The sequence below is a fragment of the Heterodontus francisci genome, chromosome 28 (genome assembly GCF_036365525.1).
Source record: "Heterodontus francisci isolate sHetFra1 chromosome 28, sHetFra1.hap1, whole genome shotgun sequence".
In the NCBI taxonomy this organism is placed as follows: domain Eukaryota; kingdom Metazoa; phylum Chordata; class Chondrichthyes; order Heterodontiformes; family Heterodontidae; genus Heterodontus; species Heterodontus francisci.
Genome location: NC_090398.1, coordinates 30001285 through 30073373, shown reverse-complemented (window position 1 = coordinate 30073373; position 72089 = coordinate 30001285). Strand labels below are relative to the sequence as shown.

The 72089-nt window shown below is 42.4% G+C and overlaps 1 protein-coding gene across 1 annotated transcript; it reads left to right on the top strand.

Moving 5' to 3' along the window:
* Window positions 1–24992: 24992 nt before the first annotated feature.
* On the top strand, window positions 24993–64286 carry LOC137345185 (NACHT, LRR and PYD domains-containing protein 3-like). Its single transcript, XM_068008650.1, has 10 exons — window positions 24993–25056; window positions 42322–42410; window positions 49947–50104; window positions 57660–57831; window positions 57933–57998; window positions 60107–61898; window positions 63274–63360; window positions 63526–63696; window positions 63883–64053; window positions 64213–64286. Coding segments are annotated over exons 2-10 (2673 nt in total). The 5' UTR covers window positions 24993–25056; window positions 42322–42355; the 3' UTR covers window positions 64214–64286.
* The last annotated feature ends 7803 nt before the right edge of the window (window positions 64287–72089 follow it).

The window sequence follows — 72089 nt, the reverse complement described above, 5'->3', positions numbered from 1 at the left end:
CAGCCTCAGGTATAATCCAATGCGGGAACAAAATGAAGTGGTGAAGTTTGTGGTTGGAGTAGAAGATAATGGCTTTAGGCCTCTGAATGCTTTACTGGACACAAATGCATCTAAATAAATGCAGGATTTAAACAAAAAAGATACAAAATCGTGAATGAACAATGTGCCAGACTTTAGTAAGGCAACAGCCAAAACCGTGTGTTCTTTCTCTGGGCGTCTACGGGATTTTGCACTGGAAATTCTATTAGCCGACTGCTGAAAGAGTGCTGTTTCCTCTGCAGAGCTTCTGCGAATTGTGTGAACAGGGTAAACAACTCTGTGTCTTTTCAACCAATCAGACTGAAGAATCGTTGACAAGGAGCAGTAATTCTGAACCACGATGTAGCAACAAGAATATTGAATTCAATATCAAATCGGGTACAGAAAGAGAAGGAAATAAAGATTGTATGAAGATATAGGTAAAATGGAGAGAAAGAAAAAGTAGGAGAAAAAAAACATGTTTCCCTTCATCCTGGATTAGTTAGAACAATAGAAAAATTAGCAACATAGAAAAATTACAGGGCAGAATGAGGGCATTCGGGCCACTGTATCTGTGCCAGCTGAAAAGGATGATGCAGCCTAATCGCACTTTCCAGTTCTTGGTCCGCGGACGTGTAGGTTACATGATATTTAAGGATTTTGTTTCAATATCATGAGGGGTTCTCCCTCCACCAGCATTTAAAACAGTGATTTCCAGACCCCACCGTCCTCTATGTGAAAATAAATGCGAGTCAAACTTCCCTCTATACAACTGGATTAAATCTCACCTTAGCTTCTCTGTTCCAACAAAGGCAGTCTCAGTCAATGCAAGCTTTCCTCCTAACTAATATTGTCAGTTCCTTGCAAGACCCGCTTACGTTTCTGCTGTACCCTCATTAGTGCAATCACATCCTTCGTGCAATACAGTGACAGGTAAATATACACAGTACACCACTGCAGCTAGTGTTCTATGCAGTTCCGGCATAACCTCGTGGGTCTTATACTCTGTGTCTCAGCTAATAAAGGAATGTATACCGAGTGCTTCCTTAACTGTGTTACTTACCTGTCCTGCTAACTTCCAGGATCTGTGAACATGCACTACAAGGTCCCTCTGTTCCTCTACAATTCTCAGGATTCTCAACTTTTATTCTCTTGTCACGTTGGCTTTCCCCAAATGCACGACCGCACACTTATTGGGATTAAATTCCGTTTGCCACTTTTCTTCTCACTTGACCAATACATTGATATCTTCCTCCAGTCTGCATCACTCTTCCTCACTATCAATATTATAATCAGTTTTTTGTATCATCTGCAATCTTCTTAATCATACCACGGCACCCACCCACCCCCCCACCCCCGCCCCCACCACACAAACACACACACACACATTTTCATCTAAAACATTGATACGTACCACAAACAGCCCGGGGCCCAGCAGTGAGCCTATGTAACCCCACGAGAAAGAACCTTCCAGTCACAAATCTACCCATCAAACTTACCTTTTGCTTCCTACCACTATGTAGATTGTTGAACCAACTTTCCACATTACTTGAATCCCCTGAGGTTTAAATTCCTGACCGATCTGCCATGTGGGACATTGTCAAATGTCTTGATGAAACCGATGTAGAGATAATTGGCAACTACTGTAATTGGCAGGATGTGTGGTGCCGCAAGGTTCTTTGTTCGGGTCTCAACTATTCTGCACATTTATTAACGACCTATCTGATGAAATATAAAGCCATATATCCAAAGTTGTCGATGACAGAAAGATAGGCTGCATTGGAAGCAGTGCAGCTGGACATATATAATAGCAAAGAGTTATTGATAGTTTATGTGAATGGTCAAAACGGTGGCACCTGAAGTTGCCAGCTTGGACCAACAAAGGATATAGCAGGGCACGGGTGAAAAGCTAAGAAGTCCAAAGGGACAGATACATCGATCATTACAATTTTATGAACATGCTCAGGAAATAATCAAAAAGGGCTCATGGAATATTGACCTTCTATCTAGAAGAATGGGTTGGGAGTTGAAGACATGCTTCAAGGTTTAGTTAGTCCACACCCAGAATACTGTGATCAGTTCTGGGCTACACCATAGAAAGGTTATGTTGGCCTTCGAGGGCGTGTAGGTTTGCCAGAGGGTTAGTTGGACTCCAAGGCTTATATTATGCAGCGACATTATATAACTCATGTTTGTATTCCCTGAAATTTAGAAGGAATAAGGAAGATTCGATCAAGGTTTCCAAGATATTAGAGTGAATAGATAAAATAGATAGAGAGAAATTACTTCTGCTGGTTGAGGCTGGATTAAGGAGCATGGTCTAACAAAATACAGCAAGACCTCTCAGGAATGATACTAGGAAAACTAATATACAAAAAAGGTTGGCAGAATTTTGAACTCTCTTTTGTAAACGGCAGTTGATGCTAGTTTGATGCTCAGCCTGGGATTGATAGATTCTCGTTCTCTGCAGATATTAAGGGACATGTTGCAAAGCCAGATATATATGGAGGTCGGTCGCAAACCAACCATCATCTCATTATATGGTGGAACAGGCTCGAGGGGATAAATAGATTAATCCTGTCCCTTTGTTCCATACTCCATATTTGTCAAAATTATGTTCAGTGCCAGTTTGGTTGCTAAGCAGCCAAAAAGACTTATCATGCGGTTAAAAAAAACATATTCTGGGGTGGGAAGCTGAGTTTGGTGCGTCTACATAAGAACATAAGAAATAGGAATAGCAGTAGGCCATTCAGCCTCCGAGACTGCTTCACTTTTTCATATGTTCATAACTGATCTGATTGTGATGTTAATTCCACTTCTCTGCTGGTCCCCATAATTCTTGACTCCCTTGCAGATCAAAAATCTGTCTAACTCAGCCTTGAATACATTCAATGACCACTGCTCATTGGAAAAGAGGGGTGGGAGGGGGACGGGTGATCCTCTCAGCATCTGCCCCGTCAAGCTCCTTCAGAATCTAATATGTTTCAATAAGATCACTTCTCATTCATCTAAAGTACAATCAACAGAGGCACAACCTGCTCTACCTTACTTCATATGGCAACCCCTTCATGACTGGGATCAGACTAGTGAACCTTATCTAAATGGCTTACAATGCAAGTATATCCCTCCTTAAATAAGGAGACCAAAACTGTATACTGTACTCTCGATGTGGTCTCATCAATTTCCTATGCAGGTCTAGCAAGACTTCCCTACCTTTACACTCAATCCTCCTTGCAATAATGGCCAACATTCAGTTTGCCTTCTTTATTACCAGCTGTACTGTATACTAACATTTTTGTGATTCATGTACAAGGGCACCCAGATTCCTTAGTACCATATTCTGCAGTCTCTCTCCATTTCAATAACATTCTGATTTACTATTCTTCCTCTGAGTGGACAAACTCATATTTTCCCACATTATACTCCATCTGCTAATTTTTTTGTCCACTCACTTAACCGATCCATATATCTTTGCATATAATATGTTTCCAAGTTCCTCCCCAGCCCTGAGATGATGTCCATGGCACCGGGCAGGCAACACAGCCTTCAGGAATCACGCTCTCGGCTGCAGTGATCAGTATATATCCCCAAACTGTACACTCCCCTACCACTGCTAAATTCTTATTTACTGCCCCACTTGAATGGTCCCCTGTACCACGGTGCTGTGGTCAGTTTGGTCATCCTGTCTGTCATCCCTGCTCTCGTCCACACAAGCTGCAAGAATCTCGAATCTGTTGGATAATTGCAAGGGCTGAGGCTCCTCCATTACTACCTGCAGGATCCCCTTACATGTCTCAATCATACTCACACCATTTTGTTGCTGAACTGGAACTAAATCTGAATTATCTAGCTGAAGGGGTGTCACTACCTCCTGGAACAATGTTTCTAGGTAGGTTTCTCCCTCCTTGATGCATCGCTGTGTCTGAAATCTCGGACTCCAACTCATCAACTCTGAGCCTAAGACCCTCGAGCTGCAGACACTTACTGTAGATATGGTTACTATGGAACACACTGGTGTACATTAGCTGCCACATGCTACAGTTGAAACCATCACCTGCCCTGCCATCTCTATTGTGTTTTATTTAACAAATTATGTTTCCAATTTAAAAATACCACTAAGTGATATGGTTGTATTAAGTAGTTTAACTGGTTAAGCTATAAATTTAATGCAATACTTTTATTTCCCCAGTATCCGTTTTTAAACTACTGCCCCAAGTTAGAGAGATAAAAAACCCTTCAAACTCACCAACCAGTCACCTACCTAAGCATCTGATTAACCGGGGGCTTCAGCTCTCAAGCCTCGCTGTGTGTCCCCCCTCTCTCTCTCTCTCTCTCGTATCACTCCTTCTTCTGTACAGCAACTCCTCCCTCACTGCACCGAATTCCCTCACTTTCCGATTTCCCATGTGAAGCACTCTGTCTCGCACCTTTCAGTTGACCTACTTAAGTACATCACCTTCACACCATTACATGTATTTCAAAGCAGAATATATCGTCAACATACCATTCTCATAGAACGTGTGGAGCAGCAGGGCATCCTGCATAGCGATTTCCCTATTTCCTCATTTAACTGGGCATGTGCAGTGTCTGGATGTTGTTGTCTGATTCCCACTTTTGTCGGATCAACTAAACCTGCTGCATTGCAAAAAGAATGAAAATGCAAACCTTTCATCCCACAATCAATCACTCTGTAATGCAAATACTGCAGAGATTCAATCACTAAGTTAAATTAGCAGAAACTTAACGACTGCATGAGCTCAGTTCGCTGATGTCAACTCCTGGGGTGTAATGTTACAGACATTTCTCCAATTGCATATGCATCTGGGCAGTCCATTATTGAAAGAAATTCAAAGCATTGGAAAAACCTGCCATTCGGATTCACTAGGCTTCAATCAGGGATGTACATTTAGTGTTACGGAGAGGTATTTGAGAACAGTGGGCTCATTCTTCTAGAGGTGAGCAGAATGAATAAGGAGTTGTTGCAAGTGTTCAATTTCTGAAGAGGCGTGACCAAAGAAACAGCTTCCACTGATTTCCCAGAGGAGACATATTTATGCAAATTCGAAGCATTCCAAGTAAAGTTGGATGCGTTCAGTATTTGCGTCTCTTTGCATCATTGTTGCAGATACACAATAACTTCACTTTTCTGCATATCTTTCCAATTTAGTCTATTTCGCTCCTCAAATTTGTTATAATTCTAAGATCTGATAACCTGCCCGTTCTGCGATCCCAAACACATTCTGTGTCCCTCCCATTCAACTGTCCACTGAAATGGTTCTCATATGTTAAAAACAAGCTTATTCCACCGACCAGTACGTCCACCACCTGTTCCAGTCACTTCCACTAGCATTTCGTCAACTGGAACAGCTTCATCTTCTTCATACTTTGTCAAGAACTCAGTGATTGTAGATTTTGGATCTGCAGACAAAATGGAGAACACTAAATGCATTATCAATCTTCTATCCTGGCTACTACATTTTTCTTCCACCAAACAAAGCTTCCTGTGAGCCATATAATCAATGGCCTTATGAAAACACATATCGACCACGTGTGAAGGGTCTATTCACCTGAGCAGAGAGGTCAGTGAAGAGGGAGCAAAGATTTAAAGTGATTGGTAGAAAAATTAGAGGGCTACGTTCCATCACCTTGTATAGTCATGCTTCAATAAAGCTATATCAAATTTGACAAAGACGAGTCGTCTGGGCTTATTTCAATCATGAAATGCTCACTAATTCGACATTAAATTACAGATTCGTCATGATTGCCCTCAACTGAAGGAAACAATTGATCCCTCGTTACCCTGTTGAGCCACGCTCCCTATTTCAGCAGAGCCACTGGCCGGGACTTTAATCGTCTAATATGGACTCATACACCAAACAGAACGTCAGGGGCCACCCCACTTCAGCCGGTTCTGGAGCCTTGACCAGATGATACGTGCATCAGGGAATTAACTGCCTGGTGTCGGGACTCCCACACCTTTAAGTGATGATATCCCACCTCAAGAGCTGTCAGACTATTGGATGGCTGGCAGCTCTTCATAGAATCATAGATTTATAGAAACTTTAAGGTACAGAAAGAGGCCACTTGGCCCATCGTGCCTTTGCTGGCCAAAAAACGATCTGCCTTCCAGCATTTGGTCCGTAGCCCTGCAGATTACGGCACTTCAGGTGCATATCCAGAATCATTTTGGGGCTTTGATTGAGGGGCTTTGCCTCAACTACCCTTTCAGGCAGTGAGTTCCAGATCCCCATCAGCCTCTGGCTGTAAAGGTTTTTCCTCGTCTCCCCTCTAATTTTTCTACCAATCACTTTAAATCTTTTCCCCCTCTTAGCCGACCTCTCTACTAAGGTGAATAGACCCGACACCCCCACTCTATCCAGGTCCTTCAAAATGTTGTACTTTTCAATTGGATCTTCCCTCAGCATTCTCTGTTCCAAGGAGAATGTCCCCAGCCTATCCAATCTTTCCTCAGACCTGAATTATTTCCAGTCCCTGGCAACATCCTCGTAAATTTTTTTTGTACCCTCTCTCATGCAATTACATCCTTTCTGTAATGAGATGATCAGAACTGTACACAGTACTCAAGTTGTGGCCTAACCAATGAGTTATACAATTCCATCATAACCTCCTTGCTCTTGTATTCTACACGTCGGCTAATAAAGGAAACGATTCTATATGCCTTCTTAACCATCTTATCGATATGTCCTGCTACATTAGGGGATCTGTGGACATTCACTCCAAGGTCGCTCACATTCTCTACACTTTGCAGTATTTTTCCATTGACCGTGTATCCTTTTGCCTTGTTTGATCCCCCCAAATGCATCACCTCACACTTCTCCAAGTTGAATTCCATTGGACACGTTATAGAGAGATACAGCACCGGAACAGGCCCTTTGGTCCAACATGTCTGCGCCACTCATCAACCACCCATTTATACTCATCCTGCATTAATCCCATTTCCCTCTCACATCCCCACCTTCCCTCAATTGTCATACCACCTACCTACACGAGGGGCAATTTACAATGGCCAATTTACCTATCAACCCACACAAGTCTTTGGCATATGGGAGGAAACCAGAGAACCCAGAGGAAAGCAATGCAGTCACAGGGAGAACTTGCAAACTCCACACAGGCAGTACCCAGAACCAAACACGGATCGCTGGAGCTGTGAGGCTGCAGTGCTAACCATTGCACCACTATGCCACCCGTTTCTGCCCATCTGACAAGACCATCAATCACTTTCCTCAGCTTACAGCTATCCTCCTTGCTATCTACCACACAGCCAACCTTTGTGGTGTCTGCAAACTTCTTGATCATGCCCCCTACATTTATGTTCAATTCATGAATATGTACCACAAAAAGCAGGGGACCCAGTACTGAGCCCTGTGGAACACCACTGGAAACAGTCCTCCAGTCGCTAAAACAGCCATCATCAATTGCCCTTTGTTTCCTGCCACTGAGCCAATTTTGTATCCACCTTGCTGCATTTCCCTGGATCCCATGAGATTATATTTTTTTAACCAGTCTGCCGTGTGGGACCTTGTCAAAAGCCTTGCTAAAGTCCATGTAGACCACATCAATTGTACTACCCTAATCTATCTCCCTTGTTACCTGTTCAAAAATTCTATGAAGTTGATCATTCCCTTAACAAATGCATGTTGGCTGTCCTTGATTAACCTCTTCCTTTCTCAGTGACAGTTTGTCCTGTCTCTCAGAACAGATTCCAATAATTTGCCCACCACTGACGTTAGAATGACTGACCTGTAATTATTTGGTCTGGCCTTCGCTCCATTTTTAAACAGATGTACAATGTTAGCAGTTCTCCAATCCTCGACACCACACCTGTATCCAGTGAGGACTGGAAAGTGATGGTCAGACCCACTGCTATTTCTTCACTTGGTTCTTTTAACAGCCTAGGATACATTTAATCTGGCCCTGGTGATTTATCAACTTTCAAGGATGCTAATCTCATTAACACTTCCTCTCTCCCTATGTTTGCCACATCCAATACTTCACACTCTTTCTCCTTAACTACAATATCTGCCCCCTCTTTTGTGAAGACAGACGCAAAGTATTCATTAAGAGCCATACCAACATCTTCTGCCTCTTCAGTCCCAGCAATGCCACCAGGATTGCCAGGCAGGAGCAGCATAATGGGTACTGCCCCAGAACTCAGTTAAGTGTAGTTGGGGGTCACTGAGGCCAGTCAGACAGGCGTCAGTAAAGGTGTTTCCTCGTTAAGGGCAGGGGGTGTTTTCCCGGGAGAAGCTGTTGCCCTTAGCTTTCCACTTAATGGCCTCAAATAACTTCTGGGTGAAAGGACCGTTTATCACCTTCTCTGCCGCTGGTAAAACGCCAGTGGCATTGGATGGCGATGGGCACACCCCCAGCCTCTTCAACCATTCCCTTATTCCCCGTAAAATTCCAGACATTTTTTTGGGCTCCTTTCATCCACAAATACACTTTTGGGATTAAATCAGGATTGAAAAACCGTGGTCAGATTCCCTCCCAACTCCTCTCTGAATTCCTTTAACAGCTTGGGGTGCATTAACTCTGGGCACAATGAATTATCCACCTTGCTATTCTATTCAGACCTATTATATATTTGGTTCTTTATGCTGCCACCGTATAGCGTCTATCCAGAGTTTCTTAGATTCTAGTGTTTAAACGTTTAACTGTATTATAATATAACTATATACACTCCACACTGTGTCTCCTTCCAAAACCACGTTGTAACTGTTCTCAAGTCTCTCCCACACGATCTCTTACCTCATCCTGGTGGGCGGTAATCTTTACCTTCTCTCAAGAGTAACCCTTTGATACCCTTATACTACAGATCCCCCCAACTCTTTGTCCCAATATATATTTATATACATTCATTTTTTTTATTTACCTGCTACCCCATCACCCCTCAAGTCTCTGACTTCATAGATACAACCTATCATGAGGCTTCAGAACACTCCCCAGTCTTGTTGTCATCAGATGTGGAAGATCAGTAGCTTTCTCTGATCCCTTGTTTCTTGACTTGGACGGCCTTCATTGAGGTTTATAGCATTCGGTACTTTTCTTAATTTTCAGTTCATCATCTGAGTCGTCTAAAATGTATGACTGATTGCCGTCTTCCATGTAAAGGAATAAGATTCCTTCTATTTCTTCATATAGAAACTTCTTGATTTTGTGCTAGATAGATCGCTGTTGATTCTCGTCTTTCTGGAATATTACCCCTTCTCTATTTTGGTGCCGTACCCGGACCTTTTGCCCTTCTGGCAATGTTGGCATATTTCTTGCACTGGATCTGCTTTTAAAATTTGGGGTCTGTTTGTTTGGATATGACTTTTTTTGTCTTGGACTTTCAGATAACCTTTGCTGTGCAATTCTGGAAGCAATTGCTTGGGTAGAATTGGAAGTTGTGTTCGAAGTGTTCTTCCCTTTAAGAGTTCTGATGGTGCTAATCTGCACAATAATGGAGTAGTTCTGTATGTCAGCGGTGCTAATTAGAAATCTTGCTCTTCATCAAGATAGTTTTAATGGTTCTGACTGCTCTCTCAGCATGTCCATTTGATTGTGGATACTTAGGAGAGCTCGTTAGATGAACAAATCCACATTCTTCTGCACACTGTGTGAAGTAATAATTTGCAAGTTCTGGTGCATGATCAGATACTATCTGATCAGGTATACCATGTGTTGTGAAAACTTTTTGTAAAACTCTGATGAGTGCTTTAGTTGTTGGTGTGTACATTCGCTTAACTTCGGTCCATTTTGAGAAGTAATCAACTATAATTAGATAGGATCTTCCCTCAGAGAAGAATAAATCTATCATGAACCATTCCCACGGTCCAATCGGGAATTGGGTCGAAAATAGTGGTTCTCTTTAATCTTGTAAGTGTCCCTGACAATTTTGTTGGATTGCTTCTTCCCAAGTTCTCTGTTCATATAGCACTCCTGTATGAACATGCTGCATTTCTCTTCCTCATTCTTGTAGTCTTGAACGGCATGGTGCCCGTGCTGTGTAGTGTGGATTCTCTCTGCATTGGGCAGGTTCTCTGGTGGAATCCGGACTCTGCAGTGCTTAGGTCAGTTTGGGGGACTATCCCTTTATTCTGGCTCCTGAATTGTTCTTGCTTATGTTCTTCAACCTTCTTTACAATATGAAGATCAATACAAGCTCTCCTCCACAGAGTCAGATTATATTGAAGTGTTGCTTGTAACTTCCCTTTTACCTCAAGTCCAACATCTCCTGGACTATGTAACTGAGTTTCTGTTGGTTGCAGAACGCATGAGGAATACCAGGACTCTTTATCTGACAGGATCGACACACTTGCTAATGTGTCGAGTTTGAAATTAGTGATAAGTCCGTTAACATATATGTCTGCTGACCAAAATGCTTGTTTTGAATCATTTATTTCATCCAGAAAATATTTCAATTGGTCTGCTACAGGAGGTTGCTTAACTTCATTTCCCCTTTTACTCTTACCTTGAGAGTTTAAGTTCGTCGAGATTTTATATCCCAGAATCACAGAATCATTACAGTGCAGAAGGAGGCCATTCAACCCATCATGTCTGCACTGGTTCTCTGAAAGAGCAACTCCCTCATTTCCATTCCGCTGCCTTCTCCCCATAATCCTGTATATTCTTACTTTTCATATAACTGTCTAATTCCCTTTTGAATGCTTCAAATGAACCTGCCTCCACACATTTACAGGCAGTGCATTCCAGACCTTAACCACTCATTGATTGAAAAAGGTTTTCCTCATGTCACTTTTGCTTCTCTTACCAATTACTTTAAATCTCTGCCTTCTCGTTCTCGATCCTTTCATGAATGGGCACAGTTTCTCTCTATCTACTCTGTCCAGATCCCTCATGATTTTGAATAACTCTATCAAATCACCTCTCAGCCTTCTCTTCTCCAAGGCAAACAGTGCTAACTTCTCCAATCGATCTTCATAATTGAAATTTCTCATCCCCGAAACCATTCTCGTGAATCTTTTCTGTACTCTCTCCAATGCCCTCAAGTCTTTCCTCAAGTGCAGCGCCAAGATTTGGATGCAATACTCCAGATGAGGCCAAGCCTTTGTCTTATACAAGTTCAGCATAACTTCCTTGCTCTTGTACTCTATGCACCTATTAACAAAGCCCAGGATATTGTATAATAAAAACAAGAAATGCTGGAACCACTGAGCAGGTCTGGCAGCATCTGTGGAAAGAGAAGCAGAGTTAACGTTAACATTAACTCTGCTTCTCTTTCCACAGATGCTGCCAGACCTGCTCAGTGGTTCCAGCATTTCTTGTTTTTATTTCAGATTTCCAGCATCTGCAGTATTTTGCTTTTATTTCAGGATATTGTATGCTTTATTAACCACTCTCTCAACCTGTCCTGCCACTTTCAATGACTTATACACATATAAACCGAGGTCCCTCTTCTCCTGCATCCCCTTTAAAATAGTACCCTTCATTCTACATTGTCTTGTCATGTTCTTCCTACCAGAATGAATCACTTCACATTTCTCTGCATTGAAATTCATCTGCCACATGTCTGCCCAATTCATCAATTTGTCTATGTCCTTTTGTAGTTCCACACTATTCTCCTCACAGGTCACAATGCTTCCAAGTTTCGAATCATCTGCAAACTTTGCAATTGTGCCCTTTACACCAAGGTCTAGGTCACTAATATATATCAGAAAAAGCAAGGGTCCCAACACTGATCCCTGGGAAACTCCACTACAAACCTTCCACCAGCCCGAAAAATATCCATTAACCTATACTTTTTGTTTCCTGTCTCTGAGACAATTTCTTATCCATGTTGCTGCCATCCCTTTTATTCTAGGAGCGACAAGTTTGCTCACAAGTCTGTATGTGGCACTTTATCAAATGCCTTTTGAAAGTCCATGTACACCACATCAATAGCATTGCCCTCAATCCTCTCTGTTGCCTCCTCAAAACACTCCAGCAAGTTAGTTAAACATGATTTTCCCTTAAGAATTCCATGCCGACTTTCCTTAATTAACTCACGTTTGTCCATGTGACTATAGATTTTGTCCCTAATTATTTTGTCCTAGAAGTTTTCCCGCCATCAGAGTTAAACAGACTGGCCCGTAGTTGCTGTGCTTATCTTTATACCCCTTTTGAACAAGGGTGTAACGTTTGCAATTCTCCAGTCCTCTGGCACCAACCCCGAGTCTAAGGAGAACTGAAAAAGTATGGCCAGTTCCTCTGCAAATTCCAGACTCACTTCCTGCAGTATCCTTGGATGCATCTTATCTGGTCCTGGTGTTTCATCCACTTTCAGTCAGACAGCCTATCTAATACTTCTTCTTTATCAATTTTAATCCCCTCTAATGCCTGGCTTGCCTCCTCTTTCAACATTGCCTGGGTTATATCTTCTTCCTTGGTGAAAACAGATGCAAAGAATTCATTTAATACCTCAGCTATGCCCTCTGCCTCCATGTGCAAATCACCTTTCTGATCTCTAATCGGCCCAACTCCTCCTTTTACCACTCTTTTAATATTTGTGTGCCTATAAAAAACTTTGGGATTTCCTTTAATGCTAGCTGCCAGTCTCTTCTCATGCTCTCTCTTTGCTTCTCTTATTTGCTTTTTCACTTCCTCTCTGGACCGTCGCTATTCAGCCTGGTTCTCAATAGTATTGTTTACCTGGCATCTTTCATTAGCACACTTTATCTTCTTTATATTAATCTCTATCTCTTTCATCATCCAGGGAGCTCTGGATTTGTTTGCCTTATTTTTCCCCTTCGAGGGAACATACCTCGGCTGTGCCCAAGCTATCTCGTCTTTGAAAGTGGCCCAGTGTTCATCTACCAGTTTTTCTGCCAGCTTTTGACTCCAATTTATTCGGGCTATCTCCATTCTTACCCCACTGAAGTTATCCGTCCCCTAGTTAATTATTCTTACTCTGGATTGCTCTTTGTCCTTTTCCATAGTCAGCCTAAACCAATGATCACTATCGCCTAACTGCTCTCCTACTGATACTTGATCCACTTGGTTCACCTCATTCCCAAGATCCAAGTCTCACAGCACCTCCTTACTCGTTGACTAGCAACATACTGTTGTAGAAAACTTTCCTGAACACACTCGAGGAACTCTTACCCCTCAGTGCCCTTTACACAACTATTATCCCACTTTATGTTTGGATAATTAATATTGGCACATCTATTTGAAATTTACTATTGTTCTGCTTTATTTCCAGGACATTGTTCATGTCTGAGGGACGTTTTTGGACCACAGCACTGGCAGGGTTTAAGGGTGTCTTTCACTCTCACCCCTCACTGTGCTTTTTGATCCCACTGCCTCTTGTTCAGCCCTGTACCAAGATCTTTTCTCACCTCGTGTGATTGGTCTGTTATTGCTGTGCCAATTGAAGTAGGAATCACAAGCTTTTAAGACTTCATGAAATGTGGCTGATTTTACATCAATATGTTGTCTTGCTGTTATTTTGTCAGCTACAGCACCAATTAAATATAAGAATGCATGCACTTACTATGTTTCAGACCTGCTCTCCAACTTCAATGTATTGCTATATCTGAGGAACCTTTTCCTCCATAGCTCCTAGTTTTGAGTTGATTGGGTCCCTCGTGGCTTTTGAAACTCTCCTGCAGTCCAAAATTTGGATCAATTTTTTGAACTTTTTATAGAGTTTCCAAAGTGTTCTCCTTTAAGAAACATTTGTTCGAGGCCAGCTTGCTATGGTGGAGGGTAACAGGTGCTTGACTGTGTTCCCTGTTTGGGTTTTTTTCTCTGAGGGTTTAGCCTTTGCTTAAGCAGTGCACTGAAATGTTTACACAGCAGTCCGTTGGAATTCACAGAGCTGTTCCATAAGCTCCAGCTGCCTTTTTTTAAGCCAGAGTTAATGTATCTTCTTCATGCTTGACTGGTTTAATGTTTTTTCTCTCTCTCAGCCTAGTTGCGTTAATTGAGACTTTGGGGGTTTCCCACATTTTTTTCCTTCACAATTGGACGTTTTTCAGTTTGTGCACTTTTCACGGCTTTCCCTTTTTTTCACTCACAGGGAGCCTTTACAACATTACTTTTTTAACCTTTCAAAGGATTGTTTTACCGGGATGCTTTGATTTTCGGTGCAAAGACTACACCATCACTTGCTTTTCAGCGATGTTTCACTTATATAAGCTTTTCTCAGCCTTCTCACATCTGCTGTTTATTTCACTCTTTGCAGCTTTTCTCAGCCTTCTCACATCTGCTGTTTATTTCACTCTTTGCAGGTAGTTGTTTTAAAGTTTCTTCTCTTCTGGATATAGAACATCGATTCCAGCTCTGTTCATTATGTTACAAATTAAGATTAACCCTTTGGTGCTCTTATACTAGATGGCCCAAATCCTTCTCTACAGTAATCTCTTAACTATGTTCCTAAATCCTTGTCCAGAGTACCAACATTGTATTACAATTTATTATGCTTCTTTAAAGAAAAAACTTGTTTGCATCTTTCAAAAGTTCATCCTCCACAGCTATTTTATAGAATCAGAGAACAACACAGCTCAGAAGGAAGGCATTCAGCCCATCAAGTCTGTGGTAGCTCTTTAATAGGGCCATCAAATGTGTCCAAATCCTCTGCTCTTTCTCTATACCACTGCATTTCTCCTCTTTGAGGTGTTTATTCAGTTCCTGTTTAAATGCTACTGTCCAGTATCGTCTAATCACACTGACTGGCATTCCAAATCCTAACCACTCACTGTGTATACATTTTTTTTTGCATATCACCTCTGGTTCTTTTAGCCAATCATTGTCTGTCTGTGACCTTTGGTTAGCCATTCAAAACAGTTCTTTTTCTTTCTTTATTTTATCAAAATGCTTCATGATTTTAACACCATATCAAGTCTCCTGAATTGTGGTTCCTGGAATTGGAGACTATACTCTAGCTAGGGCCAAACCCGTGCTGCACTTAAGTTTCACAGAATTTACTGTCTTTTTGTCTGACATGACTCTGTTTAAAAACCTCAGGATCCCATATGTTTTACTCACTGCTTTGTTAACCTTTCTGCCACCTTCAAAAATCTGTGCACAAGCATTCCCCGATCTCAGTTGCAGCTTCGGTCATGTGTTGTCACTTTGTATTTTTCCAACCAAAGATAATCACTTCACACTGTATTTATCATGCCAAATGTCACCCATTCCACCAACCTGTCTATGTATACTTGAAGCCTATTACTGTCTTCCTCCATGTTTACTACACTTTAAATCTCGTGTCATCTTCACATTTCTAAATCGTGTTGCGTGCCCCATGTGAAATTCATTGATGTGTGTGTGTCTGTGTGTGTGTGTGTATTGTACATCCATACCACCACTGCCCCTTTTGTTTTCAGTTTTCTAAGAAGCTTACTTTTAGAAATGCTTTTTGAAAATCCAAATATGCATCAACTTCACTGTCCGTTTATATATGATCACCCTACATCTCACTACAACAGCTGTCTGACTTACAAAAAACCCACCGAGTATTGTGATGCTTCAGTTCCGATTGCGGAATTGTGCCCATATGGATTGTATCTTAACATTGCTACCAAGAACATGTCCATGTTCCAAAACCCTCACTGCTCCTTTAATACGCTCCTGTAAAATGTATCTTTGGCTACGCTTTCCGTCACCAATCATAACATCACGGTGTTACATCTGCTCAATCTAGATTAAGCATTGGAAAGAGACCATTAAGTTTCAGAGATAAACATGGTCGACTGGGTAAGAGCAAACCTTAGTGATTTAAGAAGGGACCTGCACAGCTGTATTGGAAAGGGATTGTGTGTACAGCAGCAACGAGACAATGAAAGACATTCAGGGAAGTGATTGTTCATGTAAACGCCAGGTATAATCCTTTGAAAGAAAAAGGTAGAATGTTCAAAGTTAATGCAGTTCGGATGATAGTGGAAATGAAAGTTAAAAAAGAAGTGAAAAGGAAGATTTATGACAAATGCGAGGAACAAGACACATTTAATAACCAGAAAGATTATGGAAAGCACACGAAGGAATTGTAAAAGTAAATGGGGGAGGGAAAGGGATGTCCCAAGAAATGAATCGAAGGCAACATTAAAGCCAATCCTAAAATATGTTGTACATAAATAAAATTAAGCGGTTACCTGGGAGGGTGTGGGTGGGGGTGGGATAGTGCCGGTGATGAAGGAAATCATTTTTCCTGTTCAGTACCCAAAAATCATTCACTGTCATCTCACAACTCGAATTCAGATTTATCCATGTTTCTGCCAAGGCTGTAATGATGTCTGGATCTGGGTTGTACTGCCTGAATGCAAAATGAGCATCAGTGATCAGGTTACCAGTAAGATCCGTTTGAAAGCACACCATTGATGGCATCGTCGATCATTTTAGTGATGATAGAAAGCAGACTGATAAGGCGTTTTCTATTTTGAATGAAGGTGTCATGATTTTTGTGGGCAGGCCAAACCTGGACACTTATTCATTTTGCTGCTAGATGCCAATGTTTGTACTGTAGTGGAACAGCTTGGCTGGAGGCACAGCTAGTTCTGATGCATGAATGTTCAGCACTATAGCCAGGATGATTTTGAGGACTTTAGCCTTTGCTGCATCCAGTGAGCACGGGTGCATCTTGATATCATGTGGCGCAATTCAAATTGTCTGACAACTGGGTCTTAGATGGTGGAGACCTCAGAAGGAGGCCGATGTGACACTTATGACTGAACAGTGCTGCTAATTCTTCAGCCATATCTTTTGATCTTACCTGCTTGTTTCACCATCATTGAAGAAAGGGATGTTAACATAGAACATAGAACAGTACAGCACAGTACAGGCCCTTCGGCCCATGATGTTGTGCCAAAACTTTAACCTACTCTCAGATCAAACTACCTACATACCCTTCATTCTGCTATCATCCATGTACCTATCCAAGAGTCGCTTAAATGTCCCTAATGTATCTGCTTCTACTACCACTGCTGGCAGTGCATTCCACGCACCCACCACTCTCTGTGTAAAGAACCTACCTCTGACATCTCCCCTAAACCTTCCTCCAATCACCTTAAAATTATGCCCCCTGTTGATAGCCCTTTCCGCTCTGGGAAAAAGTCTCTGACTATCCACTCTATCTATGCCTCTCATCATCTTGTACCCCTCTATCAAGTCACCTCTCATCCTTCTTCGTTCCAATGAGAAAAGCCCTAGCTCCCTCAATCTTTCTTCATAAGACATGCCCTCCAGTCCAGGCAGCATCCTGATAAATCTCCTCTGCACCCTCTCTAAAGCTTCCACATCCTTCCTATAATGAGGCAACCAGAACTGAACACAATATTCCAAGTGTGGTCTAACCATGGCTTTATAGAGCTGCAGCATAGCCTCGCGGCTCTTAAACTCAATCCCCCTGTAAATGAAAGCCAACACACCATACGCCTTCTTAACAACCCTATCAACTTGGGTGGCAACTTTGAGGGATCGATGGACATGGACCCCAAGATCCCTCTGTTCCTTCACACTGCCAAGAATCCTGTCTTTAAGCCTGTATTCTGCATTCAAATTCGACCTTCCAAAATGAATCACTTCACAGTTTTCCAGGTTGAACTTCATCTGCCACTTCTCAGTCCAGCTCTGCATCCTGTCTATGTCCTGTTGCAACCCACAAGACCCCTGCACACTATCCACAACTCCAGCAACCTTTGTGTCATCGGCAAAATTACTAACCCAGCCTTCCACTTCCTCATCCAAGTCATTTATAAAAATCACAAAGAGCAGAGGTCTCAGAACAGATCCCTGCAGAACACCACTGGTCACCAAACTCCAGGCTGAATACTTTCCATCTACTACCACCCTCTGTCTTCTATGGGCCAGCCAATTCTGTATCCAGACAGCCAAATTTCCCTGTATCCCATGCCTCCTTACTTTCTGAATGAGCCTACCATGGGGAACCTTATCAAACGCCTTGCTAAAATCCATATACACCACATCCACTGCTCCTCCTTCATCAATGTGTTTTGTCACATCCTCAAAGAATTCAATAAGGCTTGTGAGGCATGACCTGCCCCTCACAAAGCCATGCTGACTGTCTCTAATCAAACTATGCTTTTCCAAATAATCATAAATACTGTCTCTCAGAATCCTCTCCAATAATTTGCCCACCACTGACATAAGACTGACTGGTCTGTAATTCCCAGGGTTATCCCTATTCCCTTTCTTGAACAAGGGAATAACATTTGCCACCCTCCAATCATCTGGTACTACTCCAGTGGACAGTGAGGACGCAAAGATCATCGCCAAAGGCGCGGCAATCTCTTCCCTTGCTTCCCTTAATATCCTTGGGTATATACCATCTGGCCCCGGGGACTTATCTATCCTCATGTCTTTCAGAATTTCCAGCACATCCTCCTTCTTAACATCAACCTGTTCGAGCATATCAGCCTGTTCCACACTGTCCTCACAAACGACCAGGTCCCTCTCACTAGTGAATACTGAAGCAAAGTATTCATTAAGGACCTCCCCTACCTCCTCCGACTCCAGGCACAAGTTCCCTCCACTATCCCTGATCGGCCCTACCCTCACTCTGGCCATCCTCTTGTTCCTCACATAAGTGTAGAACGCCTTTGGATTTTCCTTAATCCTACCCGCCAAGCCTTTTTCATGTCCCTTTCTAGCTCTCCTAAGTCCATTCTTCAGTTCCTTCCTGGCTACCTTGTAACCCTCTAGAGCCCTGTCTGATCCTTGCTTCCTCAACCTTAAGTAAGCTTCCTTCTTCCTCTTGACTAGCTGTTCCACATCTCTTGTCATCCAAGGTTCCTTCACCCTACCATCCCTTCTTTGCCTCATCGGGACAAACCTATCCAGCAGTCGCAGCAAGTGCTCCCTAAACAACCTCCACATTTCTGTCGTGCATTTCCCTGAGAACATCTGTTCCCAATTTAAGCACCGCAGTTCCTGCCTAATAGCATTGTAATTCCCCCTCCCCCAATTAAATATTTTCCCATCCCGTCTGCTCCTATCCCTCTCCATGACTATAGTAAAGGTCAGGGAGTTGTGATCACTATCACCGAAATGCTCTCCCACCGAGAGATCTGCCACCTGGCCTGGCTCGTTGCCAAGCACCAAATCCAACATAGCCTCCCCTCTAGTCGGCCTATCTACATATTGAGTCAGGAAACCTTCCTGGACACACCTGACAAAATCTGCTCCATCCAAACTATTTGCACTAAGGAGGTTCCAATCAATATTAGGGAAGTTGAAGTCACCCATGCCAACAACCCTGTTACTTCTGCACCTTTCCAAAATCTGCCTCCTAATCTGTTCCTCCGTGTCTCTGTTGCTATTGGGGGGGTCTATAGAAAACTCCCAATAAAGTGACTGCTCCTTTCCTGTTTCTGACTTCCACCCATACTGACTCAGTAGACAAACCCTCCCTTTCTGCAGCTGTGATACTATCCCTGATTAGCAATGCCACTCCCCCACCTCTTTTACCTCCCTCGCTATTCCTTTTGAAACGTAAACATATGTTCATAGAGCTTCCTCCTTATGTTGGTTATTTAATTATTCATGATCATTCTACTGCTGCTCATGCAGGCTCGTCTACACTCCTCATTAAACCCTATTGTCCCCTGGCATGTTGTTTATGGTTAAGTCCGTACTTTGCCTGGCCATGATTTTGCAGACTGGTGAGATACAATTTTGTTGCTGCTGATGGTCCAACACGCCTTATGGATGTCAAGTTGAGCTGCTAGATCTGTTCTGAATCTCTGCTATTTATTCCAGTATTGAACCACACAATATGTTCGCGTGTCTTTGGTGTAAAGATGGGACTTCGTCATCATCAGTACTTTGTCAACATTGGGGCTCCTACCTTTCCTATCATGGGCAGATACAACTGCAATATGTAGCTTTCTGAGGCCGAGACCAAATAAGTTTTTTTCCCTTGTGCTGCTTCTCTCACAACCTGGATAAGGCCCTGTCTGGCAGATATATCCTTCAGCAGTCCTCCAGCTTGGTCAGCAGTTGTGTTAACAAAATGAAAATAGTAAGTGCAGGTCAAGCAGCATCTGTGGAGAGGGAAGAAAAGTTAACATTTCTGGACAGTGACGTTTAATCAGTTGTGTTAACGAGGCTTTTTAAGTAATGGGCGTTGAAGTCTTATATACAAAATACATTTTGTGAACTTGCTACCTCGAAGTGTTTCTTCTGAAGTTGTGTTCATCAAATAGGGGTACTGATTCATTAGTTGAGGTAGGGAAGTAGTTTGTAATCAGCAGGAGGCTACCTTGCTCGTATTTAACCTGATGCTCTGAGACTTTATGGAGTCCGGTTTTGGTGTTGAGAACTCGAAAGGGAACGCCCTGCCGACTGTACACCACTCTGCTGCCACCTCTGGCAGGTCTGTCCTGTTTGTGAAAAATGGCATACTGAACGATCACAATGGAGGAGTCTGTGAATGTGGCTGAATAGTATGATCTTGTAAGTAGGATAATGCTGGGCTGCTCAGATGAGCAGAGGGACTTTGGTGTCCATATACACGGGTCATTCAAGATAGTGGGACAATTTGGCATGGTGATTAAAAATGTTTATGGGTTTGAACATTGAGAGTAATGAAGTATCATAATGATTGTTACAGGTGAACTTGCCTCCCTTTTATTTGTACAGATGAGTTATGGAAACATCTTTGTAATCTTGGAGCACAATGACCTGGTTGCAGATTAAGCAGAAGAAGGAAGTTTCCTAAGCATGTGAGCTCCTCTGTACTTAAATACTTCAGCTGGAATGTCATTGGTTCCCAGAGAGTTACTCATAGACAGCTGCTTTATGGAATTGGTAACTTCAGCTTTAAATTGATCAAGTGTAAGCTTATTCAGAATGTGATGCTGTGAAAGCGATTCCATAATGTCATAGCCCACCGGGAATCCATGGTTCAGGAGATTGCTGAAGTGCTGTGGCCAGCAAGAGAGCAATGATTGCACAATGTTCAGCACCACTCGTGACTCCTCAGATAATGAAACAGTCCATGTAGAAATGCAGCAAGACCTGGACAATATCCAGGCTTGGGCTGATAAGTGGCAAGTAACATTTGTGCCACACAAGTGCAACGCAAAGACCATCTCCAACAGGAGGGAATCTAACAGGGGTGGCACAGTGGTCAGCACCGCAGCCTCACAGCTCCAGGGACCCGGGTTCGATTCTGGATACTGCCTGTGCGGAGTTTGCAATTTCTCCCTATGTCTGCGTGGGTTTTCGCTGGGTGCTCCGGTTTCCTCCCACATCCAAAAGACTTGCAGGTGATAGGTAAATTGGCTGTTGTAAATTGCCCCTAGTGTAGGGAGGTGATAGGCAATATGGGATTACTGTCGGGTTAGGTTAAATGGGTGGTTGTTGGTCGGCACAGACTTGGTGGGCCGAAGGGCCTGTTTCAGTGCTGTATCTCTAAATAAATAAATAAATAACAATCTCCCTTTGACATTCAACGGCGTTACAATCGCCGAATCACCCACTATCACCATCTTGAAGGTTACCGTTGACCAGAAACTGAACTGGAGTAGCCATATAAATATCGTGGCTGCAAGAGCCGGTCAGGGGCTAGGAATCCTGTGGCGAGTAACACACGTCCTTAATCTCCAAAGCCTGTCCACCATCGACAAGGCACAAGTCAGGAGTGTGATGGAATACTCTCCACTTGCCTGGATGGGTGCAATTCCAGCACTCAAGAAGCTCAATATCATTCAGGACAAAGCAGCCCACTTGATTGGCATCCCATCCACAAACATTCACTCCCTCCACCATGGACACATAGTGGCAGCAGTGTGCACCATCTACAAGATGCACTGCAGCAACACAGCAAGGCTCGTTATCCAGCATCTTCTGAACCCACGACCTCTACCACCTAGAAGGACCAGGGCAGCAAATGCATAGGAACACCACCACCTGCAATTTTCCCTTCAAGTCACACAGCATACTGACTTGGAACTCTATCGCCATTCCTTCACTGTCACTGGATCAAAATCCTGGAACTCCCTTCCTAACAGCACTGTGGGTGTACTGACCCCACGAGTGCAGCAGTTCAAGAAGGCAGCTCACCACCACCTTCTCAAGGGCAATTAGGGATGGGCAAGAAATACTAGCCTGACCAGCGACGCCCACATCCCCATTAATGAATAAAAATGTCCCTTTGTTAGGAGCTGATTGTTGCCTGCTAAGTGGATGGTTGTTGGACCATTGGTCTGGGGATCAGAGACAGATTGGAGGTCTTCATAGAGAACCTTCAGGTTATGCTTATTGGAACTGACCAGAGGCTCTGCTCCTGATGTCTACAAATACAGAAATAGTGCAGACCCAAGAGTCAGGATGCAGCTTCTGGTCAGCAGTACCCCACCAATGAGTTACCTGCTGCTGGGCCTGCCGTTGTCACACGAGGGGTCAGGATTACATGCAAGGGGAAGACACTGGAGACATTAGAATGTAAGCTCTTGTAGAGTGGACCTCTTTTTTCTCATCCACGTTTGTACTTGAGACCCACAGGCACAGATGACAGACCTAATTTTTTGCTTTGAGGAAATGTTTGTTTTGTCTTATTTATTGAGTGTTACACTTATAATTTTGTGTGTGCCTTCTATTTGAGTTTGTTGTTGTATTTATGCAGAAAGCTGTAGTCATTCTAAAGTGTTCAAAATATTTTATTAACATGAAACATGTCAACGTTACAACAGTTTAAAAGGTAGATAAATAGCTAATTAACATGAATAGCAGTAAAAGTCTTAACGTAAACAGCTAAAGCTAACCTTGTTCAGCACTAACTCCCTCAAATATCTTGCAATTCGTCTTTTCTGTTAAAAGGGAAAAGTCACTTGTTTCACTTTCCATCGCACTGTTATTTTGTCTGGCTTCCATGGGGAGGGACAGGTATTTTGTCATTCTCCATGTCCAAATGCATCAGCCACCAGCTGCTCTCCAGCTGCACTGGTGACTGCAGCCTGAAATTCCTCAGGTGTTCCATGAGGCATAACTCCAGCAACATCCATGTAGGATTCTCTGTTTCATCTATTTCTAGCAGATTCTAGTCTGCAGGGATGAAGGTTCAGTCCTTCCTGTTACGCAAAGTTGTGCAATGCACAACAGACCACCACAATTTTCACCACTTTAACTGAAGAGTACTGTGAAGTTCAGCCTGACCTGCTGAGGCATTGGAAACGTGAATCCAGGACCTCGATTAACATCAGCACTTCACGTTGTGTGCATGGTTGTGTAAATCCTGTGCTGCTTTATTGGTCCTGCAGTAAGGAGTCAGAAGCCACGTTTTTAGAAGGTAACTCTGGTCACCTAATATCCATCCAGATCTTTGAGGCAATGTACTCATGAACTGATAATGAATTGAGTTGCTGAGGACAAAGACATCATGAGCACTTTTCTGATGATCTGCATTCACATTCACAATCTGCAATTGAGCATTGCAAATGACCATGGCATACAAAGATTGGAACCCCTTCTCTTAATGTACACAACAGTTTTGTCATTAGATACCTTCAATGGGATATGTGTTCTATCAATAGCCCCACGCAATTTGAGGAAGCCAGCGCTCCTGTCAAATGTGACAGAACTCTCCTTACCTGTGCTGGGGACATGTCAAAGCCAGTGAAATCAAAGGCCTGCAGAAAATAGCTTTGATTTGCTGTTGTACTGTGACCAGTACCTGCAGTACCTAATGACCTGCAGGCATAACAATTCATTGCTGTGGTTACCTCCATTGTCACAGAGAATGCAGTGCGAAGTCTAGAAAGTGGCATCAGGTCGCCCTGTACAATATCACAGAGGAAGGCGGTTGCTGGCCATTTCAACACTTTCCCCCTACTCTCATGCTCAGATCGCTGTCCTGGGATTGCTGCAGTGTTCCAGTGAACATTAACGCAAGCTCGAGGAACAGCATCTCATTTACTGATTAGGCACACTACAGCCTGATCTTTGCTCCATGACATTCTGGTCAGCTATTCTGTGACCTTGTCCTATCTACACCTTCTCCTTTGTTATCTCTTACCCCAACCCACTTTACTTGTTCATAACCTTTCTACATTTCTAATATTTGCCAGTTCTGAAGAAGGGTCACTGACCTGAAGCGTTAACTCTGCTTCTCTCTCGACGGATGCTGCCAGACCTGCTGAGTATTTCCAGCATTTCTTGTTCACCAGGATATTGCCTGGGCTGGAGCATTTCAGTTATGAAGAGAGATTGGATAGGCTAGGGATGTTTTCCTTAGAGCAGAGAAGGCTAAGGGGCGACCTGATTGAAGTATACAAAATTATGAGGGGACAGATAGGAAGACACTTTTTCCCTTAGTGGAGGGATCAATAACCAGGGGGCATAGATTTAAGGTAAGGGGCACGAGGTTTAGAGGGGAATTGAGGAAAAGAGAATTCACCCAGAGAGTGGCTGGAATCTGGAACGCACTACCTGAAAGGGTGGTAGAGGCAGGAACTCTCACAACATTTAAGTATTCAGATGAGCACTGGAAACACCACAGTATACAAGGCTGCGGGTCAAGCGATGGAAAATAGGATTCGAATAGACAGGTGCTTGGTGGCCGTCACAGACATGATGGGCCGAAGGGCCTGCTTCTGTGCTGTATAGCTCTATGACTATGACTGACCAAACATAGCTCTTGGGGTCAAAAATCAATGCGTCTTTTAGCAAAACAAAGTGTTTCAAACGAAATTTGGCAATTTATTTCCAACTTTTTTTCTGTTTGAGTAAACTTCTCTGGTACAAGGATACTGAAGATGAAATTTATACACAGCTTTGTTCACAGTTGAAGTGAGAGCGAGTTGTCAAACCGGTTCGATTACATTTCACCAGAAGGACCGCTCCCTGTCTGAAGTAAATGAGGAATGTTTAAGTTGAAATCAAGCCTGAGGCCTGGCAGCATCATTAACATGGAGGGCGGAGCTGTGAATCTCAAATAACAAAGATGGGATCACATTTCCAAGTTGCAACTTGCTAAAATAAAGCAAACTGTCTGATTGGTTAGAGACAAATAACAAGGATATAACTTGCACAATCTACACGGAAATACAGAAACAAAAAAACGTCTTCGAGATTAAGGTAAGTTCAATGTAGCTTTAAAACATCATGTCTGTATTCTATTTCATTTCTCTCTTTGATCCTTTTAACTACAGCTTGTTTCCTGCAGTCTGATATGTTCTCCAGAGCCTGGGTGCAGCTATTCCACCACTGCAGGCCCAGACGGTGACTGGGAGCAGTCGCTTTCACAAAAGGGATTCCAACCCCCTCCCTTCTGTCCAGGTGAATTATTTAAACATTCGCTGTTGAGGACAGAAAGCAGGAACTCTGTGACTTACCATTTTCTGGTCCTACTCCACTTCCATCCATTAGAATTTACAGTTTAGTAAAGAGAGTTAACGTTTCGGGTCAGTGACCCTTCTTCGGAACCGAAGAAGTTCCGAAACGTTAACTCTGCTTCTCTTTCCACAGATGCTGCCAGACCTGCTGAGTGATTCCAGCATTTCTTGTTTTTGTTTCAGATTTCCAGCATCCGCAGTATTTTGCTTTTATAAACAGATGTGGGAACCTGGCTCCTTCTAACTCAGGACGGATTTTTACTTCCTGAACTGCCTGGTGCCCTGAAAATGTTTATTCAATTAATTAAAGGTGGAACCATCACTTCATACCGAACACATAGTCCGGCTCAGTAAAGGGTAAATCACAAACAGGTATGAGTCCTCATCACCAATCTTTGCATTAAAAGTAAATACCCAAATTACCAAGATTTAGGCAAGTCCCATCACTATTTTTTGCCGAAACGTAATTACGTAAACCAGTAACAGGAACCATCACTAATCTTATATGTAAACTGAGTACTCAAATTATCAATAGCAAGTTGCTACCTGTAAATACTATCCTAATTAGGATTATTAAACTAACCTAACTGGTTAGAATTTTCAACAAACCAGTTCCATCGCTCCATCATTGAAAATGCCAATACATTATCGCCCCACAATCTGTGCTCTTCAAACAAAAGAAAACAACAACAGTGAAAGTTTTCTGTACATTTTTCAGCATTCCAGTGAATCTGTACTTAACCCTTTCTGGTCTCAATATCCTTCCTATAATGAAGAGATCAATGTTTTACACAAAACTCTAACTGAGTTCTGATTAAAGTTTTATCCATGTACATCATTAAGTCATGGATTAAATGTTCTGGTCCCCATGACTAATGGTAGAATTCCATCAGTTTCTATCTCACGTTTGCTTCCTGAGGTGCAGCTTTTAATGCCCTTTTAGTATGTCTCCCCAAATCTCCCCTTTGTTCCACAGCACCTTTTATTATTAATAAGCAAACACCAAATGGGTGTAACCTCCAGCGTTAATACACGGACACAAACGGGTACAAACTGCAGCATCCCTATATTTATAAAGCCATTGTACTGTACAGCATGGAAGGAGGTCATTTGGTCCCCGCACATGTGCCAGTTCTTTGAAAGATCTATCTAATTTAGTTCCACACCCAAGCATTTTCCCCATAACCATACAAATTATTGATTTCCAGATACATGTCCAAGTACCTTTCAAATGTCTTATGGGATCTGATTTCAACCTTCTCTCAGGTCCTGTGTTCAGATACCTCTGGTATGAAAAAAGAACTACACATTCCTCCTCTAGTTATTTTACCAGTCATTTAAAATCTATGACCTATAGTTATTGACCTACTTGCCTGAAGCAATATTTTCTCCTAACTAGCTTTGTCAAACCCCTCATCAGTTTCAATAACTCCGAAGTCTCAGTTGAAACTTTTCTGCTCAAATCATAACAAACACAGGTTCTCCTATCTCTCCATATAACTGAATTCCTTAATCCCTTGTACTGTTTGATAACTTTCTTTTGTACCCTCTCCTTCACATCCTTCCAATAGGAGAGTCCCCAGAATTATATACAACACTGCAGCTGAGACCTAACCAGAGGTGTGTAAAAGTTTGGCATGGCATAATTTTGGTATTTGATCCTCCTATTTAAAAAGCCAAGCATTGTACTTGCTTTGCTAACTGCTTTATTAAATTGCTCTGCCACCATCAGAGATGTGTAGATAGACCCTCCCCGGTCCCTCTGTTCTTGCACGAGCCTCACAAAAGCACAATTTAGATGACACAACATAACAATTCTGGGAATCTGAAATAAAAACAGAAAATATTGAGCATAGCCAACAGGACAGGCAGATAGGAGATAGGAACAAAGTTAATGTTTCAAATCGGTAAGCTTTCATCAGAACTGGAAAACATGTAGTGATGTACACTTTGTCACTAATTCCAGAGACAGGTAAAGACATGAGTGAAAAGGAAAGAACAAAATGGAAAATCTGTAATAGGGTGGAAGGCAGGAGAGATTAAATAAAAAAAAGGGGACGATCACGCAAGGCAAAAGGGGGCGACAATTGGACGAATAAAGAAACAGCAGCAATAGAAATTAAAGGGTATAATTCTAAAGGAGGTGCAGGAGCAGAGGGACCTGGGGGTATATGTGCACAAACCATTGAAGGTGGTAGGGTAGGTTTGGAAAGTGGTTAATAAAGCATATAGGTTTTATAAATAGAGGCATTGAGTGCAAGAACGAGGAAGTTATGCTAAACCTATTTAAAACACGGATTCAGCCTCAACTGCAGTATTGTGTCCATTTCTGGACACCACACTTTAGAAAGGATCTCAAAGCATTAGGAACGGTGCAGAAAATATTCACAAGAATAGTTCCAGGCCTGAGGAACTTCAGTTATGTAGAGAGGATGGAGAAGTTGGCCTTGAAGAAGAGAAGATTAAGAAAAGATTTCATAGAGTTATTCAAGATCTTGAGGGATCTAAAATTAGGGAGAAACCTTCCCTCTGGCAGAAGGATTCATAACCAAAGGAGAAACTTTTATTTTATGCAGTGATTGGTTAGGATCTGTAACGCACTGACTGAAAGTGTGTTGGAGAAAATTTCATTTGAGGCATTCGTAGGAGAATTGGATTATTATCTGAAGAGAAACAAATGTTGGGCTAAAGGAAAAAGACTAGGTGAATTGCTCTGGTAGAGAGCCAGCACAGACATGATGGGCTGACTGTCCTCCTTCTGTGCTGTAACCATTTCATGGTTGATTCTATGAAAAGTTAAATCTAGTAAAGATGCAAGTGTCAATAGCAGAATTATTACCAACAGTTGCTGTACAAAAACTGGGAGTGCTGGTCATGATCTGAAATCGTGGATTCAGTGTTGAGTCCGAAGGCTGTAAAGTGCCTAATCAAAAGACGACGTGCTGTCCTTTGCTAAGTTTCATTAGAATAGTATAGGAGGCCAAGAACCGAGAGGTCAGTGCAAGAGACTGGAGGAGAATTGAAATGACAGGCAACCGGAATATTCGACTCCCATTGTGGATTGCATGCAGGTGATCTGCAAAGCAATCACACAATCTGTGCTTGGTCTTCCCAGTGTCAATGAGACCACATTGTTATAGCAAATACAGAAAAGTAATTTGAAATAACTACAAGTAAATTGCAGTTTTATCTGAAAGTGTTTGGGGCCTTGGATGGTGGGAAGGGAGGTGGTGAAAAGGCAGATGCTGCATCTCCTGAGCTTGCATGGGTACGTCCTAAAGGGAGGGGTTGTTAAATTTTACTATCTCCCAATGTTATTCCTCCCAAAATACATCACTCTTATCGGCATTAAATTTCATGTGCCATGTGTTTAACCAACTGGGGCAGTCGTTGTATGAAGTCAACTACAATTTGGCTTATTATTTATTACATTACCAAGTTTAGTACCAACCTTCAAACTTCGAAATTGTACTCTCTATACTGAAGATCATGTCATTTATCTATAATAATATAATAATATTGATATCTGGGGAACCCAATTGTGTACTTTACTCCAGTTAGAAAGGAAAATCTGTTCAATGCATTTCTTCCCCCTATACCTCTGCCAATTTAGTCCTCAAGCCATTCATTTAATACCTTGTGTTTCCAGTTTCTGAATAAATCTGCTCTGAAGTATTTTATCACATGACTTTTGAAAGTTTATACAGACAGTATCTACAGCAAACTTTCATCAACGCTCCCTGTTATTTCTGCAAAGAGTTCAATCAAGTTAGTCAGGCAGGATTTGCCCCAAGAAATCTGAGCTAGTTGTCCATTATTAACTTGTTCTTCTCCAATTGAGAATTAATTTTGCCCTTGACAATGGAGTTAATTAATTTTCCCATCACTGCCATTGGACTGATTGACCTGTAGTTACCACTCTCCTTTTTTTGAATAGGATTATAATATTTCCAATTCTCAGTCCTCCGCCACCACACCAAGGAAGATTTGAACGATTGTGATCAAAATGTCCACTATCGCCATCTGAGCTTCCCTTAGCAACCAAGGACCAGGTAACCTGTCAACTTGAAGGATGCCAAACTACCTCAGAACCTCTTTTCTACATATTTTAACCTTGCCAATATCTCTACTGTCCCCTCCACACTACGAAATTACATTCCTTCACTTATTTTTGTGAAGAAAGATGTAAAGTATTCAATCATGACCATGGTCAAGTCCTCTGTTTCCACAACATCAATCCATTTTTGTCCCTAAGAGACCCAACCACTCCTTTTAATTATCCTTTTTTAATTTTTAATTTTCCTGAAATATGGAGACCAAAACTGTACACAGTACTACAGCTATGGTCTCACCAAAGACCTATACAATTGTAGCAAAATTTCCTTTTTCTTGTGTTCCAAACCCCTTGCAATAAAAGTCAACATGCCAAGTGTCTTCCTTCTTTCTTGCTGCACCTGCAAGCCTTCCTTTTGTGTTCTTTGTACCAATATACCCGAGTCTCTCTGAACACCAATATGGAGAAGTTTTACGCCTTTTAAAGAATATTCTGCTCTTGCTACAAAAGTGAAGAACCTCATACTTGCCCACATTATATTCCATATGCAAGGTTGTTTCCAACTCATTTCATCTGTATAAATGTATTTATATCCTCTTTGTGTCCTCATCCCACCTAGCTTTGTATCGTCAGCAAATTTAGATGCGTTGTATTGGTCTTTTTGTCTTAGTCATTAATATGGATTATATATATAGCAGAGGTCCCAGCACTGATCTTTGCAGCACACAATTAGTTACAGCCTGACAACTTGAAAGCGCCTCGTTTATCTCTACTCTCTGCTTTCTGTCCATTAGCAAACCCTCCATCCAGAGTAACATCCCAAATTCATGATCCTTTATCTTGCATATCAATCTTTTTTGTAACACTTTGTCAAATGCCTTTTGGAAATCCAAGTATAGCACATTTACTGGTTCCCATTATCTACGTGACTATTTACATCTTCAGAAAACTTTATTTATTTTTTTCTAACATGAATTCCCTTTCACAAAAACCATGTTGAATTTGGGTGATCATACTATAATTTTTAAGAGCATTGCAATGACATCCTTGAAAACAGATTCCAGCAATCTCCTGAAGATCGATGTCAGGTGAACTGACCTGGAGGGTCCTGTTTTCTCTCCCTTTCCCTTCTTATATTGAAGTGCTACATTTGCTAACTCTCAATCCGCTGGGACCATTCTAGAATCGAGGGAATTTTGGAAAATCATAAGCAGTGCAACTACCTCTTTTAGATAATTATGTCCTGAGTATTCATTGGCTTTTAGTCCCTTAAGCTTTTCCAATACTTCTGTTCTGCTGAGATTAATTGCCTACTGTCCTTCACTCTTATTAGTCTGTTGGTTACCTTCTATTTCTGGTGTGTGTTATGACTGACGAGTGCACTGTTTATTCCAGTTCCGCTTCTCCACAAGTTACAACATATATTTATTTATTTCCCACTTACCCATACAGTCAATCATATACTCTATCTTTTTTTCCCAGAATAAAACACACCAACCAGGTTTCTTTAATAAAAACAAAATTATCAGTTTATTATAAAACAAGTCTTAACCTGTAATGAAGTAAAGCATAAGCACACAGATTGAAATATTAAAGTTCCCGTTTTAACATAGCTGCTCTCACTCACACACATTCACATACATCTGTTTACCAGAAAAATAAAAGGATTTTTGTTTTTAGAGCTTTATTACAGATTTAAAAAAAATACTTGGGCTGAATACTTGCTCATTCTTGAAGAAACAGCAGATGAGATATGTTGTGTTCCAAAACTGGCATGCAGTCTGGTCTCCGAGTACACATAGATAGGTCACGGAGATCTTTTAGAACAGTTCTTTTCCGACGTCATTGAGAATTATTTTAGTAGGCTTTTCTTAAAGACAGGAGATGAGATGAGTTGACACGGTGGATTACTCAGTATCTTTTAGAGAGGTGCTGGAAAGCTGAACTGGGTTGTGGTCTCCTCTCCTTGCTCGTGGGTTCTTTTCTCTCCTTGCTTGGGAGTTCTATTCTCTCCTTGGAAGTTTTCTTCTTTCCTTGGAACTTCTGTTCACTCACATTGTAAGTTCTCCATCTTTTTATACAGGTCAACCCCATTTCTAAGCAACTCATAAGTGAAACAGACAACGGGACGTCAACCTTTTGACCTCCATCAATCTTTACCTGTCACCTCTTTGCAAACAACTTCTCCTGGTGACCAAAGTTTTCTTTTCTTTATTGAGCTGGAAGTCAGGTTGGGTTAGATTTCCAGAAAGGCTTGTTCTTGTTGTAAGGTGGTTTCCCGGAAAGGCTTATTTTCCTCATAAGATCTCTGTGTTCCTTTTAAAAAAAACATTACCAGGGACTGTTTGTCAAATTCAAATGGCCTTGACTTGACCCTCTTTGAAAACTCCAAAGTTTAACATTTCTTCAATCTTTCAAAAATGAATCGTCAAAAAATATATTTGACAAAACACAGAGACAGTGTTGTAACATATGTAATTTTTAACCTCTATTGTTATGAAGGACGTATATTTCCTACTGTTTATTTAACTCCTTGCCTTTTATTCCATTTACACAATAAACAACAGCCAAATCAACCCTCATAATAATGTAAGAGACTTTGTTTAATTTTAGGATTCTTGTCTGGGACTGGAGTATGTCGGCTCAAACTTAATATGGATTTTAATTGCATTATGATCACGTTCCTAGAGGATTTTTATACTCTGAGATTACTAATTAAACACGCCTAATTGCACAATGCTAGATGTAAAATGGCTTTATTCCCAGTTGGTTACACAAGACGCTTCCTTTAGAACAGCAGTTACAACCATATTATTTTGGCTTCACTAATTTCAAGGTATCAGTAACAAATTCAAACAGTAGTCACGAGCAAGTGGAGTCGAAGCCCTTTCAATAAATTGCTAAATGCTTTGTATTGTGACTATCGAGTGACACCATCAAAAGAGCACTGGATTAGCCCAAGGCAGGCTTCAACCCATGGGATATAATATATCAAGCTACACCATCAAGACTGTCCCAGAGAGAAGGAGACCGTGCCCCACACAGCCCAATATATAACAAGCGCAACACTTTTACTACCTGACCATCACAACCCAAGTGGGGTCATTTTGAGGTGGGCCAATAGAGTGACAAAGCTCCAGGCCAGTAGCACCAAAACAAAACTGTTTAAGGATGGAAGGCAGGAGGATTTAAAAATGAAAAGAGTGGCGGGTGTGAAAGGTTAAGTGAGGAGAAATTTATAATCAAAAGAGATCATTCGAAGTAACCGAGCAGTGTGGCAAGTCACAAACTTGCCTCTCCAATGCAATCACATCCTTCCTGTAGTGTAGCGACCAGAACTGTACACAGTACTCCAGCTGTGGCCTATACAGCTCCATCATAACCTCCCTGCTCTTTTATTCTATGCCCCAGCTTTTAAAGATAAGTGGAGTCTGACAGGAAAGGGAAAAGAGTTTATCAGTAATAGAGCATCAGTTAATACTGTCAAATTAGGAAAAATAGTAAAGAGTCAAAATTTATAATTAAGTGCAAGAGGAAATCGTGAAAAGACAGAACGATGGACAGCACAAATAGAAAACAAATGGGTTTGATCTAAAGCCACTACAGACTTGTGGTTGCATTGTGACCAAGGTTGGAAATTAAATATCGCAGTGTACTCGAAGTTTCAAAAAGATAGACAAAATGGAAAAGTAAGAGGAAGCCTTGATAAGAAAGGAGAACATTAAGATAGGTGTGGTGGAGGAGCATGTCTTAGAGTATCAGAGAGTAGAATCTGGGTGGTGAAAAGAAATAACAAGAGGCAGAAATTACTGGTGGCAATAATTTATAGGAATCTTAATAGAAGCTATTCTGATTTAGAGAGCTTAATCAAAACATATGAGGAGTTGGTAACAAAGGCAAAACAGTAATCACGGGGGGTTTTAATCTTCACACATACTGGACAAATCAAATTGGCAAAATATATCCTGGAGGATGAGTTCATGTATTACATTTGAGACAGTTTCCAAAAATAATACGACATGGAACCAAACAGAGAAGAGGCTAATTTACATCCAGTCATATGTAATGAGACAAAGGTTACTTACTAATCTCATCGTAAGGGATCCGATGTATAGAAGTGATCATAATATGGTAGAATTTCACCTGGACTTCGAGACTGATGCAGATTAAATCCAAAATTAAAATATGAAACTTAAATCAAACCAATTACATCGGGATAAAGGGGGAGCTGACAAAGGTAGATTGGGAAAATAGATTTAACAGTATGACGATAGATAAGCAATGGCAAACATTCAAAGAAATATTTTGTCATTCTTAACAAATATACATTCCATTGATAAATTAGAGTAGCACTGGTAACAGATCCATCATTGGCAAACTGAAGAGGTTAATGATACTATCAGATTAAAATAAATGGCTTATAATATTGCCATAAAGATTAATAAACCTGAAGATTAGAAACCAGCAAAGGATGACCAAAAATTAATGAAGGGGCAGAAAATAGAATATGAGAGGAAATTATCTAGAAATATACACAGAGATTGTAAGAGCTTCTACAAGTAGCTAAAATGAAAAGAGGAGTGAAAGCAAACATGGTTTCACTAGAGAATGAAAGGAGAAATTATAATGGGGAATAATGAAATGACAGATACGTTAAACTAATATTTTGGTTTTGTCTTCAGAGTAGAACCATAATCATAGAAATGTATGGCACAGGAAGAAGCCATTTGACTGATCGTGTCTGCATAAGCAGAAACACACTACACAGCATAATCCAACTTTCCAGCTCCAGGTTGGTGGTCTTGTAGTTTCTAGCCCTTTACCTACAAATCCAAGATCTCTTTAAATACAGTCAGTGTTTCTGCCTCTATCACCCATTTAGGAATGACTTCCAAACCCTCATCACCCACTATGTGAGAATATTTCTCCCCAGCTCCGCTAATCCTCCTACCTAAAACTCCAAATCTATACCCTAGTTATTGAACTCTTTTCTCAGGGAAATAGATCTTTCCAATCCCTCCATCTAGGCCCCTCTTTATTTCATTCACCTAAATTAAATCTCCCCTCTGATGCCTCTGTTTCAGAGAAAACAACTTCAGCCTATTCAATCCTTTCTCATAGTTATTTGTTTTGCAAACCTGAAAACACCGTCTCTCCCCCCCCCAACCCCCCTCCCCCCTCCCCCCACCCCCGCCCCCACTCAACTTTGCATCCTCTCCAATCAGCACATACTTCACGTAATGTGCTGATGAAAACGGTATGCAGCACTCTGGCGATAACCTAATTTATGTTGTATACATTTCTATCATAACCTCCCCGCTCTTATACTCCATTCTTAGTCAAATAAAGGGCAGTATGCCTACACCTTGTCATTTTCTACCTTCCGAAGTATGTACATATGCACTCCAAGGTCCCTCTGCTTCTCCACACTTCTCAGTTTTCTAACATTTACTGTGTATTCCCTTGCTTTGTTTGTCTTCACAAATTCATTATGCCAAACGACTATGGATTAAATTCCATTTGCCATTTTCTACCCATCTGACCAGTCCATTGAAATCTTCCCACAGTCTATGTTTTATTGCACTGTCAACTACATGAACATTTTTGTATCCTCTGAAAACTTCTCAATCATGCCCTTTACATTTCAGTCGAAATCACTGCTATATACCATTAAAAGCAAGGGTCCTAGGACTGTGCACAACGAAACCCTGCTGGAAACACCCTTTCAGTCACAAAAACACCGTCGACCATCATAATTTGTTTCTTGCAACATAGCCAATTTTGGATCCATCTTGTCACTTTCTCGTGGATCTTTTACTTTTCTGACCACTCTGAGACTCTGTCAAAAGCCTTGCTAAAGTCCATTTAGATGGCATCAAATACCTTGTTGGATCCTCACAAAAAAATTAATTTTGCCAGGCATGACCTTCCCTTATCTTATCCAGGCTTACTGTCCTTGGTTAGTCTGTGCTTTTCTAAATGATGCTTAATACGGTCCATCAGAACGTTTTCCAATAATTTCCCCACTGCTCAGGTTTGTCTGACGGACCCATAATTACTTGGTCGATCACTGGCCACTTTTTTTAAACAATGGTAAGATGTTTTCAGTCCTCCAGCCTTCTAACACCACAACTATAGCCAGGCAGTACTGCGGAATGTGACATTGATCACAAGTCGTGGGAGTCAGTTGCCAGCGTTCCCCAGAGCTAGCGGGCAGCCATAAAGGCGGGGCTAAAGTGTGGCGAGTCGAAGAGACTTAGTAGTTGGCAGGAAAAACGACAGAGGCGCAAGGGGAGATCCAACTGTGTAACAGCCCCGACAAACACATTTTTCTGCCTGTCACTCCAGAAGAGCCTGTCACTCCAGAATTGGCCTTCATAGCCCCTCCAGGCACTGTTCCACACACCACTGACCACCTCCAGGCGCTTACCCATTGTCTCTCGAGATAAGGAGGCTAAAGAAAGACTGCGGAATGATACTCAGAGGGCATGCACTTCTAACAAGGGGCTTTGCAGAAATAATGCATTCATTGGCTGTGATATTTTATAAAAAAATCCCTGGACTCTGAAGCCTAGGACTGCATATGTACAGATCCCGGTCAGGTAGAAAATGACAAGGCGAAGGGATACTGCCCTTTATTTGACAAGGCATGGACTATAAGAGCAGGGAGGTTAAGATAGAACTGTACAAAACACAAATTAGGTCACAGCTAGAATGCTGCGTACCGTTTGGGTCATCACATTACATGAATTAAGTGCTGATTGGAGAGGATACATTGGAAAGATTTGGGGGAAAAAACTGAGAAAAGATTGAATAGGCTGGAGTTATTCCAGTGAATTGGAAGTTAGTAAATTGAGTACTGCTGTTCCAGAATTGAGGGAGAGAGAATATAGGGAACCAGAGGTCAGTTAGTCTGATGTCAGTCGTCGGAAAAATGTTGGAATCCATTATTAAGGATCTGACATTTAGAAATTCATAATATAATTAGGCAGAACTAACCTTGTTTGATTAAAGGAAAATTGATTTCAACAAATCAGTTAGAGTTCCTGAGAATGTAACCAACAGAGTAAATAAAGCAGAACTGGTGAACGTAGTATATCTGGATTGTCGAAAGTCATTCATTAATGTGCCTTAAGAAAGGTTGTTGTGCAATATAAGGGCTAATGGGGTTGGGTAATATATTAGCATGGGTAATTTTCAGGTCACCAGGCTGTTACTAGTAATGTGTTGTGAGGATCAGTGCTGGGGTCTCCGTTATATACCATCTATGTTATGACTTAGACGGAGGAATCAGATGTAATGTATCCAATTCACGAACAATAACATTCCAGGTGGGAATTTAAGCTGTGAGAACAACACAAAAATTTTCAAAGGGAAATAGGCAAGTTAAGTGAATGGGCAAAAGGTTGTCAGGTGGAATATAATGAGGGGAAATATGAGGTTATTCACTTTTTTTTATTTGTTTGTGGGATGTGGGTGTCACTGGTTGGGCCAGCATTTCTTGCACATCCCTGTTGCCCTTGTTTGTTTGCTGTATTGAACCCTTTGCTGAGTCTATTAGGAGGGATGCGAGCATAAGAGGGGTGACAATCCCAGGCAGCGGAGGCACTCAGGTTAAAACCTCCCTGTACATGGATGACGTCACCTTCTTCTGCTCGGATCCGCTGTCCGTGCGCAGACTGATGAGCATCTGCGACCAGTTCGAACTGGCCTCGGGAGCCAAAGTTAACCACGGCAAGAGCGAGGCCATGTTCTTTAGGAACTGGGCTGACCGATCCTTTGTCCCCTTCACCGTCAGGTCAGACTACCTGAAGGTGCTGGGGATATGGTTCAGAGGGCTGGGCCGTGCACCAAAACATGGGAGGAGCGAGTAGCCAAGGTACGACAAAAGTTGGGCATGTGGGGGCAGCGATCTCTCTCCATTGTGAGTAAGAACGTGGTCATCAGGTGCGAGGCGCTCACGTTGTTGCTCTACGTGGCGCAGGTCTGGCCCATACCCCACTCCTGCGCCGTGGCAGTCACCCGAGCCATTTTCTGCTTCATCTGGGGATCTAAAATGGACCGGGTCTGGAGGGACATGATGTTCAAATCTCTGGACAAGGGTGGGAAAAATGTACCCAACGTGGCCCTCATCCTGATGACCACCTTCGTGTGCGGCTGCATCAAGCTGTGTGCAGATCTCCAGTACGCAAACTCCAAGTGTCACTACCTGCTGAGGTTCTATCTGTCCCCAGTGTTGCGAAGGATGGGCCTGGGCACATTGCCGCGGAATGCTCCATGCAGTTGGGCCATGCCGTACCACCTATCCTTCGTAGAGCAGTTTCTGTGGGAAAACACCTTTGACCACCGGTCCATCAGGCAGTGGGCTGCATGGAATGTCCTCAAGGCCCTACGGGAAAAGGAGACGGTGGATCCTGTCGGATGGTTCCCCGAGCAGACCGTCAAAGTCATTTGGCGGAATGCCTCATCACCAGAACTTTCAAACAAGCACCAAGACGTAGCTTGGCTGGTGGTGAGAAGGGCCCTTCCCGTCAGATCCTTCATGCACACCCGAAGTCTCGCCCCCTCCGCACGGTGCCCCCGCGTTGGCTGTGGTGGGGAAGAGACGGTCGCCCACCTCCTCCTGGAATGTGTCTTTGCAAAGCAGGTGTGGAAAGAGATGCAGTGGTTTTTGTCGAGGTTCATCCCAAGCAGCTCTGTAACACAGGAGTCTGTGCTCTACAGGCTGTTCCCAGGGACGCACACCGAGACAAACATCAACTGCTGCTGGAGGACTATCAATTCGGTGAAAGACGCCCTTTGGTCTGCCCGAAACCTGCTGGTCTTCCAGCGCAAAGAGTTGTCCACCACCGAATGTTGCAGACTGGCACATTCCAAGGTCCAGGACTACGTGCTGGGGGACGCACTAAAGCTTGGGGCAGCCGCAGCAAAGGCTCAATGGGGAAAGACCACAGTGTAAGGTCCCCCCACCAAGCTGAACTGAGGGGCTGGATCCATGGGAAACCCCTTGAACTGTATTGTTGCTATTTTCATTTGCTGTAAATGTGAAACTGTAATTGGCATGACAATAGTGAAATGGAAGGCTTGTGAAGAAACTCATGATAGTATAGAAGGAAACTGATCTCCCTTGCAATGTTTGTATTTTTTGGTACTGTTTGAAACTGTTTGGCAATGTAATTTTTGCAGATTTTTATGAATAAAGTATATTTTGGAAATTTAAAAAAATCCCTGTTGCCCTTGACTCCTGAGTGGCTTGATTAGCCACTTTAGAAGGCATTTGAGAGTCAAGCACATTGCTGTAGGTCTGGAATCACAGATAGGCCATAACAGGTAAGGAAAGCACATTTCCTTCCATAATAGTCATTAGTGTACCAGATGAGTTTTACAACAATCAACAATAGTGTCACAGTCATCATTATATTAGTTTTCTAATTCCAAATTTATTAACTGAATTCAAATGTCACCATCTGCGATGGTGGGATTCGAACCGTTGCCCCAGAGCACTAGCCTGGGCCTTTGGATTACTAGTTCAGTAACATTACTACTACGCCACCACCTACTTTGTTGGGAAGGATAGAAACACATTTTATTATGGTAAAAAGCTATTGAACATTGGTGTTTAAAAAAGAATTAGGTATCCTGTACACAGAACACAAAACATTAATGTGCAGGTCCAACCAGCAATTAGGAAGGCAAATGATATATTAGACTTTACTACAAGTGTGTTGAAGAGCAAATGTAAGGATATACTTGTCTTAGAGATGGTACAATGCAGATTCACTAGATTGCTTCCTGGATGAGAGGGATGTCCGAAGAGAAGAAATTGAGTCATCTAGATGTATCTTCCCTAGAATTTAGAAGAATAACGAGTGATCTCATCGAATCATGTAGGATTAGGAGTGGGCTTGACAGGGTAGATCCTGTGTAGATATTTAACCTGTCTGTGGAGACTGGGTCCAAGAGTCACAGTATCAGAATATGGGCGTGGCTACTTAGGACTAAAAGAAGAAGAATTTTTCACTGACCAGATTGTGAAGCTTTGGAATTATCTATGCCAGAAAGCTACGAATTCTCAGCCACCTGAGACTGCATTCAACAAACTTTTAGGTACTAAAGAAAAATGGGATATGGGGATAATCCAGGAAAATGGAGTTGATTTAAATAATCACTCAATATTACCGAACTGTGGAGCAGGATCAAAGTGTTCAATGGCAAACCCCGATCCTATTTCTCATGTCCTTAAGATGAATGGGACATGAATATTGGACGTGATTTAAAACTGGCCATTAGATAAGATACTGCCCGTGTTGCACTCCCACCAGAGTTAAATCTGACTCCAAAGAAATGTGTTTTCTTGGGATCAGCGAAGCTTCTGGAAATGTCAATTGGAGTGATTGTGGAGGAAGTATCTTATTTCAAAATATAGTGCAGACCAGTAAAGAGTTAAGACATTGAGGTTCTATTGTTAGTTCTCCCATTGTCGGCCACCCGGCAGGCACTGGCTACAAGCGGCTCGACTGAATGGATAAGTCACAGCACAGGACAGGCTTTAGCTGTAACATTGTTTCACCTGGTTAGGAATGCATCCTGTTATATGATAAACTTTTTCAGCAACTTTTGTTCTTGCTGATCTGTGTTCATATTAATAAGATCAAGTTGTGAGGTAAGTGAGGAATTTAAGATGATTAAATAAGTTGGTAGGGTTAATAGGAACAAACATTCTTCTGGGGGTAAGTCCATAGCAAAGGGGCATTACTTTAATATTGGGGCTTCAGTGATTTCATGAAGCAATTTCTACACGCAAGGGATCGTGAAATTCTTGAACTCTCTTCTAAAAGAAATTGGATGCTGGTCAATTGAAACGTTCAAAACTAAACTCGATACATTTTTGTTAACTAAGGGCATTAAAAGCATTACAGAACTAATGTAGGTAGATTGCTTTGAAGTACAGACCAGCCAGCATTTCACTGAATGGCTGAGCAGCCTACTTCTGCTCCTATATTCATGATATTCCAAATCATAAAACATAGTTTGTGAGAGAGACATATCAGGAATGTTTAAGAATGGAAACATCATTGCTCAAACTCCTTACGGGAAATTTGGAACTCTGATCTCCAAAAGGCTGTTTCAATTCGAGCTTTCAAGACAACGATGGAGAGATTTTGGCTAGATAAGAATATTAAGGGATGAGGAAGCAAGGCGGATAAACTGAGTTCAGATACAAATCAGACATGATCTAACTGAATGCTGGAGCAGTTTGAATGGCCTACCCATTTTCATGTGTAAGAGGCTTGAGGGGTTGAGTGGCTCAATCCTGTTCCTATGAACTGGCTCTAGTGGCTATTTGACCTCTTCCTGTTTCTATGTCACTGGCTCGAGAAACTGAATTAGTTTGTTTGCTTGTATGAGGCTCAGGGGTTGAATGGCCGACTATTTCAGACTTTCTTGTTTTACTCTTACTAGAAGCACCTCTTCCTTTCAAAAATATATTCGGATCTTATTTCGATGAAGAAGAACCTCAGGGGCTGTAACCAATTTCCACAAGTAGGGTGGGGCTATGGTACATACTTTACATATCAAAAATCTATGTATTATCCACAGTGACTTTCTGAAAGAATACCAATAACAAATACTATCTTAGCTGCAGTAAATTACATGGCGACAACTTGCAGGCTCCACATATTAACTGACAGGCAAAAAATATTGTGTTAGATTAAGTTAAATGTATTGTAACTTCTAGATTGAGGAGTGTACCTTCTGCGGTTCGACCTTTTGCTTATTTTTCAGATTTAATTCTGATTTTCTATGGGGGTTATATTGCCGAAGCCTGTAGAGGTCCTCTCTCGCTCCCTCTCCTGAGGAAGGAGCCATTTTCTAAGTATGTAATCATTAACCAAGTGCAGTCTATATAACACTAGGGAATCACAGTTCAGACCAGTCCTGTTCTCCATCGTCCTTCACCTCTATGCATTTGAGGAGCTGTTCAGTGACAGGGACCACGGAATCTGGAGATGGTAAATGTGCCAAATTTTCACTCTATTATTTGGAGCTTAGTCAGACAGTGGATAGAATGTGGAATCTTCCTTCCTGGAAGGAGTTTTGATATATGCCCATGAGAGTGGTGGGACTGAGGGTGGGGGGGTGGGGGGATGTTTGGTGGTGGTGAAGGTGATGCTATTCCAATTCACCACCTGCCCTTGACTCTCTAAATGGTGGTTCACGAATTGGGAGATGCTGCTGAAGAAGCCTTGGCAAGCTATTGAAGTGCATTTTGCAGATAATGCACACTGCAGCCACGGTCCGCCTGTGGTGGAGAGAATGGATGCTTAAGTTAATGGGTGCCAGTCAAGAGGATCACATTTATTGGCTATTATACACAACTCAAACAAATGCTATCACATGGGTCAGCTTTAATAACCACCTCACAAACAGGCTGTATTGCAGATGCCAGCTGTTATACCCATCTGTCAAACAGGAGATATTGCGTGGGTTGGCAGCTCTAACGCTCCTCCAACAGGTGGAATCAGGTCAGCTGTTGGACCCTCCCCCTCAATCTGGTGATATTGCTTATGTCGGCCATTATATAATCCGCACGATATTCAATTCTATTGATTTCAATAGAAACAATAATCAGAACAGTCATGTAACTGTTAGCAAATAAAATTATTTCACTTTTCTGGCCCTGCTCACGTCCAATATCACTTCTTGTGCTAATGCTCAGTAGTAATCTTTTAAGTAGAATATAGATTTGTTACATTGTAATGCATAAAGGTATTAGTTTTGAGTACACTGCATCCGAGATGTATTGCTTTGGAGCTTATTCTGTAACATTAGGTGCAAAGAAACATATTTGTACTGGTGCAACATTCTCATGTTTATCTCATTTGAAATCTTCTATGAAAGGCTGCTTAGTTGACACAATAAATTGAACATGTAACCATTTTTTTGTTTCAGGTATTCACAGAAAGCTGTCCAACTGGAATCGACCATGGCGGATGACCCGAATCAAAAACAAAAAACTAACGGATCTGAAACAGACACAGGTAGGTGCAACTTTCAAACAAAAAGTGCTCATAGCATCAAGTTCTGATTTGAAATAAGAACTCCCATGTGACACAGGAAGTGGTGGCAGGGTGAATATTACTGGTAATATCAGTTCTAAAATAAGCACTGTGATTGGCAATAGTATCAGCTCTGTAATCAGCACAGATACCGTCAGTACCATCAACTCTAAAATCAGTATAGGTTACCCCACAGACAGCAAGAGCTCAAGATAGTAGATGGATGGTCAGAAGAGTAGGAAGAGGCAAGAAGTGCAGGAGTCTTCGGGATGTGTGCTGCACTCAAACCGACTTCGAGCTTTGAAGACTGTTGGGAGCGACATCATCGAGACAGAGTGCAATCCAGAACATGGCACCAATGGGCAATGGACTGTGAAAGGGAAAAGCAAAGAGTAGAATTCTCTCGTTATAAGAGAATCCATAGTGAGAGAGGCAGACCCATGCTTCTGTAATCGTCATCGTGGGTCCCGCAAGGTGTGTTGCCAGGGTAACGGGCATCACAGAGAGGGTGGAGAATATTCTACAGTGAGAAAGAAGTGAGCCAGAACTTGTGGTTCACATCAGTAGCAACGACATAAAGAGAATAGGGATTGAGGGCCTCTGGTCAGAGTTTCAGGAGCTAGGGAGTAAGTTAAAATGTCGGGCCTTTCAGGAACAAATTTCTGGATTAATTCCAGTACCATGCACTAGCAAGAGGAGAAATAGGAAGATAGACAGATTCAATACATAGGTTCAGGCATGGTGCAGGAGGAGGGACTTAAGATTCTCAGGTCACTGGGAACAGTTCTGGGGCAGGAGCTATCTATTGAAAAGGGACATCTCAACAGACTCGGACAAAGTGCTCACAGCAAGTTTAATTATTGTGTTTTGGGAGGGTGTAAACTAAATTGGCAAGTGGATGGGCACTATCAAAAAGAAGTAGGAAAGAGGAACAAGGAGTATAAAGGACTGAGAGTGTTTCTTTGCACTAGAGGAGGAAGTAATACCATATTAGATAGGAGCAAACTAAAAATGACTTTTCTTTTCTTATTTGGCCTCCTTATCTCGAGAGACAATGGGTAAGAGCCTGGAGATGGTCAGTGGTTTGTGAAGCAGCGCCTGGAGTGGCTATAAAGGCCAATTCTAGAGTGACAGACTGCCACAGGTGCTACAGATAAAATTGGTTGTCGGGGCTGTTACACAGTTGGCTCTCCCCTTGCGCTTCTGTCTTTTTTCCTGCCAACTGCTAAGTCTCTTCGACTCGCTACACTTTAGCCCCGCCTTTATGGCTGCCCGCCAGCTCTGGCGATCACTGGCAACTGACTCCCACGACTTGTGATCAATGTCACAGGACTTCATCTCGTGTTTGCAGATGTCTTTAAAGTGGAGACATGGACGGCCGGTAGGTCTGATACCAGTGACGAGCTCGCTGTACAATGTGTCCTTGGGGATCCTGTCATCTTCCATGTGGCTCACATGGCCAAGCCATCTCAAGCATCGCTGGCTTAGTGGTGTGTATATGCTGGGGATGTTGGCCATCTCGAGGACTTCTGCGTTGGAGATATGATCCTGCCACCTGACGCCAAGGATTCTCCGGAGGTAGCGAAGATGGAATGAATTGAGATGTTGCTCTTGGCTGACATATGTTGTCCAGGCCTCACTGCCATAGAGCAAGGTACTGAGGACACAGGCTTGGTACACTCGGACTTTTGTGTTCCGTATTAGTGGGCCATTTTCCCACACTCTCTTGGCCAGTCTGGACATAGCAGCGGATGCCTTTCCCATGCGCTTGTTGATTTCTGCACCGCGAGACAGGTTATTGGTGATAGTTGAGCCTAGGTAGGTGAACTCTTGAACCACTTACAGAGTGTGGTTGCCGAGATTGATGGATGGAGCATTTCTGACGTCCTGCCCCATGATGTTCGTTTTCTTGAGGCTGATGGTTAGGTCAAATTCGTTGCAGGCAGCCGCAATCCTGTCGATGAGACTCTGCAGACACTTTTCAGTGTGAGATGTTAATGCAGCATCGTCAGCAAAGAGGAGTTCCCTGATGAGGACCTTCCGCACTTTGGGCTTCGCTCTTAGACAGGAAAGGCTGAACAACCTGCCACCTGATCTTGTGTGGAGGAAAATTCCTTCTTCTGAAGACTTGAATGCATGTGAGAGCAGCAGGGAGAAGATGATCCCAAACAGTGTAGGTGTGAGAACACAGCCCTGTTTCACGCCACTCAGGATAGGAAAGGGGTCTGATGAGGCGCTGCTATGCTGAATTGTGCCTTTCATATTGTCATGGAATGAGGTGATGATACTTAGTAGCTTTGGTGAACATCCGATCTTTGCTAGTAGTCTGAAGAGACCACGTCTGCTGACGAGGTCAAAGACTTTGGTGAGATTAATGAAAACAATGTAGAGGGGCATCTGTTGTTCACAGCATTTCTCCTGTAGCTGGCGAAGGGAGAACAGCATGTCAATGGTGGATCGCTCAGCTCGAAAGCCACACTGTGCCTCAGGGCAGACATGCTCAGCCAGCCTCTGGAGCCTGTTTCAAGCGACTCGAGCGAAGACTTTCCCCACTATGCTGAGCAGGGAGATTCCATGGTAGTTGTTATAGTCACTGCGGTCACCCTTGTTCTTATATAGGGTGATGATATTGGCATCGCGCATGTCCTGTGGTACTGCTCCCTTGTCCCAGCACAGGCAAAGGAGTTCGTAGAGTGCTGAAAGTATAGCAGGCTTGGCACTCTAGATTATTTCAGGGGTAATGCCGTCCTTCCCAGGGGCTTTTCCGCTGGCTGCAGAATCAATGGCATCACTGAGTTCCGATTTTGTTGGCTGTCCGTCCAGCTCATTCATGACTGGCAGAGACTGGGCTGCATTGAGGGCGGTATCAGTGACAACATTTTCCCTGGAGTACAGTTCTAGGCAGTGCTCCACCCAGCGGTCCATTTGCTTGCGTTGGTCTGTGATTATGTCCCCTGATTTAGATTTGAGGGGGGTGATCTTCTTGATGGTTGGCCCAAAAGCTCTCAATGCCATCATACATTCCTCTGATGTTTCCGGTGTCAGAGGCCAGCTGAATATGACTGCATAGGTGTTGCCAGTAGTCATTTGTGCAGTGCTTCTGGCTGCTTTAAGTGCTATGGATGTTAACTCGCTGGGGGCTTTCTTGTAGTTCAGCAGTGCAATGTGCTTAGCAGCTATGACAGGTTCCAGCTCTTCAAAGTGAAAAACAGCTACAATGAACATAAAGACATGTTTATATTGTGTGTGAATAATGTTGGTGAGCTACATCCAGAAATAGCTGAGTGGGAATGTGATGTAGTGGAAATAATGGAAACTTGGCTTGCAAATGGTGAGGTCTGGGCTCTTAATATTCAAGGTTTCAAAGTGTTTAGAAAGGATAGGCAAAGAAAAAGGAGAAGTGGGGTAACATAACTGATTATGGATGACATTGTAGTGTTGCAAGGAACAGATGGCCTTGAGGGGGAAAAGACAGAATCTATTTGCTTAGAGTTGAGAAGCAAAAAGGGCATGGCATAATCATGCTAATGGGTGTATTCTATAGGCGTCTACATAATAAGAGACATAGAGTGGAGCAAGTCTTCAGGGAAATCAGAGTTATGAAAGATCTATAGAGTGGTGCATGGGAGGAATTTAATTACCCAAATATCAATTGGGATATAGTTAGAGTTAAGCACAACATGGAGGAGAGATTTCTGACAAATGTTCTGGAGAGCTTCCTTAACCAGTCTGTTTTCTTTCCTTCCAACTAGGAGGGAGGTATTGCTGGATCTGGTGTTGGGATATTAGGTGGGCCAAATGGAGCAAGTTCCTGTGGGAAATGTTTGGGAAAGAGTGAACATTGTATCTCAAAGGTTTAGATATAGCAATGAAAGGGGATCTAGCCAGGGTGAAATGGAATCAAAGATTGGTAATAAAATATGTAACTGAACAATCGGTGATCTTTAAACAGGAGTTATTTCAAGTACAGGCTGGGTACACTCCAACAAGGGTGAAAAGTAAGGAACCAAATCCAAAGCTCCTTGGATGACCAGGGTGATCAAGAATACAATGGAACAAAAAAAGGGTGTATGGTCCATGTCAGGTGAATTCTTCAGGCGAGAACCAGGCCAAATACAATGAGTGGAGAGAAGTGAATCGGGAAATACGACTGTCAAAGAGAAAATATGAGAACAGAATGGTAGTTAACATAAAAGGGAACCCAAACATCATCTGCCAGTATTTAAGTAGTAAGCGGTTAGGAAGTGGTGGCGTGGTGCCGATTATTGACAAAAGTGTATGCTTAGAGGGGCAGAGCAAGGCTGGAATGCTTAATGAGTACTTTCTATCATTGTTTACGAAGGAAGAGGATGCTGACAAAATATTGGTAGAAGCAGAAAAGTTGGAGGTAATGGCGTTGCTTTGTCCTGGATTGTGTCGAGCGTCTTGAGAGTTGTTACCCGGGAAAGTGGAGAGTATTCCATCATACTCATGACTTGTGCCTTGTAGATGTTGTGCAGGCATTAGGGAGACAGAAGGTGATTTACTCGCTGCACAATTCCCAGCCTCTGGCCTGCCCTTGTAGCCACAGCATTTATGTGGCTGGCTCAGTTCAGTTTCTGGTCAAAGGTAACTGCCAGGATGTTGATAGTGGGTGATGCAGGGATAGTAATGCCATTGAACACCAAGGGGAGATGGTTCCGTTCTCTCTGGTATGAGATGGTCATTGCCTGACACTTGTGTGGCACGAATGTTACTTGCCACTTATCAGCCCAAGCCTGGATATTGTCCAGGTCTTGCTGCATTTCAAAATGGGCTGCTTCAGCATCTGAGGATGGTGCTGAACATTGTGCAATCATCAACGAGCATCCCCACTTCTGACCTTATGTTAGCGGGAAGGTCATTGATGAAGCAACAGAAGATGGTTGGACCTAGGACACTACCCTGAGGAATGCCTGCAATGATGTCCTGGGACTGAGATGATCGACCTCCAACAACCACAACCATCTTCCTTTGCACTAGGTATGATTCCAACCAGCAGAGAGTTTGCCCTTGATTCCCATTGATTTGGGCTCCTTGATGCCATACTCAGACAAATGCTGCCTTGGTGTCAAGGGCATTCACTCTCACCTCACCTCTGAAGTTCAGCTCTTCTTTCCACGTTTGAACCATGGCTGTAATGAGATCAGGAGCTGAGTGGCCCTAGTGACACCCAAACTGAGAGTCAGTGAGCAGGATATTGCTGAGCAAGTGCCGATTGATAGCACTTTTGATGACACCATCCATCACTTTGCTGATGATGAAGAGTTGACTGATAGGGCAGTAATTGGCCATATTGGATATGACCTGCCTTTTGCACACTGGACATACCTGGGCAATTTTCCACATTACCGGGTAGATGCCAGTGTTGCAGCTGCACTGGGTCAGCTTGGCTAGGGTTGCAGCTGGTTCTGGAGCACAAGTCTTCAGTACCATTGCCGGAATGTTGTCAGGGCCCATAGCCTTTGCATGATTTAGTGACTTCCGCCATTTCTTGATATCAGGTGGAGTGAATAGAATTGGATGAAAACTGGCACTCGTGATGTTGGGTACTTCAGGAGGATGCCAAGATTGGCTCGGCACTTCTGACTGAAGATAAATGCAAATGCATCAGCCTTATCTTTTGCACTGCTGTGCCAGGCTCCCCCATCTTTGAGGATGGGGATATTTGCAGAGCCTCTTCCTCCTGTCAGCTGTTTAATTGTCCACTACCATTCATGAGTGGATGTGAGAGGACTGCATAGCATAGCTCTGACCCATTGGTTGAGGGAATCACTTCACCCTGCCTATTGCATGCTGATTCCGCTGTTTTACATGCAAGTAGTCCTGTGTTGTAATTTCACAAGACTGACACCACATTATTAGGTATGCTTGGTGCTGCACTTTTCATTGAACTAGGTTCTCCTGGCCTGATGGTAATGGGATATGACAGACCATGAGATTATAGATTGTGGTTTAATACTATTCTGCGATAACTGATGGTCCACAGTGCCTCGTGGATGCCCAGTTTTGAGTTGCGAGATCTGTTCAAAGTCTGACCCATATTGCACGGTGGTAGCATCTCAAAACACACTTAGTCATAGAGTTATACAGCACAGAAACAGGCCCTTCAGCCCATCTTGTGGGTATGGGTATCCTCAATGTGAAGACGGGATTTTGTCTCTGCAAGGACTGTGTGGTTGTCACTCCTACTAATACTGTCATGGACAGATGCATCTGCAACAATTAGATTGGTGAGGATGAGGTCAAGTAGGTTTTTCCCTCTTGCTGGTTCCCTCAGCACCGCTGAAGACCCAGACTAGCAGCTATGTCCTTTTGGACTTAGCCAGTAATGATGTTACTGAGCTACTCTTAGTGATGGACATTTTGTGCCCTTGCTACCCTCAGTTCTTCTTCCATCGCCAACAAGTTATGATTCTTTGATTACATTAGGCTGCTGCTTGAATGGTCTCTGGGACAGCACTCCCAATTTTGGCACAAGCCACCAGATGTTAGTAAGGAGGACTTTGCAGAGTCGACAGGGCTGGCTTTGTCATTGTCAGTCAATGCTGGGTGGTCTGTCCGGTTTCATTTCTTTCCTTAGGCATTAGCAATTTAATACAACTGAGTGGCTTGCTCGGCCGTTTCAGACGGCATTTAAGAGTCAACCACATTGCTGTGGATTTGGAGTTACATGTAGGCCAAACAAGGTAATGGCAACAGACTTCCTTCCCTAAAGGGCATTGGTGAACCAGATGGAATTTTACAACAATCGGCAATGGTTGCACAGTCACAATTGGACAAGATTTTAATTGTATTCAAATTTTACCCTCTGCCGTGGTGGGATTCGAATCCATACCCCCGGCGCATTAGCCTGGGCTCTAGGTTATTTGTTTAGTGTCATTACCAGTACACAACTGCCTCCCGGGAAGGTTTGCTGCATAGTGTTAGGGCTGTGAAAGATTTGATTGACAGAATTGGTCATCATCATTTGCATTTCCTTCTGCTGCACTTAACTCTGCTTAAAGAAGTTCAGCGATGCAATCGTTTGTTGGGGAGTCAGGCCGAAATAACCCTCTAATAGCTGAATTCTCCCGCTATCCAGGCGTATTTTAAACAACCTAATCATTCTGATCTTTGCTATTGCAATTCGAGATTTTCTAATAACTCTTCTGAAGAAGGGTCACTGACCTGAAATGTTAACTCTGCTTCTCTCTCCACAGATGCTGCCAGGCCTGCTGAGTATTTCCAGCATTTCTTGCTTGTGTTTTAGATCTGTGTAATGTTTATTTTCTGATTTTATTCGTAATATTGGACAAGATGTCAACGTGTGATCTTTACCTTCAGTAATAGCCCAAAGTGGTCATCATTGAATTGGCAGCTCACTAAACATCCACTTGATTCTTGTTTCCATTCACTTCAGGTATATTTAATGGGTTGACCAGCTAAAACCCGATCAGTAAAATGAAGAAGTGACCTTCCATGAAACAATAAGTATATTTATATACTTCATGTTCACAGATCCCGTCTCTCAATGCCTTGAAAGCTTCAAAGATTGTGACCTGTACAAGATAACGATATTCTACCGGGATAGATTAGAACAGGCAATTGAAGAAGGAGTGAGGGGCGTTAGCTTGACGTTGACATACGAGGAACATTTTACTGGACAAGAACATCAGGTAAGTGGAGAGTCCCACAGTGAGTTTAAATAATTCCAACATTGTGAAGAAAAAAATTGGTCAAACGTTCAGTTTCTTTTGAATAAATAGACCTTTTCAATCAGGGAATATTGTTGTGGATGTTTGAAGTGTAAAGACCATGGCTGAGGCCTCCACTGGAAACAGAAAATCATAGTGATAATTACACGCAGAAGAAGGTCATTTGGATTATCGTGTCCTTGCCAATTGAAAAAGAGCTATCCAGACTAATCAAACCTTCCAGTTTTTGGTCTGTAGCCCTGTAGGTTGTGGCATCTCAGTGCATATCCAAGTATTTTAGGAATGCAGTGAGAGATTTTTGCCTCTAACACCATTTCAGGCAGTGAATTCCAGAAGCTTATCACTCCTTAGTGAAAGTATTTCTCTTCAAATCCTCTTTTATCCTTCAACCAATTACTTTAAATCTCCTTTATCTGGTTACTGACCTCTCTGCTACCAGAAACCAGTCCTTCCTTTCAGTTTATTTTAAGCCCTTCACAGATTCATACACCTAAATTAAACCTCTATTCACTCTCATCTGTTCAAGGAAAAAAAAACCTTTCTACCTAATCTTTCCTGATAGTTGAATTTTGCAATTCCTAGCAACATCTTCGAAATTTTCGTCTACCATAACTCGTGCGATCACTTCTTCCTGTAATGCAGTCACCAGAAATGTAAAGTACTCGAGCCCTGTTGTAACCAGTGTTCTGTACAATTCTAGTGTCACCTCCCTGTTCTGATAGTCTATGCCTCAGCCAATATAATAAATTATCTCCATTCTTTCTTAACCATGTTATCTATCTGCCCTGATACCTTCAGGGATCTATGAACATGTACTCCAAAGTACTTCTGTCCCTCTACACTTCTCAGAATCGTATTAATTAATCTATATTCTCTTGCCTTGTTTTCCCTCCCCAAATACATTACCTCACAGTTATCTGGATTGAATTCTGTTTTCCACTTTTCTGCCCACATAACCAGTCCATTGATGTTATTCAGCATCTACAACTTCCCTTCTCACGATCAACAACATGGACATTTTCCATATCAACAGAAAACTTGTTAATTATGCCCCTTACATCGACATCCAAGTCATTTATATAATAAGGAAAAGCAACGGGTCCAGTACTGAGCCCTGAGGAACCCCACTGGAAACTGCCTTCCAGGCACAAAAACCCCCGTGAACCATTACTCTTTGTTTCATGTGACTGAGCCAATTTTGCATCCAACTTCAATAAAAAACAGAAAGTGGTGAAAATACTCAGCAGATCTGGCAACATTGGTGGAGAGAGAAACAGAGGTAATGTTTCACAGGTCTGTGATTTTTCACTAGAATTGGAAAAAGTTAGAAATATAGTAGGTTATGAGAAAGTGAAAAGGAGGGTGGCATAAAAGAACTAAGGAAAAGGGTTGTGTTGGGATGGAGGGCAGGAAGGAAAGTAAGGGAGAAACAAAAATGGCACTTTACAGCTTTTTGGACTCAACATTGTGTTCAAAAATATTAGATCATAACTTCTGCCCTGTTTTGTTTCATTTTCTTTGCTGGGATTTTTTCTCTCTCCATTGTTCCTCTCTTCTCTATTCTTTGCTTTTGGCAGCAGCTATTCGGGATCCAGCCATTCACACCCCCTTTAAACACATCCTTTGTTGCTTCACTTGTCCCGTTACCACTCTCTTTGGCCCAGTACCATGAGTGCTTTTCACATTTAATCTCTCCTGCCCTCCACCTTTATCAGAACTTCCCGTGAGTTCTTTTTCCCAACATCACCCTTTCACTTGCCCAAATATTACATTTCCAACTTTTCTAAGTTCTGATGAAAGGTCACAGATCTGAAATCTGAACTCTCTTTCCCCCTCCAGGGATTTTGCCAGACCTGTTTATTATTTCCAACATTTAGTTTTTTTTACTTCAGATTTCCAGCATCCGTATTATTTTCCTTTTGCATGTTATTCCAACTTGACACTTTCCCTTGAATCCCATGACGTTTTTACATTTATGGCCAGATTTCCATATGGGACCTTGTCAAAGGTCTTGCTAAAATCCATATAAACGACATTGAATATGTTGCTCTCATCAACATTCCTTTTTACCTCCTGAAGAAAGTCTATCCAGTCAGTCAGGCACTATCTACCTTGGAGAAATCCACGCTGACTTGCATCGATTGATTCATTCATTATATTTTTTCTTTCGAGTGATTTATAATGTCTCTCAAAACTGTTTCCAATAATTTTCCCACAACTGAGGTTAGGCTTAATGACTTGTAGTTACTCAGACTGTCTCATCCTCTATTTTTAAACATTTACACAACATTAGCAGTCCTCCAGTCTGTGAATGATGCATGTCAAGTGAATTCTTCGAGTGAGAACCAGGCCAAGTAAATTTAAGAAGTGGGGAAATAAAACTAGCAACTAGACAATATGAGAATAGAATGGCAGGTAACATAAAACGAAACCCAAAAAATCTTCTGTCGGCATGTAAAGAGTAAGCGGGTAGTAAGAGGTAGAATGGGTCCTATTAGGGATAATAAAGTGTGATAAACCCTTAGATGTGCAGGGCAAGGTTAGAAAACTTAATGAATATCTTGCATTGGTGTTTCCTAAGGAGAAAGATGCTGATAAAATATCAGTAGAAGCAGTGATGATAGTGGAAATGAATGAAGTAAAAATTATTAAGAAGGATGCACTGGAAAGTCTGGCTATGCTAAGATTGTATATGTCACCTGGTCTGGGCGGCTTGTGTCCCAGGTTGCTAAAGGAAGTAGGAACTGGGAATAGCAGAAGGCTGACTGACCATAATCTTCCATTGATCAGGTTGGGGGGGGGGGCGGGGGGCAGGGAGGGTGGTACCAGAGAATTGGAGGTTGGTAAATGTGACCCCTTTATTCGAGGGGAAAACCATAGATTGGTCAGGTTAACGTTCGTGGTGGATGATGTTCTAGAAACAGTAATCAATGAAAAAAACAATAGGCATTAGGAGATGTTTGAATTAATTATGGAGAGCCAAAATGGATTTGGAAAAGACCGATTGTGCTTGACCGATTTAATTGACTTTTTTGATGAAGTAATAGAGAAGGTCGATGAAGCAAAAGCAACCAATGCTATCTATATTTATTTGAAGAAAACGTTTGACAACGTGCCACATAAAAGGATCATTGACAAAACTGGGGCTCATGAAATGGGATGGTCAATGTCAGTTTGAATTTTAAAAAAATGTATCCAGAAAACAGCTAGTTGTTGTAAATGGTTGCTTTTCAGACTGGAATTTGATAGACAGTGGTGTCTCCAGGGACAGTTCTAGGACCTAGGCGTGTTCGGCACATATAAATCACGTGGATATTAGAGTACGGAGGTAAATTTCAACATTTACTGACATAGGTGTGGCGAACAGTAAGGATGACATCAAGTGAGTGCAACAAATACTGCAGATAATGCCTGCAGAATGGACAGACAACTGGCAGATGGACTTTTATATCGTGACAGAGGGACAAAGAAACATAGGAACAGGAGTAGGCCATTCAGCCCATCGAACCTGCCGATAGGATCAATAAGATTCAATAAGATTATGGCTGATCATCCATTTAAATCCTTCTTTCCCACACTATTCCCATTTGTATTTGGAAAACTGTCAGTGTCTGGGTTAAACATACTCAATGACTGAGCTTCCACAGCCCTCTGGGGTAGAGAATTTCAAAGATTCACAACCCTCTGAGTAAACAAGTTTCTCCTCATCTCTGTCCTAAGTGGCTTTCCCCCTTATTTTGAAATTGTGTCTCCTGGTTATAGACTCCCCAACCAGGAGAAACATCTTAGCTGCTTCTACCCTGTCTATCCCTTTACGTAATTTTTGATTTTATTGAGATCACCTCTCCTTCTTCGAAACTCTACAGAATACAGCTCTAGTTTCCCCAATCTCTCTTCATAGGACAGTTCCGCCATTCTGGGAGCAAGTCTGGTGAATCTTTGCTGCACTGCCTCTATCACAATAATAATCTTCCTAAGGTAAAGGGACCAAAACTGCACACAGTATTCCAGGTCCCGTCTAATCAAGATTCTATACAATTGAAGCAAGACTTCATTACTCCTGTACTCAAATCCTCTGTGATAAAGGCTAACATCAGTGTTCCTAATTGCTTGCTGCACCTGCATGTCAGCTTTCAGTGACATATTGACGAGGACACCCAGGTCCCTTTGTACATTTACACTTTCTAATATCTTACCATTTAAGAAATATTCTGCACATCTATTCATCCTACCAAAGTGGATAACCTCACATTTTTTCCACATTATACTTCTTCTGCCATGTTCTTCTTACCCACTCACTTCAGTCTGTCCAAATCCCTTTGAAGCCGCTTTGCATCTTCCTCACAACATATATTCCCACCTAGTTTTGTGTCATGCGTGAACTTTGAAATATTATATTTGGTCCTAAATCATTGATATATATGGTGAACAGCTGGGGCCCAAGCCCTGATCCCTGCAGTACCCAATAATCACGGTCTGCCAACGCAAGAATAGCCCGTTTATTCCTACATTCTGCTGTCTGCCTGTTAACCAATACTTATTCGATGTTAGTTTATTACCGCCTATCCCATGTGCTTTAATTTTGCTACCCAATCTCCTGTGGGGGACTTCATCAAAAGCATTCTGAAAGTTCAAGTATACCACATCCACCTTGTATTAATACTGTTAATAACTTCCTCAAAAAACTCCGACAGGTTCGTCAAACATGATTTCCCATTCATAAATCCATGTTGACCATGCCCAATCAGATCATTAGTATCCAGGTGTCCATGTATCACATCGTTTAGAATGGTTCTCACATTTTCCCAGCGACTGATGTGAGGCTGTCAGGTCTGTAGTTCCCTGTTTACTCTCTCCCTCCCTTCTTAAATAGTGGGATGACATTTGTGACCTTCCAATCTATAGAATTTTGGAAGATGATCACCAATGCATCCACTATCTCCATAGCTACCTCTTTCAACACTCTGGGATGTAGAATATCAGGTCCTGGTACTCAAAACTTATGTCCCATTAGTTTCTCCAATACAACCTTCTTACTAATACTAATTTCTTTCAATTCCTCATTCCCCCCAATTCCTTGGATCTCTAATTCTGAGAGATTTCTTGCATCTTCCTCAGTGAATACGGACACAAAGTAATTATTTAGCTTCCCTGTCATTTCTCGATGATAAATTCTCCTGACTCTGCCTGTAATGGACCCACATTTGTCTTAGCCAAACATTTCCTTTTTACATACCTGTCGAAGCTTTTACAGTCCATTTTTATATGTTTTGCTAGTTTACATTCATATTCTATCCTCCCTTTCATTATCAGTTTCTTGGTCGTTCTTTGCTGTCTTCTAAAATCCTCCCAATCCTCATATTTACAACTATATTTTTGGCAAACTTATAGGCCTTTTCTTTTAATCTTACACAATCTTTAACGTCCTTTGTTATCCATGGTTGACACTCTTTACTTTTGGGGTTTTTGTGCCTTTAAGGAATGTATAGTTGCTGTAAACAATGTAATATTTCTTTAAAGACTATCCATTGCCTGTGTACTCTCATACCTTTTAATGTATTTTCACAATCCACCTCAGTCAATTTGCCCCTCAGACCTTCATAATTTCCTTTGTTCAAATTTAACACCCTGGCTTCAGATTGAAATAACTCACTTTCAAACATAATGTAAAATTCTATCATATTATGGTCACTCATCCCTAAAGGTTCTTTTACAACAAGAATTAATTAGCCCTTTCTCATTACATAATACTCAATCTAAAATAGCCTGTTCTCTCGTCGGTTCCTCAACATACTGCGCTAGAAAAACCATCCCTAACATACTCCAGAAACTCGTCCTCCACGGCATTAGTGCTCATTAGGTTTACCCAATCTATATGCAGATTGAGTCACTTATGATTACTGAATTACCCATGCCACATGCTTCTCTAATCTCCTGATTAATACCATACCCCACGCTACCAATAATGTTTGTTCACCTACAGACAACTCCTACTAATGTTTGCTGCCCCTTGCTGTTTCTTAGCTTCACCCAAACTGATTCCACATTTTGTTCTTCCGATTTGAGATTTTCCTTTACTTGTACGGTGATCCATCTCATTATTAGCCCAACACAACTTCCTTTTCCGTTTTGCCTCTCCTTTCTAAATGTCGAATATCCTTGAATATTCAGCTCCCAATCTTGGTCACCCTGTAGCCACATTTCCATTATGACAATTAGATCATACCCATTTACCTCTGTTTAGGCCTTTAAATCATGCACTGTATTGCAAATGTTGCGTGCATTCAGGTAGAGTGCCCTTAACCTTGTCTTCTTGGCATTCTGAATTCTCAGCCTAGTTAATGCTCGCCTTTGTTTTACCTATCTTCTATTGACATTTGCTACTTTTCTACCTCCTGTTACCAGCCTAACATCCTTCCAATTTGAGCTACCCCTCAGGTTCCCATTGACATGAGTTAATACATTTTGGCAGGAGGGACAAGGAGAGGCATTATAGACTTAATGGCACACAGTTCTAAAGAGAGTGCAGGGACAGAAGAACCTGTGGGGGGGGTGGCGGGGGGAGTTCATGTGCAATCCTATTTGACGATGGAAGGACATACTGAGAGAGTAGTTAGAAAAATCTATGAGATCTTGGGCTTCATAAATAGAGGTATTGTGTACAAAAGCAGGGAAGTTGTGCTGAACCTTTATAAAACCCTGTTTCGGCCACAGCTATAGTATTGTATCCAGTTCTGGTCAGCACACTTTAGGATGGATGCAAGAGTCCTTGACAAGGTGCGGAGCAGATTTACCAGAAAGATCCCAGGGATCAGAAATGTTGGCTACAAGGTTAGGTTGACGAAGTTGATGTTGTTTTACTTGGTGCAAAGGAGGTTAAGGGGAGATTTAATAGAGGTGTACAAAATTAGGAACGCTTTAGATTATATATCCAAAAAAAAGCTGTTCCCATTAGTTGATGGTACAATAACTAGGGGACACAGTTTAAATGTTTTGGGAAAGAGATGCAGGGAGGATGTGAGAAAGAACTTTGTTAAACTGCAAGTAGTAATGACCTGCTATTCACGGTTTACCCCGGTGGTGGAAGTGGAATCGATCAATGACTTCAAAGAGAAATAGGATAGGCACTTGAGCGAAATAAACTAGCAGGGCTACAAGGAAGACCTAGGTAATGGGACTGATAGATTACGCTACAGAGAGCTGACATGGATTCAATGGGACGAATGGTCACCTTCTGATTTGTAATAATGACTCGAGAACATTCTTTATGCATAATTTTTCATTTCAATGATATACTTCCAAATTTATGCCCTCAGCTCATCTGTCCTCCCACTTTTAAAGTTGTTTTCAAATTATTCAGCTCTTGACCAGAATAAATCGAACTACCGATTGCATGCTTTGCAGCTTCATTAAAATCAGTGGACACCATCACTGACAAATCCTTTTCCTCCACATGTTTACTTTATGTTTTTTTTTTCACTCTGTTCCACATTATGTTGATTGTTTTTCCTTCCAGAAAGTCAGTGAGCTCGCTGACAATGGAGATGAGGCTGAAAGCTCCAAACTTCTTCTGAATCTTGTGATGGAGAAAGGTGCTGTGGCCCGAAGAGTGATGTGGGAATCCTTTGTGAAAATGCGCCATGGGGTACCAAAGTTGGACAAAATATTGAAAGAATTAGAGGAATACGGTACCATATAATTCACACTGAATGTAACTTCAAATCAAAAATTACATATTTTTCTAAAATAATCGGCATAGGAGTCCATCAAAATTCTTTTTTTTTAACAGGTCCTGATCTGTCACACTATGCAAACATCGCAGAAGTGACATCAGAAGAACCCAACCACTTGAAGGGTAGGCCATAAAATGAAAATTCATAACAGTTTACTTCATGCTTATTGATCAAAACCTGACTTACAAATTTCTATCAGGGTCAACTTGGAGAAGACACCAAACAAGCGGTAAAACATTAGTTTTCTCTCATTATGCCCCACCTGATTTATTTATTTAGAGATACAGCACTGAAACAGACCCTTCGGCCCACCGAGTCTGTGCCGACCAACAACCACCCATTTATACTAATCCGACAGTAATCCCATATCCCCTACCTACACTAGGTGTAATTTACATATCACCTGTAAGTCTTTGGCTGAGAGAGGAAACCAGAGCACCCGGCGAAAACCCACGCGGTCACAGGGAGAACTTGCAAACTCCACACAGGCAGTACCCAGAATTGAACCCGGGTCCCTGGAGCTGTGAGGCTGCGCTGCTAACCACTGCGCCGCTAACCACTGCGCCACCCATATTTCTGTTCCACTGACCACAATAGATCTGATAATAGGACGCGTCATTAAATAGTCTGATTTTTCCTATATTATGCCTGGGCCCTATGTCCAATTCCCCTCTCAGGGAAAAGAATATTTCAAAGGGTATGTTGACAGCATGGAACTATGTTTGTATTTGACAGTCACTATCAAACGTTCTATGTGGCTTAAATTTCAAATCGTATTGAGATGGGAAGATTTGTAAATTTGCAGATGGTGTCACTGCTCCTGATTATCCAGCTGTAGTTGTGACCAGATATGTGTTCCCAGACATTATCAGCAACTTTAAAAAAACCAAGAATTCAACGTTGGGAGGTTCGGGCAGTGAGAATGAAGGAGATCAAATTGATCATTTTGGGAGTTCATTCGACAGCTGTATTGAGCAAAGAATCATAAAGCCCATTGTTCCCTTTGCTGGCTCTTTCAAAGAGCTTTTGTGGTAGCCCCATTACTCTACTCCTTCACTATAGTCCTGCAATGTCTTCATTTCCATGTATATATACAAATATTTTGTGAAAGTTACTACTGCATCTACCTCTGCCATCCTTTCAGCTCGTGCATTTCAGATAGAAACAAGTCACTGCATAAGATAAGTAATTATCACCTTCCCTCTGGTTCTTTTGCCAATTGTCTTAAACATGTGTTACCAAAGCTTCTGCAATTGGAAGCAGCCTCTCTTCATTTACTGTATAGAACTCCATTATAATTTTGAACATTTTTATTATATCTACCTCATGTCTATTACCATTGTAATAAATCTCCTCTGTGTCTTCTCCAAGGCCTTGTCATCCTTCCAGAAGAGCAGTGCCCAGAATTTGATACAATATTCCATCTGAGGCCTACCCAGTGATTGATAAAAGCTAACCATTACATCATTGCTTTTGTACCTAATGCGTCTATTTCAAATTCCAGATTACTGCACTTTTTGTTGTAAAAAAAAACACACACATCCTCATCAACGCTTCGGAATACATTCAAAGATTTGTTTGTTACATTTGCAGTCCCTCCATTCCTTCTGATTTTGTTTGAAGTTTGTAGAGGGTGTAATACGCCAGATTCAACTGTTTATAATTCCTTGTGTGTCCATTGTAATTGTGTAGGTGTTGGATTCACATAAAGATCAAATCTGGACACAATCTTATCCAACTGACCCACACCTCCCCAGCACAGAATGGCACACACTCTCACTAACACACAAATTAACAGCAGAACCAGGAACGAAATTAGGAAGATCGTCTTTACCATTGGATTCTCTTCTAATTTCGTCCAATATGAAATGCCCAATTTTTGTGAACTGAATGCATGAAAGGTATATAACCCTTAGCTCCACAATTCCGCAAAAGGTATATGGGATAATGTGAGGAAAAGGCATTGAAGTGCATGATCAGTTGTGATCGCATTGAATGGCGGAGCAGGCTCGATGGGCTGAATGTCCTATGTTCCTAAATTCCATTTAAAACTATTACAAATGTGGTTGTTCACTCCCATGAGCTAACTGGTTAGTATTGGCATTAAGGCAACATTATCATGAAAAACATTTTAATTTTCAGAAGTGGATCATATTTAAGCTGTCAATTAACCTGTATTGCAATTTACCATCCGACAAAACTGTATCACGACTGTCTGTTTTAATTGAAGATGCTCAACAACAACACAAGGAAATACTCCGACAGCAAAATGAAACACTTAAATTGAACACTATTCTAATAAAAGAGAAGGTTAAGATTTCCGAGTTGGATGCCCGATACACTGAGCTGACAATCATTTCTCCTATTCGTCATCGGAAACTTGTAGAACATGAACTGCTGGCACGTGGCCGGGATCATGAAGAATGGAGAGAAATGCATCTCCGGAGGGAACTGGAAAAAATCCGCATCGATCAATTGTACAGAAGTAGCTTTTCCCAAGAAGTATGTTTGCTCCATACAACAAAGGGAGATGTTGTGCAATTTAATTCAGGATGTTCAGCTGTTGTCAGTGGAGTCCCGGGAATTGGGAAAACAACACTAATACAAAAAATAGTTTATGACTGGGCCACCGGGAAATTATACCCACACTTCCAATTTGTTTTCAGTTTTAAATTCCGTGAGTTGAACGCCATAAATTGGAAAGCAACCTTGAAGGATCTGATTCTGGTATTCTATCCTTACTTGGTGAATGTTCTGGAAGAACTATGGAAAAATCCAGCCAGTTTGCTGTTCATATTCGATGGTTTGGATGAATTCAAGGACAGCATAGAATTTCTTGACAATCAGGCAGATAGAATACCTCAGTCAATGTGCATGGATCCCGAGTTCCCCTGTGAAGTGTCTGACATTGTGTACAGTTTAATACAGAAAAAGCTGCTCCCAGGATGTTCAGTGTTAGTAACCACCCGCCCCAATGAATTACATTTATTGGAAAAGGCTGAGATCAGTGTTTGGGCTGAAATCCTGGGATTTGTTGGTGATGAACGGAAAGAATATTTCAACAAGTGTTTTGAAGATCAGACGGTGGCAACAGCTGTTTTCAAACACGTGGAGGAGAACGAGATCCTGCACACCATGTGCTACAACCCTTCCTACTGCTGGATCCTCTGTCTGTCACTGGGTCCCTTCTTTGCACAAAGAGACAGGAAACAGCAGCAAGTTCCCAAGACCATCACCCAGCTATATTCCTACTATATTTACAACATTCTGAAAAACCATGGCCGAGAGATTGAAAACCCCCGTGATGTGTTACTGAAGATCGGTGAGATGGCTTTCACAGGAGTCAACGAAAAAGTCATTGTGTTTCGGAATGAAGATTTGATCAAATACAATCTTCAACCTTCCCAGTTCCTGTCTGGGTTCATGTTGGAAATTTTGGAGAGGAATGATTCTGCCCAGAGCATGGTGTACACGTTCCTCCATCTCACTATCCAAGAGTTTGTAGCCGCACTTGCTCATTTCTTGACTCCAGATCCCGACGACATCTGGAAACTCCTCAGTGCACCCCACAGCAAAGAAGATGGGCGATTTGAGATATTTTTACGTTTTGTTGCTGGTCTCTCCTCCCCACAGGCAGCTCGACCCCTGGAGGAGTTTCTAGGTCCATTTCCTCATCAAACCACCTGCCGAGTGATTGACTGGGTGAAGGAGAAGGTTGAAGAACAGATTCGAAAGACAGGGAGTAAAACTGGTAAAAGGGGTCTCCTAAACACATTGCACTACCTGTTTGAGTGTCAGAATAAAGCACTGGCACAGACCACACTGGGATCTGTGGAAACACTTAAATTTGGAGATTCTGACTCACAAAAGGCATTGCCACTGACTCCGATTGACTGTGCAGTCTTGTCTCATGCCATTGGCCTCTGCCAGACAATAAAACAACTCGATCTGCGGAACTGTTTCATTCAGTGTGAAGGACTCCAGCGGTTGGAACCAGCACTCCACAAATGCCAGGTGTTGAGGTAACTCATTATTTGTTACTGTAATGGTTAATTGAATTATTACAAAGTTGTTTACTTTGTAAGTTAAAGAAAATAACTGCACTTCAGGAAAACTAGGCAATGCACAATTCACCTGTAATTTAAAAAAAAACTAACTCGAGCAGGGCATTACACTGAGCAACAAAATGAGAACAGAACCTTTCCAACAAGAACTTCATGGCGAATAATTATTTCGGACTGATAGAGTTTACTTATGATACAGTGATCTAGAAAATACATCTTACTGAATAAAAAGAATCAGAAAAACAATGTGCAAAAACACAAAAGATATTATAGTTAATAATCTGAAATGGGATACATTTACCATATTACCTAGAAGCAGAATGAGTAACCAAGCTAAAGACCATGCACGCTATACATCCTGCCTGATATTTCATTCAATTTGCTAATATCAGGAGTGGTGTTGAGATGTGACACTCCCCATTTAGTGCTTCTACCCAAGAGGAATTTCTGTCCAGTTAATTCACGGTTTGTAAGAAAAGTCCTGTCTAGAAGGAAAACTTCCTGCATTCAGAAAAATGTTGCACTTTTCGCAATTGTAATTTAAAAAAATTATCCACAACCCAACACATTAAATAATGACTGTGCGGACTGGCTACATTACAGGCAGGTGGGGAAAATGTCAACATTAATGCATTCAGGATTTTACATTAAGTTGGTTTTGCCTGCATGGCCTTGTTGTTGGCACAGAATTTACGAACAGTCTGCTCAAAATATAGCATTTAACGGAACTGAAACAGAAAGAGTTTAATTGGAAATAAAATGATGAAATTCCCTCCTCTATAAAAAAGAATGTGTAGGCATTCAAAACGTGCACAAACGTGTAAAGCATGAATTTCCCACGTTACATAATAACTGGAACGGATTTTACAGCAACACTTAGCATTGTTTCACAATATTCCTCACTGGGAAATATTATACAGAGTAATATAATGCACAAAGTATCAATATAGGAAATTACTGCTTTGCAGTTAGTTAGTGGAAGAGGGCGACCATTCACGTAAAATCGGATGGTTCAGAAGCAATAGAAATGAGACACGTTTATTCAAACATCACAGGGCTGCAGGAGGGTAAAACTGATGATCAGGGATGCAGACCGGACTGAGGGACGTTTCATGGCTTCACACAGTCAATACCTCATTGAATGAAAGTAAATACTTCAGTCCCCCCAATATATGGCAAACCGGAACTAACCCAGTTTCATTTTCTGTTTGGTCATTTCACTTTCTCCGTGCTCCTGTAATACCTGTTAAAGAGAGAGAGAGAGAGAGCAACCAATGTATTCGATCCGATGCCCGTTTCAGTTTATTTCTCACCCCCTGTCTGCTTTTTTCAGGTTGGAGGGAAATGATCTTGGAGATTCTGGAGTGAAGCTGCTATCTGTGGTTCTGAAGAACCCTGAATGTAAAATACAGGCAGTTGGGTGAGTACTAGATGGTATTTATGATAACTAGATGTTTAATACTGTACATTATTATCAGTACCAGCAATAGCCTGATTAATAGACACTGAAAATTGCCGTGATACATATTATACCCCTCACAAATACACAGTCTGTTCCCCCTCTCTCTCTCACACATATCCCCAGGTTGGCTGACAACAATCTCACAGATTTTTGCATTGAGGATCTCGCCTCTGCTCTCAGTACAAATCGATCACTGATGGGGCTGTACCTGGGTTATAACAAACTGCGATGTTCAGGAGTGAAACTACTGTCTCAGGCTCTGAAGAACCTAGAATGTGAAGTCCAGAGGCTGTCGTGAGTATTAGATTGTGTGAGATTATATTTATAATCACTGGATCTCATAATAAAATTTTAGCATTAATAAATCAGGCAATCATGCTTCATTCTCTGCATATTGGAGAGAATAATTATTTACATGAAATGTAATAATATTCCTGTTTTGCCATTTTATCTCTTTGTTTCTTCCTCCCTGATCCCCAGTCTGAATAGTAATGGTCTCACAGATTGTTGTGCCGAGGATCTCGCCTCTGCTCTCTCTACAAACCTGTCACTGACGGATCTGAACCTGAACGACAATAAACTGAGAGATTCAGGAGTAAAACTATTGTCTGCTTGTCTGAGCAAGCCCGACTGTAAAATACAGGAACTGTGGTACGTACCAGACTGTGTGAGATTGTATTCACAATGCCTCTATTTCTAAAGCTGTTCAGCGTTATTATTATTTGATATAGAATTATGGACAGATATTGCGTACTTACTGTGATTTTTGTTTTCTCTCTCCGTCTCTTACTCCCTTTCACTGTTCCTCAGACTAGGTAATAATGATCTCACAGATTCATGTACCGAGAATCTAGTCTCTGCTCTCAGTACAAACCAGTCACTGACAGTTTTGTCCCTGCAGTCAAATTCCTTCACAGACCAATCTGTTCCCGCTTTCTGCCACCTCATAATGACCTGCAGGAGTCTGGAGCGGATCTGGTGAGTGTTTGTGTTAATGTTTGTATGTAATTCCATGTATTACAATAATGTACAGCACAGAAGCAGGGGATTTGGACCAACTGGTCGATGCCAGAGTTTATGGTCCACATGAAATTCCACCTGCCCTCTTCGTATAACCCTACCAGCAGAACCATTTATTTCTTTCTCCCTAACGTTTGCATCTAACGGCCTCTAAAATGCATCTATGTTCTTTGTATCATCTGTTCCTTGTGGTAACAAGTTCCACATTCCAGCTACTCTTTTGGTCAAGATGTTTCTTCTAAAGGTACTTTTAGATTTATTGCTCACTATCTTATGTGTATGGCCACTAGATGTAGTCAGCACCTGAACTGGAACATCTTCTGTGTGTCTACCTTATCAACCCCTTTCATTATCTCACTACTTAGTCTTCAGTTTTCGAAAAAAAAGAGGCCCAGACTGTTCAGCCTTTCCAATAAATGTATATCATCTCAATTCTGGTATCTTCCGTGCAAATCATTTCTCACCTTCTCCAGTGACTCTACATCCTTTTTCTATAAAATGGAGAGCATCATTTTGAGCAGTAGTCTAAGTACAGTCTAATCAAGATTCGATAGAAGTATAAAATAAGTAATTTGATTTTGTTTCTGTAGTTCTATTCTTATAAAAACAAGCCCCTGTAATTGATTTGCTTTTTGATGGCCGTACAAATCTGCCTCGTGAGTTTGAGAGATTTGCATAACTGCACCCTCAGATCCCTTTTCTCTTCTAACTCATTTAGACTCTTACTAATCAGGGAGTATGTGTGGCCTCATCATTCTTCCTGTGAAGATGTAACAACTCTCAATTAGGTAGTTTGAAATTCATTTGCCATTCACACGACAATTAGCTCAGTCTATTCATGTCTTCTTGCATTTTGTTGCAGTCTTCCTCAGTATTTATTTTTATATTCGTTCGTAGGATATGGGCGTCGCTGGCAAGGCCGACATTTATTTCCCATCTATAATTTCGCTTGAGCAGCATTTCACGTGATGTAAGTACACGTGCTGTTAGAGAGAGTGCTCCAGGATTTTGACCCAGCGACGGTAAAGGAACATCATCATAGTTCCAAGTCAAGATGGTGTGTAATTTTGGAAGGGGACCTGCAGGTGGTAGTGCTCACATGTGTCTGCTGTCCTTTTTCATATCTAGCTGGAACAGGTCGTGGATTTGTAAGGTACTGTCGATGGAGTTGCTGCAGTGCATCTTTAGATGGTACACACTGCTGCCACTGTGTACCAGTAGTGGAAGGAGTGAATGTTAAGGTGGTGGATGGGGTACCAGTCAAGCAAACTGCTTTGTCCTGGATGATGTTGAACATCTTTCTTGTTGTTGGAGCAGCATTCTTCCAGGCAGGTGGGGAGTATTCCATCACACTCCTGACTTGTGCCTTGTCTTTGAGGAGTCAGGAGATGACTGTGTGTGGCGATGTTATTGCCATTAAATGTCAAGGGAAATGTTGACAGTCACTCTTGTTGGAGAAGGTCATTGCCTGGTGCTTGTGTGGAGCGAATATTCATTGCCACATATCAACCCAAGCCTGAATGTTGTCAAAATCTTCCTATACGTGGGCACGAACTGCTTCATTATCTGAGGACTTGCAAAATGTACTGAGCAGTGTGCAATCATCAGTGAACATCCCATTTCTGACCTTATCAGGGAGGCAAAGCCATTGTTGAAACAGTTGAAGATGTTTGGGCCCAGGACACTCCCCTGAGGAACACCTGCAGTGATGTCCTGGGATTGAGGTGTTAGTCCTCAAAGAACCACAACCATCTTCCTTTTTTTCGAGGCATGACACTAACCTATGGAGCGTTTCCCCCCCGATTCCCATTAATTTCACATCTGCTAGGGCTCTTTGACATAATACTGGTTCAAATGCTGCCTTGATGTCAAGGCCAATCCACACTCACCTCACCTATGGAGTTCAGCTTTTTTCCCCCATCATTAGTTCAAGGCTCTCCTGAGGTCTAGAGCCGAGTGATCCTGGTGGAATCCAAACTGAGCAGGTTACTGCTGAGTAAGAGACATTTGATCATATTCTCAATGTCTCATTCCATCACTTTGCTGATGTTTGAGAGTGGACTGGTGGTGTAGCAATTGGCCACTGTGGATTTGTCTTGCCTTTTTGTGGGCAGGTTTGCCCGTTAGATGCCAGTGTTGTGGCTGCACTGGAATAGTTTTGGTGGGGGCGTAACTAATTCTGGAGCACAATTCTTCAGCCCATAGCCTTTTCTGGATCCTGTGCCTTCAGCCGTTTATTAATATCAACAGGAGTGAACTGAACTGGCTCAAGACTGGAATCTGTGATGTTGGGGATCTCAGGACAAGGCCACGCTAAATCATCCACTCAACAGTAACTGTACTATTGTTTCCTGAACTTGTTTAATCTCATTTTTTGAAAGAGAAAGGAAGGTTAATTTTACAATTGAGCCATTGCTAATCCTGGAACCAGTGTTAGTTATCCAGCACGGGGGGATGGGTGAATGGGACTTGTCGAGAGTTAAGATACAGGCAGCTGCGTTTTGTACGATTTCAAGCTGACTCAAGGTAGATTGTGTGGAGCCAGCCAGAGTGCGTTGAGCTATGTCAAGTCTGGAGGTAACAAAGACATTGACGATGATTTCAGGAGCAGATAAACTGAGGCAAGGAAGAAGACAGACAAAGGTGGAAATGAGAAGTCTTAGCGGTGGCACAGGTATGTAGTCAGAAGCTCATATCTGAATTGAATGTGACACCAAGGTTGTGAACAGTCTTTTTCAGCCACAGATGTTTACCAGGAAGTGAAATAAAGTCGGTGGCTGCGGAACAATGTTTGTGAGGCCTGCCCAATAGTTAGTTGGAAGAAATTTCTGCTTATCCAGTACTGGATGTGGGGCAACCAAGCTGACAAGTAAAGGATTTTTTACAGGGGTCAACAGAGGTGGTCGTGAGGTAGAGCTGGGTGTCATCAGTGTACATGTGAAAACTGACGTCGTGTCTTCAAATGATGTCACTGAGGAGCAGCATGTAGATGATCAACAGGAGGGACTCCGGGATAGGTGGTCCGGGGACACTAGAGATAACGTTGAGAGTGGAAAGAGAAACCATTGCTGGTAATTCTCTGGCTCCAATGGTGTGCACATGAATGGAAACAAGTGGATGCATTCCTACATAACTACACCCTGATGGAGAATTGTTGGAGGAAGAGAGTGTGGTCAATCCTATTAAAAGCTGCAGACAGGTCGGGAAACAATAGCATAACCCTGTTATACTCCCATAGGATGCCATTTGTAACTTTGAAAACCGTTTTGGTGTTGTAGCAGGGATGGAAACCTGATTGGAGCGATTCAAATGTAGCTTGAGGGTAGATGGACAGGCATTTTAGAGGTTACAGCGTATTCAAGGGGTTTGGAAAGAAAAGAAGGTTGGAAATGGGGCAGTCGTTTGCAATGGGGTGGGGTCAAAGGCAGTTTACTTTTGGGAAGAGGGGCGATGACGGCATATTTTTAAGGAAAGAGATATAATGCCTGAGGAGAAAACGTTGATGACAGTATGGGAACCACAAAGGGAAGATTGGTGGTCAGCAGTTTAGTTGGAATAGGATCCAAAGAGCAATAGGTAGGTCCCGTGGACAAGATGAGCTCAGAAAGAGCATGAGGGGAGATCGGTGAGAAACTAGAGAAAGATGTGAGTTCAGGGCTGGGCTGAGGAAATGTGGTTCTGTGGTGAAATATATAGCCAGGTGTGGAAGCTTCATTTAAGGAGCAAACCCATGTTCTGGAGGGATTTGGGGAGAGCAACGGTGATAGCTGATCCACTGATAGAGTCCACACCGTCAACACTAAGAGGTATGAGTTCGCCGGGAAAGAGATTGGCGATGTTAGACCCAGTTTATGTAATGGGTGGCGATGTCAGTGAGAGAGTAGGATGGGGAGGTTGGGGTTGCTGAGTGTAATGAAGCAGCCATAATGCCTTGATTGGCCCTTTCCAAGATTCCCAGAGAGACCCAGAGGGAAACCATCGGCTTATCTAAGAACGAGTCCAGCCTGATACAGAGGCAGGAGGTTGGGGAGGTCCAGCAGTGTTGTACTGTTGGGAAGGTAGAGTACCCAAGAAGGGAGAAATGAAAACAAACTTGATGACAGGAGAGATGAATCTAGGAGTGCTAAAGAGAAAACAATTTAAAAGTGGGGGGGGGGAGCAAAAAAGTGGAGAATGAAGCGATGTACTCAGTCTTTACCAGCATTCAAAACACACACGCAAATGGACAAGGGTAACTCAATTCTCAAGCACTTGGTTACAAAGCAAATATGAGGAAAGATAAAAGGGGAATTGAGAAGAGACAATAAGGAGGGAGTTCACAGTTAAATTCATAGGTTGTGCAGACGGATGGTGGAGTCGGCATGAAACATTGGCAAAATGTTGCCAAGTTAAAAGACAGGTGTGGTAAATGTGAGAAATCCACAACCTGTTTGAAGATATTTGGAAGTATTAGCGGACAAACTACTGGAGGTATTCATGTGGATGTGAAGATCCAGGAGGTGTGTTGGATCAATCGCGTGAGTTGAAGATCACCATAAGATGCAGAGCATTGGAAAATCTCGGACCAGGAGTGAGAAACTTGGTCAGGAACCAAACCGTAGCTCAAGCTGAAGCTGAAAAACAATAGAATCCATAGGCTAAAATGGTGGGGGAAGGGTTTCTAACTGATCAGTCACTTTATAATGTAAACAACTGAGCAGCAGATCAGAGACACAGCAGCTGAGTCTAACGGTGTAGTCCAGTCGAGAAGAATAGTTTTGATATCCAGAGAAGTCCAGGAATTTGAAAGCAAAATATGATAAACGATCCAATATTCAATGAGGAAAACAAAGAGCAGACATGGACAGTGTGGCCAGTGACCCACAAAGCTGTAAACTAACAGTTAGCATTTCTCAGGTTCAAATTAATTCACTATTATAGCCAGGTGAACTTAAACAGTGAAAGAGAGCATATTGGGAGAGATGGGACAAAGGAGGATTGCAACAGATGATCAAAGACAAAGAAACACTGTAAGGAGCTTTGTCAGGAGCGAAGCGCCCAGATGTTATCAGCACCAATCAAATTCAATAATTCTAAATGTTGTTACGATCATCTAGTTTCATGATTTATATATTTTTTTAGAGGTAACTTATAGTATTGGGGAAATTAAATTTGGAAATGTAAGGTAAACAAAACTTCAGAATTCAGAAGTTGCAAGACCACCTAAGGTATTTACACTTCAAAGGTCTTCTGTTCAAATAGAAATGAGTAATTCAGGGAGGGGCCTTGGTTGGAATTCTGGGAACTTCTGAATATAAAATTTTTCCAGAAGAGTTCTGGGTGTCACCAGTCTAGGAGGAGATAGAAAACAGTGAAAGAGAAAGATAAACAGAAAACTAGCAGCCAGTGGGTTGCAGCAATTGAATCTCAAAGCTAACGGATTTTGGGAACCGGGGAGTTTCTGTTTTTGAAGACTATATGTGTGACCATCAGTGATGCCTCTACTTGCATTGGGAGTTCACAAACGTAAATGGGTAAAGGGGGTTTAAACGGAGTGCACAGTGGTTAGCACCGCAGCTTCACAGCTCCAGCAACCCGGGTTCAGTTCTGGGTACTGCCTGTGCAGAATTTGCAAGTTCTCCCTGTGACCGCGTGGGTTTCCACCGGGTGCTCCGGTTTCCTCCCACAGCCAAAGACATGCAGGTTGATAGGTAAATTGGCCATTGTAAATTGCCCCTAGTGTAAGTAGGTGGTAGGAGAATGGTGGGGATGTGGTAGGGAATATGGGGTTAATGTAGGATTAGTACAAATTGCAGTGCATAAAGTTCAAACTTCGAAGCTGCAGATAAAAAAATGGAAATGCTTTGAGAAAATTATTATTATTATGTATGTACATAATAATACATAGCTTTCAAGATGGCTCCTGGGCTGGAAGCTCCCTAGGAAGCTCCCTTGCTGTTCAACTCTATCCATGGCCATCTGCTCCCATCCCTAACGTTTTCTCCCCCAATCTGCCCTCTTAAACTGTTTAAATTCCCCTGGCTCTTTAAATCAGTTCATTTTAGCCCTATCTAAAAGTTAACAGTTAGTTTAGTGTATGTTACCTGGGCCCACTGCCCTCCCCCAGCCACACCTGCTCTTTGTTTTCTCAATGAAATTGATCCGGATGAAACTGACGAGAACAGCTGCCGATACTTTAATCTCCGATCCTGCTGTCTTCACAGTCCAGAGTGTCTGCAGCCACGGCATGCGGTAAGTCCATTGAGGTGAAGAAGGAACTGCGGGACCCGAGAGAAGTCCTGGGAAAAGGTGCCCCGAACACCCAAAACATCCACGAACGGCCCCCCCGGCCGCAACTTCAAAGCGCCCGCGGGAGATGGCTCGGAGAGCATCTGCAGCGCACTGTCGGCAATGCTGCATGCCTTTATTTAAACCACTGCAAAAAAAAAAACCCTTAGCAAATGTAATCACCTCTAAGTCTGCCAAATGATGCTTCACCTCCCGAAGGACGTGGATGAGCTTTCCGGACGTCGATGGTGGGCACTGAGGAAATGGCTTATTACCTGCACCAGATTCCACCCCCCCCTCCCCCCCCCCCTTTACCCCCCTTCCACCCCCCCCCCCCACCCCGTCCCCTTCCCTGCTCCACCCTCTCAGCTCACCCCCTCACAACCCCGTCCCAGCCCGCCCCCCCTCGCACCATCTTCACCCCGCACCCCCTTCCCCTGCACCCCCCCCACCCCCTCCCTCTACCCCTCCCCCTTGCATCCCCTCCTCCCACCGGCACCATCCTACACCTGTGTAGGGGCCCCAACAACCCCACTGCCTTGTGGGCGTCTCGGGAGAGACCAAGGCTAAGGGAGTAAACCCTAACAGAAAATCCGGAGCGGAACCCCGTAGGCGGTCATGTGTCACCTTTGGCATGTTTCCGGCAGTTCCTGCAGCCATACTGGTGCCAAACGTCGTGTCCTGCACTCCTTTGGACCCCACCAGAAAGGCCGAGAGGGGGGTTTTGACGACTGGGCAACTCTCAACCTCCATAAATTTGCCCAGGCATGCGCCATGGAGAGGTCACTCCATAGTTGCCTCACAGCGACTGAAACAACACGGAAGGCAGCAGTTACGGGTTATAAGTCCAGATAAATTGGCGTAGAAACTGGGCGCCACGGGTTGCCTTTGTCGGTGGGAGAGGTCATTGCACCTCACTGGACAGCTACCGCCCGCCTCAAACCGGGCAGCCCCCGGTCAATAAGGTTCTGTCCCGCCACAGTCTGCCTGCTTCAATGGGTGCTTGGAGCTCAGGGTCATTGCCCGAAAGGTGGACTGATACACCGCACCAAACAACATGAAAAAAGGAAAGAAGGTACCAGCCCTTCGCTTTGCAAGCTGGAACGTCAGAACTATGTGTCCTGGCCTGTCGGAAGACCTTACACAAATCAACGATTCTCGGAAGACCGCCATCATTAACAACGAGCTCAGTAGACTCAATGTGGACATTGCAGCACTTCAGGAGACTCGCCTCCCCGCGAGTGGCTCTCTAGCAGAGCAAGACTACACCTTCTTCTGGCAGGGCAGGGATCCTGAAGAACCAAGACAGCATGGAGTGGGCTTCGCCATCAGAAACTCCTTGCTCAGCATGATAGAGCCTCCCTCAAATGGCTCGGAACGCATACTGTCCATCCGACTGC

What these genes read in the sequence shown, in the direction of transcription:
- LOC137345185 (XM_068008650.1), top strand. Translation starts at nt 42,356, where the DNA reads ATGGCGGATGACCCGAATCAAAAACAAAAAACTAACGGATCTGAAACA. An exon ending in TTACTGGACAAGAACATCAG is followed by an intron (nt 50,105 to 57,659) that starts GTAAGTGGAGAG and finishes TTTTCCTTCCAG; the next exon opens with AAAGTCAGTGAGCTCGCTGA. An exon ending in TGTGAAGTCCAGAGGCTGTC is followed by an intron (nt 63,697 to 63,882) that starts GTGAGTATTAGA and finishes CCTGATCCCCAG; the next exon opens with TCTGAATAGTAATGGTCTCA.